This window comes from Moschus berezovskii, chromosome 1 (genome assembly GCF_049115385.1).
Source record: "Moschus berezovskii isolate FMDL1 chromosome 1, NW_MosBer_1.0, whole genome shotgun sequence".
Lineage (NCBI taxonomy): Eukaryota > Metazoa > Chordata > Mammalia > Artiodactyla > Moschidae > Moschus > Moschus berezovskii.
In genome coordinates this window covers 6,742,221-6,813,843 of record NC_142460.1, presented here as the reverse complement: position 1 = coordinate 6,813,843, position 71,623 = coordinate 6,742,221, and the positions used below count along the sequence as shown (strand labels likewise).

Sequence of the window (71,623 nt, the reverse complement as noted above, 5' to 3'; positions counted from 1 at the left end):
CAGAAGCCTGGTCCTCCATTAATGATACCAGGTGGGGCTGGGGGGCCAAGGGTCACAGAGCCTTCCTGTGTCCCTCATCTCCTTGATTACAGGAAGCAGCCGACTCACTGGAAAAGACCCTGATGCTGGGGAAGATCGAAGGTGGGAGGAGAAGGGGACAAAGAGGATGAGATGGTTGGAGGGCATCACCAACTCGATGGACGTGAGTTTGAGTAAACTCCGGAAGTTGGTGATGGACAGGGAGGCCTGGCGTGCTGCGGTCCATGGGGCTGCAAAGAGTCGGACACGACTGAGTGACTGCACTGAACTGAACTGAACAAGAGACGCAGAAGGACAGGGAAGCCTGGCGTGCTGCAGTCCGTGGGGTTGCAAAGAGTCAAACACAACTGAGCAACAGGAACACGCGGGAGGAATGGGGAGCGCCTGCTAAATCGCATCAGGCCTCTGGCCAGGGCAAGCCCATCGCACATTTTTTCTGCAGAAAACGTCCATTTTAGACGAATGAGATCGGAATTGGCAGAGCTCTGAAACTGAACAGCGACTGAGGGGAGAGAGAGGAACAAGCAGAGAAAACCCAGGCGGGGGCGGGTGTGGGGTGGGAAGAGGCGACAGGTGAGTGGAGCAGGGTTAACCAAGACTTGGAAGATTAAAAAATAAAGCCACTGCACTTCTCCTCTGCAGTATCCTCACTCTTTCCTACCCAAGAGACACAGGAGTGTGTGTGTGTGTGTGTGTCTGTGTGTGTGTGTGTGTGTCTGTGTGTGTCTGTGTGTGTGTGTCTGTGTGTCTGTGTCTGTGTGTGTGTGTGTATCTGTGTGTGTGTGTCTGTGCGTCTGTGTGTGTGTGTCTGTGTGTGTCTGTATGTCTGTGTGTGTGTCTGTGTGTGTCTGTGTGTCTGTGTCTGTGTGTGTGTGTGTCTGTGTGTGTGTCTGTGTCTGTTTGTGTGTGTCTGTGTGTGTGTCTGTGTGTGTGTGTCTGTGTGTCTGTGTGTGTGTGTCTGTGTGTGTCTGTATGTCTGTGTCTGTGTGTCTGTGTGTCTCTGTCTGTCTGTGTGTGTGTGTCTGTGTGTGTGTCTGTGTGTGTCTGTGTCTGTGTCTGTTTGTGTGTGTCTGTGTGTGTGTGTCTGTGTGTCTGTGTGTGTGTGTCTGTGTGTGTCTGTATGTCTGTGTCTGTGTGTCTGTGTGTCTGTGTCTGTGTGTGTGTGTGTCTGTGTGTGTCTGTATGTCTGTGTCTGTGTGTCTATGTGTCTGTGTCTGTGTGTGTGTGTGTCTGTGTGTGTTTGTGTGTCTGTGTCTGTTTGTGTGTGTGTGTCTGTGTGTGTGTGTCTGTGTTTGTGTGTGTCTGTGTCTGTTTGTGTGTGTGTGTGTGTCTGTGTGTGTGTGTGTGTGTCTGTGTGTGTCTGTCTGTGTGTCTGTGTCTGTGTGTGTCTGTGTGTGTGTGTGAAAGAGAGAGAGAGAAGGAAAGAGAGAGTGAAACTGAAGTCCTGTAATACTTGAAGCCATTTCTTGAATCACAAGCACAGAGCCATTTGCTGGGCAAATATCCAAAGGAAAACACAGAAATTTCATTCTAGTAAATTATTTTAAAACACCACCAACTGGCTTTCACAGGTGCGTGTGGGCAGGGGCAAGGCATTAGCAAACAGCCCATTTCCTGCTGGAGAAAGGCCGGTGGAGGTCACCCCGTAAATATGGGAGGACCCGGCCCCCCACCGGGGCGTATCACCTGCACCCTCTCCGTCCCCTCTCACGGCCAGTTTTGCCCCAGGAAAGCTCAGCGCCACGCACACCTTAATTCTTCTCTCCTGAGGGGATTTCTATTTATGAAGCTCACCACCCTCCCTTCTCTGCCGGGTAAATGATTGACAGCCTGGAGCTTTCCAGCACACCGGAGCCCCTGCAGGGAGCATCACCTGCCTCCAGCTCTAGGGAGGTCTGGGGGGGTTTTATTTTTAGTCTTCCCAGGAATTCTTCCAAAATAAAGCATTTGCATAGGATTCCTATCCAGCATAATAAATAGCAAGAAGGCAGGACTTAACAGCCAGGAAAACACTGGAGAATTTCGGTTGAGTGGCTTCAACAGGTGTCTGGGGAAGCTGGTACCTGCTGTGGGTAGGAGCTCACTGTGACCTTGCTGATCAGGAGATGGAATCAGGGGGCCCCAGGACAGAGAAGAGGTTGTGGGAAAGGGGAGACCCAGTGCTGCCCTTGGGAGTCCTTGACCCCAGCCCTCTCAGCAGGAGGGAGAGTCTCCTTTCCATCCGTGGCTCCATAGATATTTCTGCTATGACATTCATCATTCACCTTCGTAGGGTTTATGAATTGCTCCATAATACCCGAGCATAAGAGGAGGGCATGGCAACCCACTCCAGTGTTCTTGCCTTGAGAATCCCATGGACAGAGGAGCCTGGCGGGCTACAGTCCATAGGACACAACTGAAGCAACTTAGCACGCGAGCAAGTGTCAAGCGTAAGAATATCACCTGCCTTTGTTTTCATTTTTAATTAAAACTTGTGGTTCTGTTTAAAACCATAATGAGATATCACCACATGCCCATAAGAATGGCTAAAATTTAAAGGATTGACAACATCAAATGTTGACAAGGAAGTGAAGCAACTGCAACTTACATTCTTGGGAGGGGGACTGTAAATTTGAACCACTGCTTTGGTAATTCCTAGGGGGCACTTGGGGGTGATTCTGGGCGCTGGTAATGTCCCCACCCTGGACCTGGGAGCTAGTGGCACAGCTGTATTCATTCTGTAATCATGTGTCCAGATGGACACTAACAATTGAGATACTCTGTTTCAACGTTTGTTCTCTTTACAGCTCAGGCTCTGCTGTCTCCTTCCCCACGAGCTTGTCTCAGGCTCTGCTCTTCTCCTCCCCCACGAGCTTGTCTCAGGCTCTGCTCGTCTCCTCCCCCACGAGCTTGCTCTCGTCACTTTTCAGTCCCACACCCTTGCACATCACCGTTCCTCAACAAGTGACTTGTGATTGAAGGCATGGCTTTGGGCTTCACAAAAGAAAGCCACTAGTGAACCCCTTTAGATATGCCACTCATGTAGTTTACTTATGACATTATTTTATTCGAGGCTTCCCTGATGGCTCAGTCAATAAAGAATCTGCCTGCAATGCAGAAGATCCAGGTTCAATTCCTGGGTCAGGAAGATCCACCTGGAGAAGGAAATGTTTACCCACTCCAGTATTCCTGACTGGGAAATAAATCCCATGGACAGAGGAGCCTGGCAGGCTAAGGTCCATGGGGTCACAAAGGGTCAGACACAACTTAGCGACTAAACCATACCACACAGTATTTTATTTAAAAAATTCATTTGCACAGAACTGCTCAGGACCACACTGGGTGGAACACAAGGCCTCCTAGAACCATGGGCCACTCCGCTAATGAAACTCCACTACAGGGCAAAGGACTCCACTCAGACTGAAAGGGAGGAAAAAGTGCAGGCTGATGGACTTCATACAGTGCCCAAGAACTCATCCCTTTTCCCAAGTGGCGGATGACCCTCATTTCACCAGGAGAGCCAATGGTAGACTGCAGAAATAGACACATGCTCCTGCCATGTCCAAATGTGACCAGGGTTGTGGTTAAACCGGGGTCTTTGAAGAGAAGCGCTGAAGTATGATTCCAGTGCTCTAAAATACCTGCACACAGATGCCTTTACACGAAATTCTTTACATATGTAAAGGCTTTGCATTCATATGTAAAGAAAAGGCTTTAAGCTTCCCCTGTTTGATCATCTCCAAATCTTCAAATTTACTTACAGCCACTCCCATCTCCTGCTTCCTTTTTGTTCCTCTCTCCCCGTCTCAAAAAACGTCTTCACACGAACTGGGGTCCCCAGCCTTCCAGATTTCTCTAGACTGCCTCCTTGACTATCTTCTCTGTCCTGTGTTGCTCAATTCTTTCATTTCTTTCCTGATTTTCTATTTGTTCTATCAGTTATTGAGATGTGGCTTCCCTGGTGGCTCAGATGGTAAAGAATCCACCTGCCAATGCGTGGCACCCAGGTTCGATCCCTGGGATGGGAAGATCCCCTGCAGAAGGGCATGGCAACCCACTCCAGTATTCTTGCCTGAAGAATTCCATGGACAGAGGAGCCTGGTGGGCTACAGTCCACAGAATCACGTAGAGTTGAGGTAGGAATATTGAAATCTCTGCCTGTAAATTGAGGATCTGTCTATTTCTCCTTACAGTTCTGTAAGTTTTTACTTCATGTATTTTGAAGCTGTTATCAGGTGCATAAACTAAGAATTATGTCCCATTGATCTAAACTTAACCATATCAATAGTCACCTTAAATGTAAATGGTCCAAATATTTCAATTAAAAAGCAGAGGTTGTCAAAGTGGGTAAAAAAGCAAGACCCAACTATAAGATGCCTATGTAGAAATCCACTTTAAAAATAAAGACAAGTCTATTCTCTATGTCTATGTCTCTAGAAGAGGGTAGAATGAATTGAGAGAGAAAGTAGCTTTGAAATATACGCCTTAACAATATACGCCTGTGTAAAATAGATAGCTAGTGGGAAGTTGCTGTACAGCACAGGGAGCGCTGCGATGAATTAGAGAGTGGGGTGAGGGGATGGGAGGGAGGCTCAAGAGGGAGTGGATATGTGTGTACCGATGGCTTGTTCCTGTTGTTTTACAGCAGAAACCAGCATGACATTGTAAAGCAATTATCCTCCAATTAAAAATAAAACTTTTTCCCAAAGAGAAAGTTAAAGGCAAAATAATGGGAAGATACACATTGTTAACACAATTTTTTAAAAAAAGATCGAGTGGCTATATTAATATCGGACAAAATATGTTTTAGACCAGAGAAAATTAACATGGATGTTAAAAGGTTAAAATAATGATGAAGGGGTCACAACAATTCTGAACTCTTCTGGATACTATTCACTCTTCCAGCGCCTTCTCATAAGACAGCGAAAGTAATCTTTTTAAATTGAGAGCTGCCAGCAGATGGTGACTGCAGCCATGAAATTAAAAGATGCTCCTTGGAAGGAAAGTTATGACCAACCTAGACAGCATATTAAAAAGAAGAGACATTATTTTGCCAACAAAGGTCTGTCTAGTCAAGGCTATGGTTTTTCCAGTAGTCATGTATGGATGTGAGAGTTGGACTGTGAAGAAAGCTGAGTGCCGAAGAATTGATGCTTTTAAACTGTGGTGTTGGAGAAGACTCTTTAGAGTCCCTTGGACTGCAGGGAGATCCAACCAGTCCATTCTAAAGGAGATCAGTCCTGAATATTCATTGGAAGGACTGATGCTGAAGCTGAAACTCCAGTACTTTGGCTACCTCATGCGATGAGTTGACTCATTGGAAAAGACTCTGATGCTGGGAAAGATTGAGGGCAGGAGGAGAAGGGGACGGCAGAGGATGAGATGGTTGGGTGGCATCACCAATTCGATGGACATGAGTTTGGGTAAACTCCAGGAGTTGGTGTTGGACAGAGGGGCCTGATGTGCTGCGGTTCATGGGGTCGCAAAGAGTTGGACACGAATAACCGACTGAATTGAACTGAGTTCAGGACAGCAGACTGAATTCATGTGTTTAAGTGCTTAGCCCTCCCAAGACCCCATCAAAATAATAATAAATAATAAAAGGACAAATATAACAACAAAGAGAATGGGAGAAGGGACATCAGGGCTTTTTTAATTCGTGAAGATAGAAAGCTAACATGAAAAATGTAATTATTGACTCAGGATGGTGAGAGACGCAGCTGAGAGCACCAGTGAGAAGTCTGCAGTTAAGAAGAGGGACTCAGCCTATGGCAGACCCTAGGGATGTGCAGACTGAAGGCTTGCAGAGGAGGGGAGTGGAGGGGAGAATGCAGAATGTCAGCGGATTCCTTGTTTATTGCCTCCCCCAGCACCCCCCCAACACACACGGAACATGAAAGCAAGTGGACAAACTGGGAGCGAATCACTACTCAGGAAGAGGCAGGTAGTGTAGGTGCCTGTACTTCGGGCATTTGAGAAGTCCCTGGGGGCAAAACCAGCTTCCTGCGCCCTCTGGCGTAAGGGAAGACTTCCTTTTGCCAAGCCCTGCTTCCGTAAATAACACTCCTTGCCAGCTTCTGGATTGCTTTACGTTTCAAAGAAGCATCAGATATTTGAGGAAGCCTGCAACATGAAAGAGAGAGAAAAGAGAAAAAAATTGACACCAGAGGAAACAGATAGTTCAGAGAAGAGGTTTTAAAATCTCTATTCTATATTCTCGGAGAAATTCAAGATCTTATTCCATCCGTAACAACAGAATGCCATGAAAAAGGTAAGAAAATGCAAAAGGCTCTTAAGCTCAAGCTTTTCTAATAGAATATATTTTTAACAGTTAAATAGAGGGATTGGAACATAAAGTAGAGAAAATGTTCCAGAGCATAACAAAGATTAAAGTACAAATAAAATGGAAACTAGAAAACATCATGTAAAACATACGAAAGACACAAAGCATCATTTTAAGAGGTGAAATATCTGACAACTAGGAGTTCCTGAAAGCAATAAAGGAAAAGGACCAGTGGAAAAAACAACGAAAAAAATTTCCCGAAACAGAAGGGAGACCTAAATTTTCCAAACTGGAAAGGGCTTAGCATACATCCCCATGAAATTTCAGAACATCAAAGTAAAAGAAGAAAAGACTTACAAAACTCCCAGAGAGACAAAAATGTCCAGATCATATAGAAAGAATAACTGGCTTTTCCTCATTCAAAGCAGCCCTACATTCTCATTAGTCTCTATCTCAGCATACTGCCCACTCCCCTATAGGACTTCTTAGACTGTGTGACGTATTTATTAATTCACACATACTTTTTTTTTTTCTATCTCCTCCATTAAATTCCAGGTCCTTCAAGGCAGAAATTTTGTCCATCTTATTCATTGATGTATGCGTAAGACCTGGCAGAGGCCTAGGCTGAAAATAAGTCTGTGTTTGTTTTTTTTTTAATTTTTTTAAAATTTATTTTATTGGAGGCAAATTACCTTACATTAATATATTGGTTGGTTTTGCCATACATTGACATGAATCCGCCCCGGGTGTACATGTGTTCCCTTTCTTGAACCCCCCCCCACCTCCCTCTTCCCTATATCCTCCCTCCATGTCATCCCCGTGCACCAGCCCCAAGCAACCTGTATCATGCTGGAGGGAAGCAGAGAAGGCAAGAGGCATGAGCCCCTCCCTGGAAAGTTAGCAAACCAGCACTGACTCATACTATGGTGTAAATGACTGCTACCTCAGCAAGTTCAAGTGCCTAAGGGTGGAGGGAAAAGGAGACCAAGATTTACTTGGGTCCTTATACCACGTGGCAGCCTATCCAACGAAAGAACATTTTTGGAAGAGGTCTCAGCCCAAAAGTTGCCTTTGGAGCTTGAGTTAAATTCAGGCCCTTGTCTGCCTTTTCCACACTGGCCAGGCCACATTGGCATAGAAATCCTCCTTTGATGCATTCCTTCCATTTCAGCCACCTACTTTTTTCCACTCCTGAAACACCAAACTGCAAAGCCCAAGCGGTGTATGAGGGCCTCAGTCTTACAGGATTAAGAAACTCTACTAGCACATACCATGGGTTCCACGGGAACATTTCAAGTAGGTGAGACTGGAGAATTGAAAAACTGAGAAAGTGTTAAATGAGGGATGGTGATACTATAGGAAGCCACAGAAAATTGCAAGCAACACATTTTGAAAAGAAGAGAATCCTTTTAATTAAAATGTAATAATGATCCAGTAATTTCACCCCTAGGCAAATACACAAACTTATTGTAAAAAGCTAAAAAGAAAGAAAGAAAACAGATACTTAAACCCTCGTACGTGAATGTTCATAGCAGCATCACTCACAGTAGAAAATGTGGAAAAAATCCAAATGTCCATTAACAGGTGGATAATTAACAAAATATGGTATTGGGTTGGCCAAAAAGTTTGCTCAGGTTTAAAAGCCTAAGAAACTTTTTTTCCAGCCCAGCATATCCATACAGTGGAGTATTACCCAGCCAAAAAAAGGAAGAAGGTATAAATGCATGCTTTAATGTGCATGCGTGTGTGCATGCTGTTGCTTTAGTCGTGTCTGACTCCTGGCGACCCTACAGACTGTAGCCCGCCAGGCTCCTCTGTCCATGGGATTTTCCAGGCAAAAATACTGGAGTGGGTTGCCATTTCCTCCTCCAGAGGATCTTTCCGACCCAGGGATAGAACCCGCGTCTCTTTACGTCTCCAGCACTGCAGGCAGATTCTTGAACACTAGTGCCACCTGGGAAGCTTTAATGTAAACGAACCTCAAAGAAAATATGCTGAGTAAAAGGGCCCAAACACCAAGGTCACCCACTGTATGATTGCATTTATATGAACCTGCATAATTTTCTCAGGATTTATCCACATGGGCATGTACCATAGCTTCATTCCTTTTTAAGGCTGAGTAATATTCCACTGTATAGCTAGACCACACGTGCTGTGTATGTTCCCTGCTGGACCAGCCCATCCAGACGGGAGGTTCCCAGGGTTTGTGGGGGAGAAGAACAAGGAGGGAACTGCTGAGAGCAGTTCCTCCACTGCAGCTGCCTCAAGGCTTAAAGAAAAGGCTCTCAGCTAACTCAGCATCGAGCTTTCTCACAGCTCAGGAACTCTTCACCTGTTGTTTCTTCTACCTGGAATGCTCTCTCCCTTAAATCATCAAATGGCTTATTACTTTCCTCCACTCATGCTCCTTCTCAAATGTCAGCTCCTCAAAGATGCCCTCATTTCCTCTCTAGGAAGATCTGGAAGCTGCTGACCAGTGGCAACTGTTGGATAAAATAAGTGCTAATAGAAGGAAAATCTTACAAACCAGGCTGCTCCAACTCAGCTTCTCTAACCGATGCAGAGCAGTAAACTGAAATCCAAGGGTAACCCCCTTGTGCACAGAACGACGTAAGGCATCAACCCAGTTTCCAGTATAGTCAGCAAGCTCAGAATGAAAGCACAGGGGGGGAGTTTCCAGAACGCTGTTGTCCACAGCCTGGCTCCCCCTTCCAACCCTCAAACAACTGAAGACCTAAACAGAGAAGAGAAACTATTAGCATGCCATATTCCAGAATAAATACTAAGGGGGTGGCTCAAATAGTGCTCAGAAACACAAAAAGAGAAATTCCTCGAATATTACTTTCGACCAACCGAGATGATAAACATCTCCAAACTTTCAGTCATGCCTCTGTGCAGTCTATCCATCTCTGCACCTTCACCCACAGGTGACTTCTGTATGGTGCTCTGTATGGAAAACTCCAGACAGATCTTAACATTCTCATCACACACAGGAAGATAATGACGTGATATGATGAAGGTAGGAGCTAAAGCTATGACAGTAATCATATTGCAACACATAAATGTATCAAATCAACATGCTGCACACCTTAAACGCATACAACATCATACAGAAATTATATCTCAACTTTGAAACAGAAACTCTAGAAAACACGAACAGGGATACTTACACTTTGTCACTTCTTATCATTATGACTTTTATGTCCTTTTTTTTTTTGCCTTACTGCAATATTTGTAACCTCCAGAACAATGTTGAATAGAAGTGTTGAAAGTGAGAATCCTTGCCTTATTCCCAATCTCAGAGAAAACAACTGTCTTTCACCACTGGATATAATATTAGTTTGGGCTTCCCTGGTAGCTCAGACAGTAAAGAATCTGTCTACAATGCAGGAGACCCATACTCAATCCCTGGGTCAGGAAGATCCCCTGGAGAAGGAAATGGCAACCCACTCCAGTATTCTTGCCTGGAGAATTCCATGGACAGAGGAACCTGGTGGGCTACAGTCCACGGGGTCACAAAGAGTTGGACACGATGGAGCAACTAACATACTAGCTTTGGTCAAGTATATTTTAGAGAAGACTTTATGAATGGATCAGTTCAGTTCAATTCAGTCGCTCAGTTGTGTCCGACTCTTTGCGACCCCATGGACTGCAGCGCGCCAGGCCTCCCTGTCCATCACCAACTCCCGGAGCTTACCCAAATTCATGTCCATTGAGTCGGTGATGCCATCCAAAACCATCTCATCCTCTGTCGTCCCCTTCTCCTCTGACCTTAGAGTTCATGAATTCATGACCGTTTGATAACATATTTCTGTTGCCTTGTCATAGGGATGATAACTTGACTGGGTATGGAAAGTTGGGTCGCACAGAACTCCTCAAACAAAACCCTCATTAGACACTGTTCCATTTTCTTTCTTTCATTTAAAACTGCTAAGCATAAATCTGAAGTTAGACGATTTTCTTTTAGTATATAACTTTAGTATTGCTATATGCCCTTTAACCTTGCCCTTTCAATAATTTCACTCAGACTTTATAGTTTTTATTATTTTTGTCCTAAATAGTGAAGGACGCAATGTACAAATGTGTGTATGTTTTCCTTCATTTCAGGAAATTCTGGTTTTTATTATACCGTCTAGTTTTTTTTCTACTCAACTTGTTCTATTATACTTTTTATGTCTACAAATTAACTGTATGTTGGATATTTGGGTGGTCAGTCCTCCACATTGAGCACTGCTTTTCTCAGATGGAAAGGCTTGTTATTATGATCACAGTGACAGCTTCACAGAAGTGTGTGTCTGTGTACCTAGACTGATCAAACGGCATGCTTTGCATATGTGCAGTTCAGTATACTTTAATTGTACCTCAACAAAACTGAAAAAAATTACTTAAAATGCAAGCTGTTTGAGAGTTTAAATAAATGTAAGTAACTAGAAATGAGGAAGTCACAGGATGAAATATCAGCTTTGAGTCTTTAATCTATCTGTTAAATATAAATTATATCTAAATAAGTCAGACATTCTAATTGCAAGAATATAATTGTTTTAATTCCTGGAAAAGAAGAAACTATTTTTAATTGACAATAGTATAAAGTAGGACGAAAACTCCAGAACAAGCAAATAAAATTAGGGAAGAGGAGAACAGATGCTCTGTTTTTCATCTTTCATAAGAGAAAATACAAAAGAGATAATTGTGTTACTGAAACTGATATATTGTGAGAAAATAAGCTTAAGTATATTGTTTAGTTATAAAGGTAAATTTGGAATCCAAACAGACTATATGCCTTCTAAATTCAAAGGAGAAAAAAAGTTAACATAGCAAATGGTTAGAAATACAAAAAACAGAGAGTAAATATTAAATACACACACAGAAATATGTCTTCAGTTAGATGTGATCATTTAAAAAATAATCAGGTAAACTTACTTAAAGGTAAGAATTTTCATATTGGATTTTTAAAAATATAAGTATATGCCCATAAGTTCAGTTCAGTCACTCAGTCGTGTCTGACTCTTTGCGACCCCATGAATCACAGCATGCCAGGCCTCCCTGTCCATCACCAACTCCCGGAGTTCACTCAAACTCATGTCCATTGAGTCAGTGATGCCATCCAGCCATCTCATTCTCTGTCGTCCCCTTCTCCTCCCGCCCCCAATCCTTCCCAGCATCAGAGATTTTTCCAGTGAGTCAACTTGTCGCATGAGGTGGCCGAAGTATTGGAGTTTCGGCTTTAGCATCAGTCCTTCCAATTGATCTCCTTTAGAATGGACTGGTTGGATCTCCTTGCAGTCCAAGGGACTCTCAAGAGTCTTCTCCAACACCACAGTTCAAAAGCATCAATTCTTCGGCGCTCAGCTTTCTTCATAGTCCAACTCTCACATCCATACATGACCACGGGAAAAACCATAGCCTTGACTAGACGGACTTTTGTTGGCAAAGTAATGTCTCTGCTTTTTAATAGGCTATCTAGGTTGGTCATAAGTTTCCTTCCAAGGAGTAAGCGTCTTTTAATTTCATGGCTGCAATCAGCATCTGCAGTGATTTTGGAGCCCAAAAAAACAAAATCTGACACTGCTTCCACTGTTTTCCCATCTATTTCCCATGAAGTGATGGGACCAGATGCCATGATCTTCGTTTTCTGAATGTTGAGCTTCAAGCCAACCTTTTCACTCTCCTCTTTCACTTTCATCAAGAGGCTTTTGAGTTCCTCTTCACTTTCTGCCATAGGGTGGTGTCGTCTGCATATCTGAGGTTATTGATATTTCTCCCAGCAATCTTTATTCCAGCTCGTGCTGCTTCCAGCCCAGCGTTCCTCATGATGTACTCTGCATAGAAGTTAAATAAGCAGGGTGACAATATACAACCTTTGCATACTCCTTTTCCTGTTTGGAACCAGTCTGTTGTTCCATGTACATATTAATATATGCCTATATATTAATATTAAAACAAAATAACTTAGAGAAGCTGAAAGCAAAATTATAAGCAAAATCATAGGTAAATGGTGAGTATAATCATGGCAAATAAAAATAAATCAAGGGAAGATATATAATATTAAAACTAAAGAAACTTTAATTTTTTGAAGGAAAACTAGGTTATACATAAGGGTCACTTCATCATGGTCAATTTTATAATCCATAATGAAAAAGTCTCTCTCATGGACTGGAAAAAACTGGCAGAAACACATTCATAGCAAAACATTTTAAGTCACTATTATCGAGTAAGACCAAATAAAACAAAGCGAAAAAAAAACAAACCCTCAGATATAAATGACCTGAATAATAGGATGAAGAAGGTTGATCTTATACATATATGTCTAATTCTGCATCCTGAAAAGAAAGAGAAAATACAGTACTCTGTCTTTTCAAAAACAATGGCAGTCTTATACAATTTTACAATATATTAGATCACAAAGAAAACCTCAATAATTTCCAAGAAGTGAAATAGAAACCACATTATAAAGCTATAATAAAACTAAAAATAATAAAGTTGAAGCAAAAAAAAAAATTAATACCCAACCTATCGGAAATGTTTAAAAAAAGTCTGTTTTTCCTTGTTTCAAAAAGGAAATCAAACTAGAACTGCAGCCTATCTAGGAAATTACAATAATGAGGGTATTAAATATCAAACCCCAGGAGATAGGGTCAAAGTTGAAGGCAAAGTAATAGTCATATCCTTATACACTTCTTGCAAAAATGAACCATGAACTTGGGTGGGGGGGGACTAGAAAAATTAATACAAAACTTAATGAAAACATAGAGGAAATAAAAACAGAAGAATTGATAATGAATTCAAGATTTAGGGCTTTTGCAAAACAAAGTACAAAGACCTCAAACTAGCTTGATCACTTTTTGAAAAAAAAAAGATAAGGATGAGAGAATACAAATACATAAAATCGAGATTAAGCAAGGGAAGCAATTATTAAACAATACTCTTGGCAACTCTTGCCAGTTAATGGTCTTCTGAGAAAGTGCATCTTACATAAACCTGGACTGAGGAAAAGATGGGAAAGCTAACTCAGTAATTTGGGTAAAAATAGTAAAGACTGGCAGTGAACTCTTCCCCCACAAAAGCCTCATGCTCAGATGGGCTGATGGCAAGTCTTTCAAACTTTGAGAGAACAAGCACTTTCCAGGCTGTTTAAACTTTTCAATGGATGGTGGTTCCTTTCACTCAAGACAGTTGTAAGTGAGGAGGACAAAGGGAGGGAGAGTTCCCGCTGAAACTTACCAGCACGTTTGAATTTGGAATGGCCTTCCCCACTACAGGTTCTGATCGCAGAAGAACCGTATAATAAACCAGTGACACAGCTTGGGGGATGTGAGCTCACAAGTGGTAGCTGATGCCTTAAGTAGGTGATCTACTAGCTCACCCCTAAGAAACGCACAGGAGAAAAAGGCAAGAGGGGGGTCTTCTCTGGTGGCACAGTGGATAAGAATCCACCTGCCGATGCAGGAGACATGGGTTCCATCCCTGATCTGGGAAGATTCCTGCTTGCCTCTGAGCCACGAAGCCAGGGGCCACAGCTGTTGAGCCTGCACTCGAGAGTCCAAATTAGCTGCAATTCCTGAGCCCACGTGCTGCAACTACCGAAGCCCTCCCACCCAGACTGTGTGCTTGGTAATAAGAGAAGCTGCCGTGATGAGAGGTCCCAGCACCACAACTGGAGAGGGACCCCATCACCACCACCACAAGAGAACAGCCTGCAAAGCAACAAAGGCCCAGTACATCTCGAAATAAAATAAATAAAATCATTTTCCAAAAAAAGGAAGAGAAACATCAACACAGAAGGATGGATGGAAGAAAAACAGCCCAGGAAAGAAATCTAGGAGGACTAAGCAGAAATTTAGATCCAGTGTGGCTTGACGCTCAAGTCCCTGAAACACAGACCCAGATGGGCATGAACTTGACGCGGGCCATTCAGTAGGGAGGTTGGGGTGATGGTAAGAACACAGTCAACAAGCCCAAAATGGAAAGCGTGCCTTTCATAGTTACCGGGCACCTGCGGGAGACCAGGTACAGAAAAAAAAGGAAAGGGTGTAAATTTTATGTCCCTTAACGTGAATAAAGAAAAACAGTTTATTCATCAATTAAAAAAAATTATTGAAGGGCACAGAGAAAGACAGAAAGCCCCTTGAATCTTTGTGCTGGACTCAGTCGTGTCCGACTATTGGTGAGCCCATGAACTGTAGCCCGCCAGGCTCCTGTGTCCATGGGATTCTCCAGGCAAGAATACTGGAGTGGGTTGCCATGCCCTTCTCCAGGCGATCTTCCCAACCCAGGGATCAAACCCAGGTCTCCCACATTGCAGGCGGATTCTTTACCATCTGAGCCACCAGGGAAGCCCATTTCTCAAGTCTAAAGCTACCCTTCTGTGGTCGGTTAGACCCAAAGGCTGGGACCCCTTTGCCATTCAGACTCCAGCAGGAGGTGCCTGAGGGAGCCAGGCCTGGTGCTGACTCTGGGAACCTCGGCTTGCCTTGGACAAGTCTCGCTGCGCCTCTTCAGAGTGACGTGGCAGCCAAGTAGATTCTCCTCGAGATCTAAGCTCTGACTCCGAGGGGGCCCAACCTGTACCCTCTCGTTTCTCCTGCTCCAGGGGGTAAACCTGGGGCTTCCCTGGTGGCTCAGTTGGTAAAGAATCCACCTGCAGTGCAGGAGATGCGGGTTCGATCCCTGGGTCAGGAAGATCCCCTGGAGAAGGAAATGGCAACCTGCTCCAGTATTCTTGCCTGGAGAATCCCATGGACAGAGGAGCCCGGCAGGCTACGGTCCCTGGGGTCGCAGAGTCAGACAGGACTGAGTAACTGACCACACCTGCAGGATAGTGAAGACAGCAAAATATATAATATACACACACACCAGGCGAAGCTCAGTATCTCAGTTATAAATACTGATACAGTTCCTTAGTAAAATATTAGCAAACAGATTCCGTAAACATACACCGTATATAAAATGATTCATTCTAAATCTCAGAGGTCTCAGTACGTCAAAAAAGAATAAAAGTAAGACCATCACAAGGGTCATTAAGACAGTTGGACTTCCGCAGTTTGTCTTTTTTTTCAGTGTAGTTTTTTTTTTAATTGAATTGTAGTTGGTCTACAATGTTGCATTAGTTTGAAGAGTACAGCAAAATGATTCCTATATATATATATATATGTATATCCTCTTTTTCAGATCCTTTTCCATTAAATAGAATATTGAATATAGTTTCCTATGTTGTACAGTAGGACATTGCTATTTATTTTATATGTAGTAGTATCTGTTAATCCCAACTTCCTAATTTACCCCTCCCTCTCCCTTTCCACCTCCTTTTCTAGCTACAGAAAGAAGCAGAAAACAAAGTCAGGAAATAAAGCACTTTTTTAGATATAAAACAAGGGGATCTGCCTTGTTGTTGAACATTATTATGAAAGTGTTGAACTAGACTATTGAACAATAGAATCAAGAAGAGAAATAAATCACTGAAAATCGGAGGGAAAGTTATACTTATGTCCTGATAATATGGTTAAAAGCCTAGAAAATCTAGATAAAAAACAAACAGACTTCCTGGGTGGTTCAGCGGCTAAGACTCTGCACTCCCAGTGCAGGGGGCCTCGGTTCGATTCCTGGTGAGGAAACTAGAACTCATGTGCCACAACTAAAGATCACACATACTGCAACTGAGACCTGGTGAAGTCACATAAATACATAAAAAACAAATAGATAGATAGATGATAGGTAAGTAGAGATAGATGTAAAACTTTCATATAACAAGCAATAGCGGTTGTATTCAGATCAAGGCAGGATCTACTTAAGCATACAGAAACTGCAGCCGTTGTTGTAAGAGTAGTTAACACAAGGCGTTAGTTAAACAGGTATTGGAGGATGGGAAAAAGGAGAAGGTGATTGTAGTAGGCAGAATAATGTACCCCCAGAGATGTCCACATCCTAACACCCAGAACCTGCAAACACGGAGGGTGACAAGCAAGAGCAACTGAACTTACAGGAGGAGTCGAGGGTTTAATCAGGGGACCTAGTAGGGAGAGCGGCCTGGATTCTTCAGGGGCCTAGTGTACTCTCAAGGGTCTTTATAGGGGGTGGGGTTGGGGGGATGAAGGTGGGGGAGGCAGTGGGGAGGGGAAGTGGGGAGGAGGCACCAGCAGAGAGCTGGCAGCCTGAGAAGGACTTAGCGCAGCGTTGCTGCTGGCTTTGAAGGTGGACAAGGGGAATGAGCCCAGGAATGAGGCATCTGGAAAAGGCAAGGATTCTCCTCAAGAGCCTCCGGGAAGGACCAGCTCTGCCAACACCTTAATTTCAGCCCAGGGAGAGCAGCACTGGACGGCTAACCTTCACAACTGTAAAATGATCACTTGGCGTTTTGTTTGATGTTTTGGCTGTGCCCCACAGCACATGGGAGCTTAGTTCCCTGTGTTGTCACTCAATCACCAAGTCGCGTCCGACTCTCTGTGACCCCATGGACTGTAACATGCCAGGCTCCTCTGTCCTCCACTATCTTTCAGAGCTTGCTCAAACTCATGTCCGTTGAGTCGGTGATGCCATCCAACCATCTCATCCTCTGTCGTCCCCTTCTCCTCCTGCCCTCAATCTTTCCCAGCATCAGTGTTTTTTCCAATGAGTCGGCTCTTTGCATTAGGTGGTCAAAGTATTGGAGCGTCAGCATCAGTCTTTCCAATGAATATTCAGGATTTATTTCCTTTAGGATTGACTTGTTTGATCTCCTTGCTATCCAAGGGACTCTCAGGAGTCTTCTCCAGCACCACAGTTTGAAAGCATCAATTCTTTGGTGCTCAACCTTCATTACGGTCCAACTCTCAGATCCATATGTGACTACTGGAAAAACCATAGGTTTGACTAGACAGACCTTTGTCAGTAAAATGATGACTCTGCTTTTTAATATGCTGTCTAGGTGTGTCATAGCTTTCCTTTCAAGGGGCAAGCATCTTTTAATTTCATGGCTGCAGTCACCATCTGCGGTGATTTTAGAGCCCAAGAAAATAAGTCTGTCACCATTTCTATTTTTTCCCCGTCTATTTGCCATGAAGTGATGGGACTGAATGCCATGATCTTAGTTTTCTGAATGTTGAGTTTTAAGCCAGCTTTTTCACTCTCCCCTTTCACCCTCATCAGGAAGCTCTTTAATTCCTCTTCACTTTCTGCCATTAAAGTGATATCATTTGCATATCTGAGGTTGTTGGTATTTCTCCCTGAAATCTTGATTCCAGTTTGTGATTCATCCAGCCCAGTGTTTCTCATGATGTACTCTGCACGTTAGTTAAATAAGCTGGGTGACAATATACTGCCTTGATGTCCTCCTTTCTCTGAACAAGGATCAAACCTGTACCCCCTGCAATGAAAGCATGGAACCTTAACCACTGGACTTCCTGGGAAGTCCCTATTTTGCATTGTTTTAAGCCACTAAGTGTGTGATCATTTGTTCCTGGAGTCACAGGAAACCAGTGTGGGGACAGTGAGTTAATATAAAGAAAGTAACTGCAGGAAGCAGCTGAGCTCTGTGGTACTTGGAAGCAGGGGGAGAGCTGAGAGGTCTGGAAGCTCAAAGCACAGGCCTGCAGAGCTAGAACCACTGAGGGTTGCAGGGGGCTGGCTCAGGGGGTGCAGACTGGCACCAACACCAGGGCCCTTGAGGGCCCTGCAAGGTGATGCCAACAGGATGGCAAGCAAAGGAAGGTGAGAGCCTTGTGGTCTTGCTCTGAGCCGCTGCTGACAGAAACGAATGCACAGTTGGCTTCCAAGGGAGAAATGTCATGGGAATCCCCTGGCGGTCCAGCGGTTAGGGCTTGGCACGCTCCCTGTGGGGGGTGGGGAGAGGAGGCCCAAGTTCGATCCCTGGTGGAGGAACTAAGATCCCACAAGCCTTGTGGTGCAGCCAAAACAAACACAAAAAAGGAGAAATGCAAGTACGAGCATCCCTGTCTCGTTCGTAATCACAGAGAAAAAGCTTTCCGTTTTTCTCCACTGAGTATAATGTTCCTTGTGGGTTTGTCATATGTAGCCTTTATTTTGTTAACGTTACGTTGCTTCTGTAGCCAGTCTATTGAAGATTTGTATATGTAAAGAGGTATTTTGTCAAATGCTTTTTCTGCATCTGCTGAGATAGTTGTGTGATTTTTATCTTTCATTTTCTTAGTGTGAGATGCTATGCTTATTGATTTGCATCCATGGCACCCCAGGGATGAATCCCCTTGGGTCATGGTGTATAATCTTTTCTATGTGTTCCTGAATTAGGTTTGCTAATATTTTGTTGAGAATTTTTGTATCTACATCCATCATGAATATTGGTCTATAGTTTTTCTCTTGGGATGTCCTTATCTGGTTTATCAGGTCAGTGCTGGCCTTGTGGAAAAAGTTTGGAGGTATGCCCTCCCCAATTTTTTGGAAGTGTTTAAGAAGGACCCGCATTAATTCTTCTTTGTTGTTTGATAGAATTCGTCTGTGAAACCATCTGGGCCTGAGGTTCTCTGTGTTGGGAGATTTTTGGTTTCTGGTTTATTCTCTGCTCATTTGCTCTCACCACTCTTACTTGACACAGTGTTGGAAGGCCTACCTAGAGCAAATGCTGCTGCTGCTGCTGCTAAGTCACTTCAGTCGTGTCCGACTCTGTGCGACCCCATAGACGGCAGCCCACCAGGCTCCCCCGTCCCTGGGATTCTCCAGGCAAGAACACTGGAGTGGGTTGCCATTTCCTTCTCCAATGCATGAAAATGAAAAGGGAAAGTAAAGTCGCTCAGTCGTGTCCGACCCTTAGCGACCCCATGGACTGCAGCCTAAGAGGCTCCTCTGTCCATGGGAGTTTCCAGGCAAGAGTACTGGAGTGGGTTGCCATTGCCTTCTCCAACCTAAAGCGAATCAGTTCAGTTCAGTTCAGTTCAGTCGCTCAGTCGTGTCCGACTCTCTGCGACCCCATGAATCACAGCACGCCAGGCCTCCCTGTCCATCACCAACTCCCGGAGTTCACTCAGACTCAAGTCCACAGAGCAAATAGACAAGGCTAAAAAAAATCAGGAAGGAAGAAATAAAATTGTGGTTTGCAGATGACCAGATTCTGTATACAGAAAATCCCCAGAGTCAGCCAAAAAAAAGTCATTGAAAGTAATCAATGATTTTAGTAAAGTTGCAGGATACAAAATCAAGGTGCAAAAATCAGTTTGAGATGGATCTTTCCATCACTGGCAACAGAAACACACCCTAACTGATACATAAAGCTGCAGTTATTAAAACAGTATCAGTAGACATATCTCTAGGGACAAAAAGAACAGAGAAAGAGATTTATGGACATAAGGAAATGCATGAAATAAAAAAAAAGTGACTTCAAACTAATTGGGGAAAGATAAATTACTTGAGGAAAGGTGTTGAAGTGCCTGGCCAACTTTGGAAAATAAAGCTTAACTTTCAACTTCACTTCTGACACTGAAATAAAATAAATCTCATAGAGATCAAAGATTCACTCTTAAAAATAAATGACAAACCTAGAAGAGAAAGAGTGAACATTTTTATAGTCTTGGGGTGACAAAGGCCTTTCTAAGCAGAAAGAGAAAAAACAAACTTAACTATATACAATGTATAGAGTCGGACACAACTGAGCGACTGAACTGAACTGAACTATATACTTAACTATATACAATGTATAATTTAAAGCTAGCAAAAATTACATACAAAAAAATCAAGACAAACTAGGAAAAAAATAATAATACATATATAAACGCACTCTGATAAACTGATAAGAAAAAAAGCTAAAAAGAAAAAATGGGGGAAACACAGGCATAAAAACGACCAATTAAAAAAAATTAATGGGTGACTTCCCTCGTGGTCTAGTGGTTAAGACTTCGCCTTCCAATGCAGAGGGTGCCAGTTTGATCCCTGGTCAGGGAGCTGAAATCCCACATGCCTCATGGCCAAAAAACCAAAACAGAAAACAGAACAATATTGTAACAAATTTAATAAAGTCTTTAAAAATGGTCATCATCAAAAAAAAAAAACTTTTAAAAACTTAATAGAAATTCCAAATAAAAGCAAAGTATTAACTACCAGCTTACCAAAGATTTCACCGTTTGTTAAACTGACACATACATGGTTGGCGGGAGTTTGGACCGGTATGACCACTTAGTAGGCATTTGACAATACAGATCACCCTTTGACAGGTGCATAACTTTTGACTGGGTGGTTTCTAGGCCTTATCCAGAAGGAATACTTTCAAATGGAAGCAAAAATAGCTGCACAAGATATTCCTTGTCGCATTTGTCTTCACGCGTGTGTGTGTGCCCAGTTGTGTCTGACTCTTGTGACCCGATGGACTGTAGCCCGCCAGGCTCCAATGTCTGTGGAATCTTGCATGCGAGAATGCTGGAGTGGGTTGCCATTTCCTACTCCAGAAGATCGACCCAGGGATCAAATGCCTGTCTCCTGCATTGGCAGGTGAATTCTTTTACCTCTGAGCCATCTGGGAAGCTCTTGTCTTCTTCAATACCAAAAAAGAAAAGGAAAAAAGTGAAAAGATGACTCAGGGGCGCCTGATGGGGGAAATGATTCAGGAAACCATGCTAAGACCACTAAACACCTATTAAAAACTCTTCCCAGGCTTCCCTGGTGGTCAAGAATCTGCCTGCCAATGCAGGGGACATGGGTTCAATCTCTGGCCCGGGAAGATCGCACAGGTCGCGCAGCAGCTAAGCCTGTGCACGACTGCTGAGCCTGCGCTCTCCGGGCCGGGAGCCGGAATGACTGAGTCTACAAGTTGCAACTACTGAAGGCCATGTGCCCTAGAGCTGGTCCTCCCAACACGAGACGCCCGAGCACCCCAACTTGAGAGTGGCCCCTGCTCGCCACAGCTAGGGAAAGCCCCTGCCCAGCAATGAGGACCCCATAGACTGTAGTTCGCCAGGCTCCTCCATCCATGGGATTCTCCAGGCAAGAATACTGGAGGGGGTTGCCATTTCCTTCTCCAGGGGATCTTCCTGACCCAGGGATCGAACCCGAGTCTCCCGCATTGCTGGCAGACTCCTTACCCTCTGAGCCACAATGAAGACCCAGCATAGCCAAAAATAAATAAAAAACCAAACTCTCCCCCAGGTCACAAATGGCCGTACTTTGCAAAAACCACTGGCCAGTTTTTCTGTCCTTAACCTTGCTCGCTATGGTCACACGGGAACCACCCCATCCTTTCCGGAAGTCTCTTCTTTAGACCCGAGGACACGTGGTCGCCAGGCCCTCCTCCCGCTCTCCGCCTGCTCTACTGTGCTCTCTTTGCTCTTCTTCCCTTTCAGACCCAGATCTCCGTCCTTGGCATCTCTCTCTTCCTTCACTGGTGAGTTTTCGGTCCATGATTTTAAAATTTCGTTCACATGCGGCTCTTCCAGAGTGCCAGGTCTGACTATTCCACAGCCTCCTCCATTTTCCTGCTCACAAGTCTCCTAGCATTGCCAGCAATGCGGCTGAAAGAGAAACCAGGCTTTCTTCCCAAACCGAAAGGCTCCCCTGTCTCGATCCGTGGTGTCACTGGCCTCTCAGTCCTAAACCCAGTGTCGTTCATGTTTTCCTCTCACAATGGTCAGGCAGTGAGACCCTGGAGAGACGCTACGGGCTGTGCCCCTGTTATCCTGTCTTTCTCCATTTCCTCATACCAACAGAAGTCCAGCTTTGTTTGGAGGTAGCCCTGGGCTTCCCTGGTGGCCCAGAAGGTAGAGAACCCGCCTGCAATGCTGGAAACCCAGGTTCGATCCCGGGCTGGGGAGATCCCCTGGAGAAGGACATGGCAACCCACTCAGTGTTCTTGCCTGGAGAATGCATGGACAGAGGAGCCTGGCGGCCTACAGTCCGTGGGCTCACGAAGAGCTCGACACGGCTGAGTGACTAAAGTGACGATGAGCAATGTACCCAGAAAAACACATTTTTATTTCCAGGCCTCTCTTGTATCTAGATTTGGGCCAATTAAATATAAGTGGAAGTTGCTAAGGCTTCTGGAAAGCCACTTTTAGCATCTTTTTTAACAATGCCTGGAACACAGATGTGACTACTGGTGGTATGCAGCCACTTTATGACCACAAAGCGACATACACGATGTAGTTGTTTTTTGTGTTTACATCTTTCAACTATCTGATACCAAGAATATACAGTAAGGTGCCTTTTTAAAAGTGACAATGTAAGTTTAATTGATTAGTTACCATTTGTCCAGAAAATTGATGTTAGCCATCCTTGTGTTTCTGCATTCCAGGTCCAGCTTTTTGTCCTCCTACATTGGAACTTAGGGAATTTCCTGGTGGTTCAGTGGTTAGGCGAGAGATGCTGGCCCCGGCGGTGCAGACGGGCCAGACGCCAGCTCCGGCACAACCGACCATGTGCAGAATCGTGGCCAAGAGGAGCTACCCCATGCCCAAGGTTAGGGCAGTGGCCGAGAGGAGCTGTCCCACGTCCAAGAGGCGGTGGCTGCGCGGGCATAGGAGGGCTGAGAGGAGCTACTCCACATTCAAGGTCGGGAGGGGCGGCCTTGAGGAGATACCCCTCGTCCAAGGTAAGGTACAGCGGCTGCACTTTGCTGGAGCAGCTGTGAAGAGATACTCCAAGACCAAGGTAAGTGAAACCCAAATAAGAGGGTAAGTATTGGGAGGGGGCATTAGAGGGGAGACACACTGAAATCATAATCACAAAAAACTAGTTGATCTGATCATATGGACCACAGCCCTGTCTAACTCAATGAAGCTAAGCTATGCCGTGTGGGGCCACCCAAGACGGACGGGTCATGGTGGAGAGGTCTGACAGAATGTGGTCCACTGGAGAAGGGAATGGCAAACCACTTCAGTATACTTGCCTTGAGAACCCCATGAACAGTATCAAAAGGCAAAATGATAGGATACTGAATGATGAACTCCCCAGGTCGGTAGGTGCCCAGTATGCTACTGGAGATCAGTGGAGAAGTAACTCCAGAAAGAATGAAGGGATGGAGCCAAAGCGAAACAAATACCCAGTTGTGGATGTGACTGATGCTAGAAGCAAGGTCCGATGCTGTAAAGAGCAGTATTGCATAGGAACCTGGAATGTTAGGTCCATGAATCAAGGCAAATTGGAAGTGGTCAAACAGGAGATGGCAAGAGTGAACGTCGACATTCTAGGAATCAGTGAACTAAAATGGACTGGAATGGCTGAATTTAACTCAGATGACCATTATATCTACTACTGTGGGCAGGAATCCCTTAGAAGAAATGGAGTAGCCATCATGGTCAACAAAAGAGTCTGAAATACAGTACTTGGATGCAATCTTAAAAACGACAGAATAATTTCTGTTAGTTTCCAAGGCAAACCATTCAGTATTACAGTAATCCAAGTCTATGCCCCAACCAGTAATGCTGAAGGAGCCGAAGTTGAACAGTTCTATGAAGACCTACAAGACCTTTTAGAACTAACCCCCCAAAAAGATGTCCTTTTCGTTATAGGGGACTGGAATGCAAAAGTAGGAAGTCAAGAAACACCTGGAGTAATAGGCAAATTTGGCCTTGGAGCACGAAATGAAGCAGGGCAAAGGCTAATAGAGTTTTGCCAAGAGAACGCACTGGTCATAGCAAACACCCTCTTCCAACAACACAAGAGAAGACTCTACACATGGACATCACCAGATGGTCAATACCGAAATCAGATTGATTATATTCTTTGCAGCCAAAGATGGAGAAGCTCTATACAGTTAGCAAAAACAAGACCGGGAGCTGACTGTGGCTCAGATCATGAACTCCTTATTGCCAAATTCAGACTGAAATTGAAGAAAGTAGGGAAAACCACTAGACCATTCAGATATGACCTCAATCAAATCCCTTATGATTATACAGTGGAAGTAAGAAATAGATTTAAGGGTCTAGATCTGATAGATAGAGTGCCTGATGAACTCTGGACGGAACTTCGTGACATTGTACAGGAGACAGGGACCAAGACCATCCCCATGGGAAAGAAATGCAGAAGAGCGAAATGGCTGTCTGAGGAGGCCTTACAAATAGCTGTGAAAAGAAGAGAAGCAAAAAGCAAAGGAGGAAAGGAAAGATATAAGCATCTGAATGCAGAGTTCCAAAGAATAGCAAGGAGAGATAAGAAAGCCTTCCTCAGGGATCAGTGCAAAGAAATAGAGGAAAACAACAGAATAGGAAAAACAAGAGATCTTTTCAAGAAAATTAGAGCTATCAAGGGCACATTTCATGCAAAGATGGTCTCGATAAAGGACAGAAACGGTATGGACCTAACAGAAGCAGAAGATATTAAGAAGAGGTGGCAAGAATACACAGAAGAACTGTACAAAAAAGATCTTCACGACCAAGATAATCACGATGGCGTGATCACTCACCTGGAACCAGACATCTTGGAATGTGAAGTCAAGTGGGCCTTAGAGAGCATCACAACGAACAAAGCTAGTGGAGGTGATGGAATTCCAATTGAGCTATTTCAAATCCTGAATGATGATGCTGTGAAAGTGCTGCACTCAATATGCCAGCAAATTTGGAAAACTCAGCAATGGCCACAGGACTGGAAAAGGTCAGTCTTCATTCCAGTCCCAAAGAAAGGGAATGCCAAAGAATGCTCAATCTACCGCACAATTGCACTCATCTCACACACTAGTAAAGTCATGCTCAAAATTCTCCAAGCCAGGCTTCAGCAATATGTGAATCGTGAACTTCCAGGTGTTCAAGCAGGTTTTAGAAAAGGCAGAGGCACCAGAGATCAAATTGCCAACATCCGCTGGATCATGGAGAAAGCAAGAGAGTTCCAGAAAAACATCTATTTCTACTTCATTGACTATGCCAAAGCCTTTGACTGTGTGGATCACAATAAACTGTGGAACATTCTGAAAGAGATGGGAATACCAGACCACCTGACCTGCCTCTTGAGAAATATGTATGCAGGTCAGGAAGCAACAGTTAGAACTGGACATGGAACAACAGACTGGTTCCAAATAGGAAAAGGAGTACGTCAAGGTTGTATATTGTCACCCTGCTTATTTAACTTATATGCAGAGTACATCATGAGGAACGCTGGGCTGGAAGAAGCACAAGCTGGAATCAAGATTGCTGGGAGAAATATCAATAACCTCAGATATGCAGATGACACCACCCTTATGGTAGAAAGTGAAGAGGAACTCAAAGACCTCTTGATGAAAGTGAAAGAGGAGAGTGAAAAGGTTGGCTTGAAGCTCAACATTCAGAAAACTAAGATCATGGCATCTGGTCCCATCACTTCATGGGAAATAGATGGGGAAACAGTGGAAACAGTGTCAGACTTTATGTTTTTGGGCTCCAAAATCACTGTGGATGCTGATTGCAGCCATGAAATTAAAAGACACTTACTCCTTGGAAGGAAAGTTATGACCAACCTAGATAGCATATTGAAAAGCAGAGACATTACTTTGCCAACCAAGGTCCGTCTATTCAAGGCTATGGTTTTTCCCGTGGTCATGTATGGATGTGAGAGTTGGACTGTGAAGAAAACTGATCACCGAAGAATTGATGCTTTTGAACTGTGGTGCTGGAGAAGACTCTTGAGAGTCCCTTGGACTGCAAGGAGATCCAACCAGTCCATTCTAGAGGAAATCAATCCTGGGTGTTCATTGGAAGGACTGATGCTAAAGCTGAAACTGCAATACTTTGCCCACCTCATGTGACGAGTTGACTCACTGGAAAAGACTCTGATGCTGGGAGCGATTGGGGGTAGGAGGAGACGGGACGACAGAGAATGAGATGGCTGGATGGCATCACCGACTCGATGGACATGAGTTTGAGTGAACTCCGGGAGTTGGTGATGGACAGGGAGGCCTGGTGTGCTGTGGTTCATGGGGTCGCGGAGAGTTGGACACGACTGAGCAACTGAACTGACTGACTGACTGACTCAGTGGTTAGGACTCTGCACTTCTACTGCAGAGGGCCCAGGTTTGATCCCCGGTCAGGGAACTAAGGTTTTACAAGCTGCCTGGTGCAGCCAAAAAAAAAAAAAAGGAAATTAGCTACAAATAGACTAATCAATGTCCTTAAGACTCAGTAAACCATAGGATCTTCTCCTATTCATCTTGAATGTTAGCCTGCTGCAGAGTGATTTTTTTTTAAAGGAAAAAAGGAAAACTAATAAATCTGAGAGCTGTCTGAGCATCCAGCAGTTGACACCTTCTCTGATCCCCAGGTTGGAAAATGGGGAGCCAATAACCGACGTACACAGGAGAAATCCCGACTATAACTGGTTATGAAGCTCATAAATATGCACCTCCAGGCACGTCGGGAGGTGGCCACAGTGTTTCATGTTTCAGAATGTCATTGCAAACGGGGCCCACTTGTAAAAACACTGTTTCCACTGAGCATTAACACCAGGGAGAGGGGGATCAATCCGCTGGACTCCTTACAAGGGAACAAAAAAAAAAAAGAACCTTTCAACTAGGTGTTTTATTGACTTTTTAAATACACGCTGGTCACCGCCTCTTGGTTTTTTGCCTTTCCACAGTAATTTCCTCTCTTTACTCCACTTTTTATCTCCAAAGCTACATTTTCTTTTTTCTAAATGGACTAAATAAATAAGTCTGTGAAAGGTTGACTTCGTAGCAGGATATGGGGGACATGTTGAGCTCTCCGAGCAGGAAATGTACTTGCCAGGGAGTCGATAAAGCATCTCTCTTCGGAGGTGTGTTTTGGAATCTGGGAAACAGCCCGAGTCTGTCTGGCAAGAGGAATAGCGTTCAGCAGCCCCGGGGTGCGGCAGGACGATCCGACGCAGACGCAGGTCTCAGCAGAACAGCCTAGAAGGTGTTAGTGATGCGCTGAGAGCCCGGGGGAGGGGAGCGCCCGGTTATATATGACTCCCGATGAAGGGGGCTTGTGGGGCCTCCCACCACCTGCCTAATTCTTGGAAACCTCTGTCTCCTGAACCAAGGCTTTGGCTTCCGTTTGATCTGGACGCTTCCAGAAGGGGCTATCTTAGGGGTAAGGTATGGCCGTGCAAGTCAAAACCCCAGATGGCATCCATGTGATTTATTTAACAGATGCCGTCCGTCCTCCTGGTGTTAAAGCTACAAAATAATAATAAGTCTGTTTGCTCCCAGCTGCAGGGCACATTGGTAGGTGCTGTCTCTGGCTTGGATGTTGTGTCAGGCAAAGGGAAGCCCCCACAGGCAAGAGAACTGGGCCTCCTTTGAGTTTCTGCTTCTGCCTGGCAGGCCCCCTGCTCCAAGTCTCAGGCTGGATGCTGGTAACAGCAGCTCCCCGCTCAGGGGACCTTGAGAGGCTCGGGCCCGTTTCCTCCTCTGTAACCGAGGGCGCCGACAGAGCAGCCACGAAGTCCCAGCCCACTCTGTTCTCTGGCTACCAACACTTCCTGCGTTCTCAGGAGGCAGGGGGAAAGGGAGAGAGGTGGGTGTGCAGGGAGCCCCCTCCAAGGGCCCCTAAGACTCGCGGCATCTCTCCCTCTGGTGGGAGAAGGGCAAGCATGGAATCACTGGGTCCAGACAGACCCGCAGGCCGGCCTTCAGAATACCCAAACCAGTTGCTATCTGTATCCCCAAACTGGTGCGGTCTGGGGGGAAAACCCAGGAATCTCCTCATGGGTTTGTTCTTTTTTCTAATTGGAGGATAATTGCTTTACTGACTCATTAGAAAAGATCCTGATGCTAGGAAAGATGGAAGGCAGGAGGAGAAGGGGTCGACAGAGAATATGGCTGGATGGCATCACCAACTCGATGGACATGAGTTTGAGCAAGCTCTGGGAGTTGGTGATGGATAGGGAGGCCTGGTGTGCTGCCGTGGGGTTGCAAAGAGTCGGACAAGACCAAGGGAGTGAACTGAGCTGATGGAATTCCTTTACAATGCTGCGTTGGTTTCTACTGTGCAACAGGGCGAATCTCTCATGATCATATATGCCTTCCCTCTTGAGCCTCCACCCCTGTCCCCCCCCACCCAACTCATCACAGAGAGAAAGGCTGGGCTCCCCGTGTGTTACAGCCACTCCCCACTAGCTGTCTATTTCACTCGTGATCATCTATATGTGTCAACATATGTTTCTCAGTTCCTCCAACCCCCTCCTTCCCCTTCTCTGTCCACAAGTCCCTTCTCTACATCTGCATCTCCATCTCTTCCCTGTAAATAAGTTCATCATCAGTATTGTTTTTCTAGATGCCATGCACATGCGCTAATATACGATTTTTCTTGGCCGCGTTGTCTTAGCTACTGCACGTGGCATCTTCCCTGGTAACATGTGGACTTTTCACTGTGGTGCAGTTTTCTCCAGTTGTAGCTCAAGAGCTTCTCTCTACTTGTGGTGTGTGGGCGTAGCTGCTCCACGGCTTGCAGGATCTTGTTCCCTGACCAGGGATTGAACCTGTGTCCCCTGCATTGGAAGGTGGATTCTAAACCACTGGACCACCAGGAGAGTCCCTCTCCTCATTGCTTTGAATGCAGGTAACTTTCATTAAGATGCCTCGAATGGGCACCAAGCTAAGCAAACTACTGTTCGTGCTGGAGTGATTTGTTCAGAGCCAATAGGACATGTCCAAGCCTAAGTACCAGGGACAGGGACCTGGGTAGGTTGGTAGGAAGGGAACAGGTGATGGAAGGTGAGAGGTAAATGAAAGGGACAGGGGGATATGGTCATATGGCAGGGAAACGGTGCATGGATGGATGGATGGATATTGGTTGGAATGATGGCTGGGTCATGGAAGGTGGATAGGCGGATGGGTGAGTATGCGGCTACAGGAAAGAGGCCATTCTCATAATAGCTTTTTTTGGCCGCACCGGGAGCCGCATGCAGAATCTTAAGCTCCCTGACCAGGGATAGAGCTCCTCCCCCTGCAGTGGAAACGCAGAGTCTTAACCACTGGACTGCCAGGGAAGTCCCTTCCTAATCGCTGTTAGAAACGATCAGTGTTCACAATGATTCCAGAAAATCCTGTGGCTAAAGAGCAGGTTAAGAGACAAATGTTCCTCATTGGTTTAATGTTTTCCACCTTGTGAGTTCGCTTTTCATAGAACTTGTCTCTTTCGGCCAAGTTTTTATTCTTTCCCAGCTGTTCTTCGTAGAGTCACGTGACAGAGTCTTTCTTACCTTAATGGCTCATTCATTCAACAGCTATTTAGTCATTGTTTTGCTTTTGACAGGCACCATGCAACACGTTTGTTCTATTTTTTTTCCCTCCAAATAAAAGGGAAATCCTGACAGTCTAGGCAGACAAAAAGCATACAAGCAAATGAATTTATAATCATACACTGTGATCAGTGCCATGAAGTCATGAGAGAATGACAGGTGGGTCTCAGCCAGAAAGAGGTCAGTGAGGACCTCTTGAAAAGAAGAGGTTGAAGCCAAGACCTGAGGGTCAGCAAAGAGCCAAGTGGGAGTACAGCAGTGAAGGGGCCTCCAGGCAGAAGACGTGGGGTATGCAAAGGCCCTGTGCAGGCAAAGAGCTCAGTGTTCAGGTTAGATGGATGGCCAAGATGGCCCAGTGTGCTGTCCAGGCTGACCTCATATATGGTGTGTTGGGACCATCCCTGGGTCATCAGTTATCCTAATGTATCTACCCAAAGTGCCCTGGTTGGGGCAATCTATTTCAGGGTCACCCTGAGGATAAGAGGCAAGTGATAAACACATCAGAGGGGAGTTTGGGAGCCAAGCACACGGGCTGCATGAGGAGTTCTGTCTCTGCACACTGAGAAACCACTGGATAGGACTTCTGGAGCTTTCTCAGGTACCATGTACACGTAAAGGCGGCTGGGAGATTCTAGACCAGGAATTTCTGTCCGTCCATAAATCAAAATATCTTTCCTGAGCATTTCAGACACTATGCTATGCACTGGAGATTTTAAAAATGAAAAAGAGAAGACAAAGAAATGGATAATAAGCACATGAAAAGATGCTCAGCATCCTTAGTCATCAGTGAAATGTAAATCAAGATCACAATGATAATTACCATATGTACTGATTTCTTTCAGATTTTTTTTTTTGATGTGGACAATTTTTAAAGTCTTTCCTGAATTTGTTACAATATTGCTCCTGTTTTATATCTTGGTGGGGCTTGTTTGTTTGTTTGTTTTTTGGCCACGAGGCATGTGAGAGCTTAGCTCCCCGACCAGGAATTGAACTCATGGATTGACCCCCTGCTTTGGAAGGGGGCATCTTAACCACTGGACCACAAGGGAGGTTCCTGTATTTATTTCTTAGGGCTGCCATAACAAAGAACCATGAGCTGGGCAGCTTAGACGACAGAAAGGTCTGGTCTCCCAGTTCTGAGGCTGGAAGTCCAAGACCATAGGTGTGGGTGGGCTCGGCTCCCTCTGGGGCTGTGCGGGCCCACGAGGCCTTTCTCGCTGGCTTCTCCTTGGTCATCTCCTCCCTGTGTCTTCATGTTGTCTGCCCTTTGAGCCACTCCAGCCCTGTGTCCAGATTTCCCTTTTTCATAAGAAAACAGGCGTGTAGGATAAAGGCCCACACTAATGACCTCATTTAACTCGATTGTCTCTGTAAAGATCCTATTTCTAAATAAAGATCCTATCTCTAAATAAAATTACATTCTGAGGTGCTGGGGTTAGGATCGCAACGTATCTTTATGGGGACACAATTCAACCTATTGTGCAATTGTTGTTGTTGCTTAGTTGCTCAGTCGTGTTCAACTGTTTGCAGCCCCATGGACTGCAGCACGCCAGGCTTCCCTGTCCTTCACCATCTCCCGGAGCTTGCTCAAGTCAGTGATGCCATCCAACCATCTCATCCCCTGCCGTCCCCTTCTCCTCTTGCCTTCAATCTTTCCAAGCATCAGAGTCTTTTCCAATGAGTCGACTCTTCACATCAAGCAGCCAAAGTATTAGAGCTTCAGCATCAGTCCTTCCAGTGAATATTCAAGGTTGATTTCCTTTAGGACTGACTGATTTGATATCCTTGCTGCACGAGTGACTCTCAAGAGTCTTTTCTGGCACCACAATTCAAAAGCACCAGTTCTTCAGTGCTCAGCCTTCTTATGGTCCAACTCTCACCTCTGTACATGACTACTGGAAAAACCATAGTTGACTATATGGACCTTTGTCCGCAAAGTGATGTCTCTGCTTTTTAATATGATGTCTAGGTTTGTCATAGCTTTTCTTCCAAGGAGCAACCATCTTTTAATTTTGTGGCTACAGTCACCATCCGCAGTGATTTTGGAGCCCAAGAAAATAGAACTGAGGACAGACTCAGATGGATGCTTGTATACTAGGGTTCATAGCAACGTCACTCGTACTAGCCCCGAAGTGGAGACAATGCAAGTGCTCATAAACAAATGAACGAATAAACACAGCGTGCTCTACCCACACATGGGAACGCTATTTGGTCACAAGAAGAAGTTAAGGTCTAGGACGTGCTGCAGCATGGATGAACCTCAAAAATACGCTAAGTGAAGTAAGGCAGTCACAAAAGGACAGATGGTGTATGATTCCAGCTACATGAAACATACAGAATAGGCAAGTTCATACAGACAAAGTAGAACAGAGGTTCCCAGGGGCTGTGGGCTGAGAGGAATGGGAAGTTATTGTTTAAGGAGTACAGAGCTTCTGTTTTGGGCTGATGAAAAAGATCTGGAGATGGTGGTGGCGGTAACAATATAATGAATGTGATTAATGCCACTGAGTTGTATACTTTAACATGTTGTTGATCAGGGGATTTTTGCAGAAAGTATCACAGCACGCCAGGCCTCCCTGTCCATCACCAACTCCCGGAGTACACTCAAACTCATGTCCACAGAGTCGGTGATGCCATCCAGCCATCTCATTCTCCGTCGTCCCCTTCTCCTCCCGCCCCCAACCTTTCCCAGCATCAGAGTCTTTTCCAGTGAGTCAACTCGTCGCATGAGGTGGCCAAAGTATTGCAGTTTCAGCTTTAGCATCAGTCCCTCCAATGAACATCCAGGATTGATCTCCTTTAGAATGGACTGGTTGGATCTCCTTGCAGTATAAGGGACTCTCAAGAGTCTTCTCCAACACCACAGTTCAAAAGCATCGATTCTTCGGCGATCAGCCTTCTTCACAGTCCAACTCTCACAACCATACATGACCACGGGAAAAACCATTGCCTTGACTAGACGGACCTTGGTTGGCAAAGTAATGTCTCTGCTTTTTAATATACTATCAAGGTTGGTCATAACTTTCCTTCCAAGGAGCAAGCGTCTTTTAATTTCATGGCTGCAATCAGCATCTGCAGTGATTTTGGACTCTGTGGACATGAGTTTGAGTGTACTCCGGGAGTTGGTGATGGACAGGGAGGCCTGGCGTGCTGTGATTCATGGGGTCGCGGAGAGTCGGACACGACTGAGCGACTGAACTGAACTGAACTGAATGTCTGTGGTGATTTGTTATGTAAGTGACTATTGAAGCATCTCTAGTGAATAATGTTCTGGTAACAAAAAATCTTTGACAATAATAAGTTAAAATGGATAAAATGACAAATCTTATGTTTTATATATATTATCAGAACTTTGGGCTTCCCTGATAGCTCGTTAGTAAAGAATCTGCCTGCAGTGCAGGAAACCCCGCTTTAACTCCTGGGTTGGGAAGATCTGCTAGAGAAGGGATAGGCTACCCACTCCAGTGTTCCTGGACTTCCCTTGTGGCTCAGCTGGTAAAGAATCCGCCTGTAAAGCAGGAGACCTGGGTTCGATCCTTGGGCTGGGAAGATCCCCTGGAGAAGGGAATGGAAACCCATTCCAGTATTCTTGCCTGGAGAATCCCATGGACAGTGGAGCCTGATGGGCTACAGTCCATGGGGTCGCAAAGAGTCGAATAGAATTGAAGCAACTTAGCAAGATAGACATGGAAATTTTTATTTGCACCAACCTAAGGAATGTGAAGTCAAGTGGGCCTTAGAAAGCATCACTATGAACAAAGCTAGTGGAGGTGATGGAATTCCAGTTGAGCTATTTCAAATCTTGAAAGATGATTCTGTGAAAGTGCTGCACTCAATATGCCAGCAAATTTGGAAATCGCAGCAGTGGCCACAGGACTGGAAAAGGTCAGTCTTCACTCCAATCCCAAAGAAAGGCAATGCCAAAGAATGCTCAAACTACCGCACAATTGCACTCATCTCACACGCTAGTAAAGTCATGCTCAAAATTCTCCAAGCCAGGCTTTAGCAATATGTGAACCGTGAACTCCCAGATGTTCAAGCAGGTTTTAGAAAAGGCAGAGGCACCAGAGATCAAATTGCCAACATCCGCTGGATCATGGAGAAAGCAAGAGAGTTCCAGAAGAGCATCTATTTCTGCTTCATTGACTATGCCAAAGCCTTTGACTGTGTGGATCACAACAAACTGTGGAACATTCTGAAAGAGATGGGAATACCAGACCACCTGACCTGCCTCTTGAGAAACCTGTATGCAGGTCAGGAAGCAATAGTCAAAACTGTACATGGAACAACAGACTGGTTCCAAATAGGAAAAGGAGTATGTCAAGGCTGTATATTGTCACCTTGCTTATTTAACTTATATGCAGAGTACATCATGAGGAACGCTGGGCTGGAAGAAGCACAAGCTGGAATCAAGATTGCTGGGAGAAATATCAATAACCTCAGATATGCAGACGACACCACCCTATGGCAGAAAGTGAAGAGGAACTAAAAAGCCTCTTGATGAAAGTGAAAGAGGAGACTGAAAAGGTTGGCTTGAAGCTCAACATTCAGAAAACGAAGATCATGGCATCTGGTCCCATCACTTCATGGGAAATAGATGGAAAAACAGTGGAAACAGTGTCAGACTTTATTTTTTTGGGCTCCAAAATCACTGCAGATGCTGATTGCAGCCATGAAATTAAAAGACGCTTACTCCTTGGAAGGAAAGTTATGACCAACCTAGATAGCATATTAAAAAGCAGAGACGTTACTTTGCCAACAAAGGTCCATCTAGTCAAGGCTACGGTTTTTCCCGTGGTCATGTATGGATGTGAGAGTTGGACTGTGAAGAAAGCTGATCGCTGAAGAATTGATGCTTTTGAACTGTGGTGTTGGAGAAGACTCTTGAGAGTCCCTTGGACTGCAAGGAGATCCAACCAGTCCATTCTAAAGGAGATCAATCCTGGGTGTTCATTGGAAGGACTGATGCTAAAGCTGAAACTGCAATACTTTGGCCACCTCATGCGACGAGTTGACTCACTGGAAAAGACTCTGATGCTGGGAAAGGTTGGGGGCGGGAGGAGAAGGGGACGGCCAAGAGTGAGATGGCTGGATGGCATCACCGACTCTGTGGACATGAGTTTGAGTGAACTCCGGGAGTTGGTGATGGCCAGGGAGGTCTGGCGTGCTGTGATTCATGGGGTCGCGGAGAGTCGGACACGACTGAGCGACTGAACTGAACTGAACTGATATACATTTTTAAGACAAAGCATTATACATCATTATACACACTGACAGTTCGTACAATCTAGAGCTACATGTACAAAGCAAGTAGTGGGTTATGGCTCGCTGTGGTCCCTTAACAATTAAAAAGGAAGGTTATCTCCTAAGGAGTTGTGACCCTTTATGAGATTAAGCAGGAAGGTTATCTGTTAAGGAAGTCTGGTTAATGCAGAATAAGACACACCGAAGCGGAGGGAGGAGGCCCAAAGGGGCCGAGAAAATGTTACGTCTAAACTTTCTAGTCTTGCCAAAAATAAGAATTTTATTTTATCATTCCTGATGCTCAGTGAGCGTCTACTACGCAGAAGGCCCTTCACCGTCTCATTTCCTTCTCACGGAACCAAGGAAATGAGAGCAGTCGGCACCCTGGCCTTCCCCAGGGAACCCGAGGTGCAGCGAGGCCACGTGACTTGCCCACGGCCACAGGCGTTAAATCGGTGGGGCTGGGCCTCCAGGCCAGTTCTCTGGGCCCAGGGCTGCCCCCTTTCTGCCAAGGGGAGCCCAGCAGATCCATCCTAGTCACCGGGAAGGGGTCCCGGGCCAGGCCAGGCCAGGCCAAGCAGGCGTCACAAGCTCGGTCTCCCCTTTGGGGTCCCCCTGAAGCGTTGGCAGCCCCAGGCCCTCCACTGCGTATTCCGCCAGCACTCAGGGCTGGAACGGACACATCCAGGACAAAGGACCAGCCCTGATTCCTCCAGCATCTCAGCTGAGCCTGGAATGGCTTGTGCCCAGAGAAACCAACTTCCCTCCCCAAGGTGGCTGGTAGGTGTGTGTCTCCACCGAGGCCCTCTTTCTTGCTTTCTTTTTTAAATATTAATATTTATTTATTTGGCTGCCCTGGGTCTTAGTTGCCGCATGCAGGATCTTCATCGCGTTTGTGGCATGTGTGATCTTGTTCCCTGACCAGGAATCGAACCTGGATCCCCCCACATTGGGAGTGAAGAGTCTTTGCCACTGGACCACCCAGCGAAGTCCCAAGTCCCTTCTTTCAACTCTCTCATTTAGCGAAGCACAGTATGGCACCCCCATGTCACACGGGAGAAGAGAGCTTTGGTCGCACAATTCGCTGCGCTGCTGAGCAGACAAGCGTAAGAAGCCAACCCGAAGCTGCAGGTGAAGGCCAGGCCGTCGAGGGCACAGGCCTGGTGTCCGCCCACCCCGCCAGCCGCAACCCCCCAAACACCCTGTGGGTCTCACACCTTTTGTGGAGGCCTCTGGATGGCCAGATGGTGTCTCCTCCATCTGCTGCGTCAGCCAGGAGACAGGGGACCCCCGATGAAGCGGAAGGTCTGGCCTTAGAAGTAAAAATGGCCAGTGACTCACAGCCGAGCGGGGACTGGACAGACCCAGGTTTGTGACTCGGGCCAGGCTGCCCCGCAATACTGTTATTTCTGCCTCTGCCACTGCCACCGTGGTTTCCACCACCCGGGGCGGGCCAGTGGTTTGGCAGCTGTATGTTCGGAGACCCTGCTCTTCCTGAAGCGTGTTTAGCCTGGAAAAGAGAGCCCCCCGAATGAGGTTGTGGAATTCCATGACACACTGGAACAACGGTGCGCGCTGCTCTGTGTAGACATAAGCTGACCCGGGTTTGATTCCGTAGGTGGGAGATGCATCCACCTAGGCTGAGCAGGGATGGAGCACACGGTGGTGAGCTCCCCATCACTGGGAGGGTCCAAGTTGAGGCTGGGTGGGATGAAGCCGCAACGCACAGCAACCTCACTTGGGAGCAGGGGGGATTTACCTGAGCAGGACTGCCGGTGGTGCTTAAGGGCCTGGCCCTGGGCTCTGTTTTCCTGGAAGCCAGTTCGGCCTCTGCCCCTCTGACAGCCCAGCGTGGGTGCCTAACCCTCCTGGGCCTCAGTCCCTGCTCTTCCGGTAAGAAGGGCAACTGGCCGAACATACGGGAGTCCCAACACGCTGACGGCCTCCAGCTCTGTAACTCGTCTCTAAGGCCCTCCTGGCGTGTGGTCTCCAGATGGCAAGCCACAGGTGAATAACCAGTCATGAGCCAGAGTCACTACAGCGACTGCCGTCTTGATCTCTGGATGCTCCTCAAGTGTGGGCGCCCCCCCACCCCAGGCCAGCATTCTGGCCCGGGCCCATCCCCACCACTTGGACCATCACAGGAGCCTCCTGGCTGGGGTTCTCTGCACCATTCTCAGTGCGCATGCAGAGGGCTCTTTCTAAAGCACAGGTAGAGCGGGCGCCTGTGAGGGGTTCCCCTTTGTACTTGGAATATATTCAGGCTCCCCTCCATGCTTAACCCGCCCCCGCCTCTGAACTCATCACACACCATCTACTGGCGGGTTCACACAGCTCCAGCCGCACGAATATCAGTGTATCTGCCCATTCCTGGAAGGTCAGGCCTTCCCACCCAGGGGCCTTTCTGGCTGTTTCTTCTGCCCTCCCCGCCTCATATTTCAAGCCTTGGCGTAAATGTCATCCTTCCGGTCAGTCCTCGCCCTACCCCGCCCTAAAGCCCTGTAGTGTGCACCCACAAGGAGGGGTCACGCTCGGTGGTGGAGGTGATGGCGGTGGTACAAGAGCAGGAACGGCTGTTGTGGTTGAGGCCGACTCTGTGCACCCCACCCACGGCTCCTCACTGAATCGGCCTTGCAAGTCCGTGAGGCAGGGGCTCTCTGTCGTCTCATGCTACCGGCGAGCGAGACAGGCAAGGCTCAGCGAGGCTGAGCAGCAAACCCTTGGCCACACAGCAAGTGGCAGAACCAGGATTCAAGCCCGGACAGGCTGGCTGGCCCAAGAGCCCGTGACCTTCAAACCCTGTGATTGCTGAGAACCTGGGTTCTGCTGGGTCCAGCTGCCACAGGTTAACTTATAGGTGCTTCCGCTTGTACCTTCTCAAAGGAAACCACCTCCATGCTATTTTAATAGTTCCTGAATTGCTCTTCGAGGAGCTGTCAGAATATTGTGTATTCTCGTAGATTAGTTATTTGGGTGGAGAGAGGGCATTCTACCTAAATATCTAAGAGATATTAAACTAACCATGAATTAGGGACCCAGATCTCCTACTCTTCAGAGTCTGCTCGCCAAACCATGGCATTCTCAATTTCCAAGGTTGGCCAAAACTGGTGGTTGTGGTGGTTAATTTTTTTTATGTGAATTTATTTCTTAGGGAAGTGGAGTTGACTTGTTGTGTTGGCTTCAGGTCTACAGCAAGTTGATTCAGTTGTCATATTGTTTTTCAGATTCTTTTCATTATATGGGGCTTCCCCTGGGGCTCAGATGGTAAAGAATCTGCCTACAGTACAGGAGACCCAGGTTTGATCCCTACTATATATAGATATCAAATATAGTTCCCTGAGCTATACAGTAGGCCCTTGTTATTTACATGATGGCTAATTTTAAGTGCCCATTTAGAGAGTGTTTTGGGGTGAGAGTAACATTTAAATCTGTGAACTTTGAGTAAGTGGATAGTTCTCCCTAACCGGACACGACTGAGTGACTTCACTTTCACTTTTTACTTTCACACATTGGAGAAGGAAATGGCAACCCACTCCAGTGTTCTTGCCTGGAGAATCCCAGGGACGGGGGAGCCTGGTGGGCTGCCGTCTATGGGGTCGCACAGAGTCGGACACGACTGAAGTGACTCAGCAGCAGCAGCAGCAGCAGCAGCAACCTGGGGCAGGGGCTCGTCCAATCAGTTGAAGAGCTGAGTAGAACAAAAAGTCCAGCCTCACTAAGCAAAAGGGAGCTCTCCCGGGTTTCCACTTGCCAGCCTTTGGAATGGAACTTCAGCATCGGCTTTCCTGGGTCTCTAGGCGTCTGGCCCACACTGCAGATTCAGGACTTGCCAGCCTCCATAATCGTGTGAGCCAATTCTTATAGTGAACCTCTCTACCTCTCACTCGTGTATTTATACGTAAGTATAAATACACATATATGTATATTTAGATACATATATGTGCATATAATCATATACATAAATGTGTATGTATACTTATATACATATATATAAATATGTGTGTATATTTACGTGAATGCATGCGCAGTCAACTAAGTCATTTCCAACTCTCTGCGGTCCCATGGACTGTAGCCCACCGGGCTCCTCTGTCCATGGCATTTTTCAGGCAAGAATGCTGGAGTGGGTTGCCATTCCTTCTCCAGGAGATCTTCCCGACCCAGGGACCAAACCTGCATCTCCTGAGTCTGCACTGGTAGGTGGATTCTTTGGCACTAGCGCCCCTGGGAAGTATGTGTATATTTATATATACATATATATAAAGACATGCACATATTTATATACACACATATCCTATTGTGTACTTGTCTGGAGAACCCTAGTAGAGTGACTAAATATCTCCCCAGGGATCGCAAAATTTCTCCCCTGAGAAAATGGAAGTCTTAATTTAAGAGGAAGGTACATGTCCCACTCAATCCTTTCAACCACCATATGAGGCAAAGGCTGGATTCCTGTTTTACAGATGGGAAAACTGAGGCCTAGGGAGATGACATAAACCGTGCCAAGTCATACAGCAGTTTAGCAGTTGAGCCAGAATGGAAACCCCACCCTTTCTAGCCCCAAAGTCCATGCCTGGCTATGCCCCCCCAGACCCCCTTCACGCCATCTCATACACTCTGGCAGCCACATTTGTGGTGAGAACTCCCCGATCACTTGGCCTGCTGGCCTAAGCTCCCCCACCACCAACCAGGACAAGCTCTCGCCAGTCTCGCATGCACCACAAGTGGAATGAGGCCTATAATTGTTAGGTGCTGGCTTGAAATCCAAAGCCGGAAGGGTTCATGTTGATACAGGGCAGAAACCAACACACTAAGGCAAAGCAATCATTCCCCAATTAAAAATAAATACATTTAAATTAAAAAGGGTCTTCCCTGGTGACTCAGAGTGGAGAAGGCAATGGCAAGACACTCCAGTACTCTTGCCTGGAAAATCCCATGGACGGGGAGCCTGGTAGGCTGCAGTCCATGGGGTCGCTACGAGTCGGACATGACTGAGCGACTTCACTTTCACTTTTCACTTTCACACATTGGAGAAGGAAATGGCAACCCACTCCAGTGTTCTTGCCTGGAGAATCCCAGGGACGGGGGAGCCTGGTGGGCTTCCATCTATGGGGTCACACAGAGTCGGACACGACTGAAGTGACTTAGCAGCAGCAGCAGCTGGTGACTCAGAAGGTAAAGAACGTGCCTGCAATGCAGGAGACCCAGGTTTGATCCCTGGGTGGGAAGATCTCCTAGAGAAGAAAGTGGCACCCCACTCCAGTATTCTTGCCTGGAGAATCCCGTGGACAGAGGAGCCTGGAAAATTTTTAAAAATAAAACTGGAAGGGACTCGAGTGTCCTAAGCAGAAGCTACCCTCTCACTCGGCTCCCAAGGAAAAGGTTCAGAACCAAACGCTCCTCCGATCCCAGCATGGTGCCTGCTTACCCCTGAGCCTTTCGGGTCAGTCCCCTGTCAGCTTGCAGGGAACGTGATAAATTGAATCTCATCTTTGTTTCTGCACTTGCCACATTATTGAACAGGGGGTTTTTGTAGAAACTAAGGAAAGTGGTCAATGATTTGTTATGTAGGTGAATACTGAAGCATCTCTGGTCAGTAACGTTTGGGTAACAAAAAGCATATTACTGTGGTCAGTATTAACATTGTTCCACAGCAGCGACGAGGTCCAGCTAACAGCTGCATCATATATATGCATCACATATAGCTACACCGTGATTTAATCTCCTTTTGGCAGACACTTTCGTGATTTCCAGTCTTGTTTTCCATTTCCAAATATTGCAACGAATCTTTGCGCATATGTCTTTGTACAGTTGGGAGGTGCAGAGGATATTACCTTTGCTGCTAATGTAATGTCATTATTAAGGCTGTATTTTCGGGGGGTGTTAAAATTTTTAAAACCCTTCTGAAGTTAGTGTCTTCAAGCTCATTATACTTTTGGTACGGTGACCATAAGTGCCTTTTCAACCTAACTGACATCTATGTGAAGTTCTCCTGGTGTGCCCTGAGTCAGCATGTGACTTGGATTTATCGAGCCCTTTGGGACAACAAAATAGCATTTAATTATCTAGAAAGTAATAAACGTGAAAGTGTATTATAATAGGTAATATACTACTTCCATAACAACAGGATTAGAAACCCTTTCAGTGAAAATATTTGAAATGAGTTTATAAATTTGACAGTGGAGCTAAGGCCTGGCAATGTCGCCCCCTAGTGGCTTAGTGGAGCGCTCATCCCACCGGTAAAGTTGGTTCTAACTTTGGGGGCGGCTGCAACAGCACGTCTATGGGGTCACACAGAGTCGGACACTACTGAAGTGACTTAGCAGCAGCAGCAGCAGCAACAGCACAGCATCAACTTAATCCTGTAACTTCTGGGTTAGAAGCAGAGTGACACTGGAGCTGGGGGGCGGGGGAGGAGGGGAGAGCAAAGTTTTCTTCAAGACTCGATCTCTTCTTGAGTAGTTGAATATGGAGGTTCTTCATGAAATAAGTGAGTTCAAAGAATTTTAACGGCCCATCACTGGCATCTCGTCCAGATTTCACAACTCCTACCCATTCCCTTGGGTTGCAAAGAGGTCCAACCAGTCCATCCCAAAGGAAATCAGTCCTGAATATTCATTGGAAGGACTGATGCTGAAACTCCAATACTTTGGCCACCTGATGCAAAGAGCTGACTCATTTGAAAAGACCCTGATGCTGGGAAAGATTGAGGGCAGAAGGGGACGACAGAGGATGAGATGGCTGGATGGCATCACCGACTCAATGGACATGAGTGTGAGTGAACTCCGGGAGTTGGTGATGGACAGGGAGGCCTGGCGTGCTGCGGTTCATGGGGTCGCAGTCGGACACAACTGAGCGACTGGACTAAACTGAACTGAACCCATTCTCAATGCCAGGTGAGCTTGAGGCACCAAAGGAGACCGAGGAGCTGGTGGTGGGCTCCTCACTGCAGGGGGCTGCCAACTGTCCCCACCCCCATCACTCAGGAGCAGCCTGAGCCCAGGAGATGCCCAGCAGATGCATCAGAGCTGAGCTGAGAAGGGTGTCTTGCTCTTGGGAAAACCTAAACGCCTGATCTGCCTCCTTCCTTCCCCGGCCCCTCCCTTGTTGTTCCCGCCTCCCCGAGAGGACTTCCCCACTGAAAGCCGCAACCCACCCTCCACCCAGCTCCCCTAAGGCCCTTCACCTTTCTCTTTCTTCCATAAGTCATCTTCTTATATGCACTAGCTTTATGGGTGGTCTCCCCCAAGCAGAATGTGAGCTGCAGGAGGGCAGAGCTTTGTTTTGCGCCCCACGTATCCACTGGGGTCTGCATGCTGTGCTGTGCGTAGTCGCTCAATTGTGTCCGACTCTTCGCGACCCCACGGACTGTAGTCCACCAGGCTCCTCTGTCCATGGGGATTCTCCAGGCAAGAATACCAGAGTGGGATCCAATCCAGGGGATCTTCCCAACCCAGGGCTCAAACCCACGTCTCCCACACAGCAGGCGGGTTCTTTACCAGCTGAGCTACCAGGGTATCTAGGTGTCCAACAGATAGATGAACCAAGTGAACGGATGGCACATGGACTTTCCCATAATCCTCTCCCACCATCATCTGTTGTCTGGCCAGCAGGGGCTGAAGCTGGCATCCAAGGCCACTCACATCAAGCCTGACAGGGACGTGGAGCCCTCTGGGAGAGGTGGAACTGAGTGGGCAGCAGAGACTCCGAGCCCAGGCAGTACCAGACTCCAGTACCAGCCCAGACTCCAGTACCAGCCCGGGTCAGCGCCCTCTAGTGCCCATGCGAGTTCATACCTAGGTGACAGCAGGTGCCTAAGTGAAAGTTGCTCAGTCGTTTCTGACTCTGCAACCCTTTGGACTATACAGTCCATGGCACTCTCCAGGCCAGAATACTGGAGTGGGTAGTCTTTCCCTTCTCCAGGGGATCTTCCCAATCCAGGAATCGAACCCAGGTCTCCTGCATTGCAGGTAGATTATTTACCAGCTGAGCCACCAGGGAAGCCCTTGTGCCTATGACCCCCATACAAAGGGAGGAGACGTGGTCTGGTTTACCCTCAGTTTAGTTCAGTTCAGTTTAGTCGCTCAGTCGTGTCCAACTCTTTGCGACCCCATGGACTGCAGCATGTCAGGCCTCCCTGTCCATCAGCAACTCCCAGAGTTTACTCAAACTCATGTTCATTGAGTCAGTGATGCCATCTAACCATCTCATCCTCTGTCGTCCCCTTTTACCCTCAGCCCTTTAATTCTGTTTCTCATTTCTGCCCTCCTGCCTTTTCTCTGACTCTTTCTCCCCTGCCAAAGGAGGCACAGTCTAGAGCTATGAAGAAACTTCGTCAGATGAAGTCGCTTGTCTGAGGTCTTCACATACACACACCCCCACACCCCCCCCAGGAGAGGGAGCTGAGAGTGCAATACAGCAAAAATAATGGAAAAGGAGAGACAGGAGGGCTGGGGGAGTCCAGCTGGGCCAGGGGGCCAGGCCCGTTCATCCTGCACCCCTCACTCACCCCAGGACTCGAGACCTACGTCACTTAAATGGACGCTGACAAATCATTTTGGTAAGAAAGGTCCATAGCATCATGACAATGCAGACATGAGTGCTTTTCAGCAAAGACAACAGTGGCTGGCAGGGGACAGAAATGGGTCAGAGGACTAGACACTGACTCACCCTCCTGCTTCCCTCCTGCCTCTTCCCCACTGGGGGCCCTGGCCCCGGTGGGCACCCTGATGGACCTGGCACCCACCATGGGCCCCGGCCGTGCGCCTGCTGTGATGGAGCTGTCACCTCTGCTGCAGGCCGCCCCACCGGCCCTCCTCCCGCGGGCCTGCAGGCCACTCACTCCCAGATTCCAGGGAAATTGTTATCAAGTTCTCCTGAGCCTCTCCCTATCCAGCAGGCAGCCAGGATTCAGACACAAACCCCACCTGCCTATAGATCAGAATGAGGAGCAGGTCCCAGGACTCAACAGGGATACGGCCCCCCCAGCAGCTTCCCCACCACCACCCGGGTGGAAGCAGGCAGCTTTGGATCAGGACATGGGGGTGCTGCTGCCGGGGCTCTTATTGCTGAGTGTGTAATTTATAGTCAAGGTGGCAAACAGGTAGTAACTGTGCCTATAAACACGCACCCTGTCTCCCCGCCCCATTCCTGTCGCCCCTCCGCTGGGGGTGGTCAAAGCAGATCTGCTCACCAAGGCACCTGGGACCCACAGTGACTCCTGTTTGCACTGGGACCAACCCCTCCCTACAAAAGATACCTCATTCCAGCTGCAGATTTTTATTTCTTGGCTGAGCCGCGCAGCACATGGGATCTTATTTCCCTGAATAGAGGTTGAACCTGCACCCCACCCCTGCATTGGAGCAGGCTGGAGTCTTAGCCATCGGACGGCCAGGGAACTCCCCAGCTGCAGGAAATTTAAGGTCATTTTTCCTCTGAAGAGCTGATGGCATCTCCCACACATTGTTATCCTTTCGGTTTGGACAGAAGCGCCTCTGTCCCTCACTGATGGACCAGAGAAGCAAGAGAAAGCTTTCGCTGCAGGTGCATTTAACCAGCAGAGACTGCCTCCGGGGAAAGCTTCCCTCTCAACTTCTCAGTCCTGGCTGCACCTCAGATCGCCAGAGGAGCCTTCAAGAATCCTGAGGTTCAGCCGGCGCCCCAGACCAAGGAGGCCAGAGTTGGGCAGCAGGACCCAGGTGTTGAGGTCTGACAGCTCCTTGGGGGACCTCAAGGTAGAGAACCCCTGGTCAGAACAGCGGCTCTTCGACCTCTCGAAACGTCTTGGTATTGGACGTGACCCACACGTCTGCGTTACGACTCTGCGCTGATTACCTGCAAGCTCTCCACGTTGTAAATCACCCCTTTGCCTCCTTCCCGGGGAGAGGGAGGCAGGCTCTTTTTCCGGTTAACTGGGTTGTGGACGGACCTTCCCAGGTGACTCGGCGGTGAAGAATCTGCCTGACAATGCAGGAGAGGCGGCTTCGGAAAGATGCTCTGGAAGGCAACCCGCTCCAGCATTCTTGCCTGGAGCATCCCATGGCCCGAGAAGGCTGGCGGGGCTACAGTCCATGGGGTGGCGGAGAGTCGGACACGACTGAGCGCACACGCGTGCACAGGCTGTGGCTGAGGTAACAAAGAGCCAAGTTCTTTCCAACTCTTGCTTGCTGCCGGCCTGAGCTGAGGAGGGTCGTTCTCCCGCCCTCAGGGGCTCCCCGCCAGAGGTGGGAGGTATACAGGTCCTGGACTCGCCCTCTGGTCTGGCTCAGGTGGGGCAGGGGGCGCTGGTGCAGCCTCGCCTGAAGGCTTCATCCCGCAGGGGAAGCAGCTGTCAGCTCCGCTCAGCGCGATGCAGCCGCACCTGCACCCGGGGCCGCACCCGTCACCAACTCTGGTCACCTCGCTGGCGTCTCTTGCGCTAACAGGAGCCTCCAAATGTGTGATGCCTGCTGCAGGGATGGCATGTCACACATCTCAGCCCACAAGGCCCTTTTACTCCCAGGAGGGAAAGGACCACACAGCCCAGGTGCTGAGTGAGCAGAGGCACAGACCACAGAGGAAAGGTACTGCTTTTGCTTTGAAAAATCAAGAATGTAACCTATGTGTGTTAACCAACCTGCATTTAAAGTAAAATCGCAACCCTTCCTCCTCCCAAAAATAACAGTAAAAATAAAATTTTTAGAGGAAATATGCTGAAACAGTAGCAAGGGTTTCCTTCTGGTGGTGAGATGGGTGATCTCCACCTCCAACCCCGTTTTTTCCCCTAATTCACTCTAGTTTAATATCTTTCTAGAAACAGCATTATTACCTTTAAAATCTGAAAGCAAACATAACAAACTTCCAAAAGTTAATCAACTATTTAGGAGCTAAGTTGATCAAATAATCCAACACACTAAAACCCAACAGAATAAACCTTCTCAAAGTACTGTCTCCTCTGATTCCAGCTATAGGAGAGTCCACCATCAAGTGTGTGTGTGTTCATACAAATCCTCGGAGGCGGGAGTCACTCATTTTCACACTTGGCAACACGGAAAGTCAAAGTCGCTCAGTCGTATTCCAACTCTTCACGACCCCATGGACGATACAGGGCTCCCGTCTCAGAAACTCAGGAAAAAGAGAATGCAGATATTAAGATATTCACATCTCCGAGGTAAAAACGTATCCTGAATACAAGAGGCGACGTATCTCTGGAGAAGACCAGTCCATGTGTATCTTCTGTTACTGAAATCCATTTCCGTCGGAGGCCACTGGTCTCAGGTGCCTTCGGGCCCGCCCCTCCCTGGCACCCGGGGTCCCCAGAGCTGGCCGCTTTCAGACACAGGACAGGTCTCATCGAGGGTCTGTGACTCAGGGTCCTTTTCAGTGCTCACCAAGTCGGGGCCGCTTCAGCTCCGGGGGGCTGACCTGAGGGTCTGCAGGCATCTCTGAGGCTTAAACACACACAAGGCTGGCAGGTGAGTGAAGATGTCTCTCAAGTTAAGAGCTGAAGTTTACGAGATAAATTTCATGTCCAGACAAAGGAACTGGACTGCCTGGCCCGGTCCTTCGTGGATCTGGGGGGAGATCTGACCCAGTGGTTCGCAGCCAGGGGTGGCTGTGCCCCTCGAAGGACAATGGGCAGAGTGTGGTGGCACTGCAGAGTGTCACGAGGAGGGGGAAGGGACAAGAGCACCCGGGGTGCTGCCACACAGCCTGCATCCACAGACAGCCCCACAGCAAGGACTGATGCCCACAGCGCCAACAGGGCCGAACTGAGAGCCAGCTCTACACCACCTCCCCCTCAGGTTTAAAGGACAAGCCTAGTAAGATGCATCCTTTTTAAAGCCAGGTTTTATTTATTTTTATTTATATGGCTGTGTGGGGTCTCAGTGGAGACACACAGGGTCTAGTTCCCCAACCAGGGATTGAACCCAGGCCCCCTGCATTAGGCGAGTGGAGTCCTAGCCACTGGACCACCAGGGAAGTCCCAAGATGCATCCTTGCTTTCTCAGAAGTGACTTAAAGTCATGCAGTGTTCATTTTCAAGAGATAGTATTCTCATCAATTATATTAGACCAGTAACAGTGTCGCTTGAAAGTGAAAGTGTTGGTCACTCAGTCGTGTCTGACTCTTTGTGACCCCATGGCCCACCAGGCTCCTCTGTCCACGGGATTCTCCAGGCAACAACACTGGAGTGGGTGGCCATTCCCTTCTACAGGGGATCTTCCTGACCCAGGGATCAAACCTGGGCCTCCCGCATTGCAGGCAGATTCTTTACCAGCTGAACCACCAGGGAAGCCCACAGTGTCACTCACCTGATTGAATTTCCTCTGTGGAAGGGCTGGAAGTTATGGGGGTTGATATGGAGTTCAGTGGAGAATCTGTCTTTAAGGGTATTAAGTTTATTCTCCTGGATTAAAAAAAGAAGTGAAAGGTCATGAGCGTCACAGGGGTTGACCGTATATGGTACCAAGGTTCCAAGGAAACACAGGTATCAGCTGACATCACGCGAGGCGCTGAATACTGTCAATGTGCCTCCTTACTTAGTAACTAAGGACCACGTACTCAGTTAAACTGTCACATAAATAACAGTCAATCAGTCATCTAAAAGCTTCAAAATCCGTGCTTTGTTAATTTCCAGTGACACACTAACCACCCTGCTAGATGCTTCATATAAAGTCTATCGGACGTGGCTTCCAGTATGGAAGCTCTAAGACATGGATGGTTCTTTTTTAAAAAAAAATCCAGTCTCAATTCTCAACAGTTACTTTTTAAAAATTCTAATTGCAAGAAGCTCACGAAAAATTAAGCCGGGGGGGGCTTTAATATCAAAAAGACTTCAAACATCGCACTCCCCTCCCCCACCAGAAGCGAGGTGGACGGAGGGCTGAGCAAGGACAGGGCCCCTCAGGAAACGTCTCTCAGGCCACCTGTGGGAGCTCACACAGTACAGGGTGGGGGCTTTCAGCTTGTGCTGTTTTCCAACCACAAGGACGCTTTCTTTCTGCATCCAAGTGCTCACCGGGGTGTGGGCTTGCTCCAGGCCTGCAGGGTGTTCAGGGTGACCCTTCGAGATGGCTGGGCCTTGGCATTCTGACCGCTGGGCTGCAGGGGCTTCTCCTTGGGGGGCCCTGCCGGGGAGCCTCTGGCACCAGGAGCGGCCGCAGGGGTGTCCTTGGCCGCCGGGGGGACCGGAGACTGTTTCGCCTGCAGGGGGGTGGCGGAGGGGCTGCTGGGGTCCTGGACTCTGCCAGTGGGGGTCCCCTCCCCCGGCCTGGGTCCTGGCGAAGACCCCAAAGGGGTCTGACCCTTGGTTTTCTTTGCTGTATCAGGAGTTCGCACGCTCAGAACCGGCTTCTCTTTTAGGGGGATTCCAAGCTCATCTTTCTCGAATGTCACGAAGGAGCAATAACCATCCGTGGAAGAGATGGCCAGGAAGGCCCCATCGCTGGACCTTCGTTCCCAAAACAGAAGCAGAAGGGAGGAAGTTTACCGAACGCTGTCGGCCACTCTGGGCATGTTCATCACCAAGCAGGAAATCAGAAGTGCGAGCACCATCCCCAGCTTTGTTTGAAGAGTCATCGTGGGGAGGGGGCCCGGCTGAAAAAGGGCTCATGTGACCCCTTCCCCACCCCCCACCCCAAGCTTCTCAGGGCCCCAGTGTCTCTGCCTCGTCATGAACTTCACCAGGGAATCAAGATGAGATGGCCTCCTCTCGGCCAGCAAGATCAAAAGAGAACTAAAAGATCAAGAGTTACAAAGAGCAAGAACTGGGTGGCGGGGTGGCCAGGCCCAGGCTGGGCCCCAGCGGGCGGGAGAGATGGAGTAAGGCGCCCGGGGTGCTGAGAACCCCAAGCAGGAAGGCCAGGGAGGGCCCACTCCCGGGGCCCCCTCTGTGTCTGGGCTTCCTTCCTCCTGGGGGCCTGGCGAGTCCCTGGACGACCAGGGAGCCCAGATGTCTTCCCCTCAGTTTATGAGAATGAGAAGAATCCACAGGGCGATCCATGTGGCATCAACACCCACCGAGGTGACCACCAGAAGTAGTGTTGTAGCAAGTGAGACATAGCTTTCCTTTTAACGTTAATACTTAAAAAAAAAAAAAAGCTGATAATTAAGAGCCAACCAAGCCAACTGCAGGGCTACCCCAGGGGAGGGTACGCGTCCTCACCGTCCACTCACCAGGAAATGTCACTCAGGGTGTGGTAATGGATGTTGGACACGTAGCCGAACGGGAACAGTTGCTGGGTGTCGTACAGAAGCACCGAGTCCTCGGAAGCCACCGCGAACACCAGGCGGTAGGGCAGGCTCACGAGCTCCATGCCCGGCTCTGGTGATGGGCGACCGCAGTGGCAGAGTAGGTCAAACAAGCCAAGCTCTCAGAGAAAACCCATTTCCACCCCCACCCCCACAAAGCCCTGCCCCTGGGGACATAAATAGGATAATTTCACAAAAGACTACTTTGCTATATGCCTTACAGAATTCAGTTTTGTCTTACTTTATATATGAATATCAGAATCCAGGGCTTCCCAGAGACTCGGGTTTGATCTCTGGGTCAGGAAGATCCCCTGGAGAAGGAAGTGGCAACCCACTCCAGTACTCTTGCCTGGAGAATCCCATGGACAGCAGAGCCTGGTGGGCTGCAGCCCATGGGGTCACAAAGAGCTGGACATGAATGAGAGACCAACAGATGTCAGAATGAAGGAGAACCACGCGTGAGCCGATGAGGACACGGGTTCTGATCCGAGACTCACGGGCACCTGACATCCAAAAAGAAGCAAAGGAAGATGCATGGATGAGGCAAGTCACCCGGGGTCAGCGCCTGACAAGGGAAAATCAGGGTCACACAGAAACATCTTATCAAGGGATTTTCATGCTGTCTGCGCTGTGTTAAGTTGCTCAGTCATGGCTGACTCTTTGCAACCCCATGGACTGTACCTGCCAGGCTCCTCTGTCTGTGGGGATTCTCCAGGCAAGGATACTGGAGTGGGTTCCCACTTCCTATTCCAGGGGATCTTCCCAACCCAGGGATCGAACTCAGGTCTCCTGCATTGCAGGAGGATTCTTTACCAGTTGAGCCACCAGGGAAGCCCAGGAATACTGGAGTGGGTGGCCTATCCCTTCTCCAGGGGATCTTTCTGACCCAGGAATCGAACCCAGGTCTCCCGCATTGCGGGCAGATTCTTTACCAGCTGAGCTAGCAGGAAAGTCATTCACGTAAAGGTTAAGAAAGTTGAAAACAGTTTCTGCATCTAGCCTTGGTGTAACAGGGACCAACTGACCCTCCCCCTGAAAGAATTAAAACACCTGGCAGAACACTGAAACCAGGGTTTGGGGGACACTGTCCACGAGCCCGTGAAGGGCAGCAATCTCACAGAGACGGGAAGCAAGAGACCCGAGCCCCGTCACTGCCCCCGCTTTCCACCTGGGGTTTCCAGGCCCCCAAAGGTGAAGGGAACCCAGGAGGCTCCCAGTAGACGCCCCAAGCTGGGAGCCAAGAGGCTTGGCGGAGCGTGCGGTGGCAGGGCAGAGGGAGAGCTGTGGGGGCCTCCCAAGTCTTCAGCTGATGCTGGCAGTACACGCACGTGAGAAAACTACGGGAAAGAAAGAGCCATCCCTAAGGAGGCCAGCAATCAGACAGACAGACGATCCACAGGATGGGAGGAAGTATCTGCAACTGACGCTACGGACAAGGGCTTAATTTCCAAAATACACACACAGCTCATGCAACTCAACAACAAAAAACAACGCTATCCAAAAATGGCCAGGAGACCTAAACAGACATTTCTCCAAAGAAGACATGCAGATGGCCCATATGAAAAGATGCTCAACATCGCTAATTACTAGAGAAATGCAAATCTAAACTACAGTGAGGTACCACCTCACACTGGTCAGAGCAGCCATCATCAAAAAGTCTACAGACAACAAATGCTGGAGCCAGGGAGCGCAGCCAAAATTTAAAAAAAAAAAAAAAAGAATGAAAATACATCTGCATCCACTAAGGTAAAATCCCCACAATGTCTAATAAAAAATTATCAGACATGCCAAGAAGGAGAAAAACACCCATAATGAGGAGAAAAAAGTCAATCGAAACCAGCCCTTTGTACACAAAGTCACTAAAAGAGTTGTTTTAAAAACTAGTCCACATGTTCAAGAAGCAAGAGGAAAGCAGGTACGCACAAGGAAGAACCAACTTGAACTCCGGAGACCACACTGTCACAGGTAGAAAATACACTGGATGGCACCAAGGGCAGGTGACAGAGAAGAAAAGGTAAGTGAGCTCAAAATACAGCTGTAGAAACTATCCAAAATAAAACCCTGGCGGGCAGCAGGCGGAGGTGGGGGAAGTCACAGAGCATCAGTGAGCCGTGGGTGACTTCAAGCAACCTGATACATGTGTGGCTGGAGTCCCTGAAGAAGAGGGGAGAGAGGATGACAGAAGAAAGTCTCTGAAGAAGTAACTGGCGAAGTTCCCCAAATCTGGGTCTTTCCTGGAGGTCTAGTGCCTAAGATTCTGTGCTTCCAATGCAGGGAGCCCAGGGTTCAATTCCTGGTCAGGGAACTAGTTCCCTTGTGCCGCAACTCTCGCATCCACAGTTAAGATTGGGTGAAGTCACTCAGTCGTGTCTGACTCTTTGAGACCTCATGGACTGTAGCCTACCAGGCTCCTCCAGCCATGGAACTTTCCAGGCAAGAACACTGGAGTGGGTTGCCATTTCCTTCTCCAGGGGATCTTCCCAACTCAGGGATCAAACCTGGGTCTCCCACATTGCAGGCAGACCCTTAACCATCTGAGTCACCCGCGAAGCCACTGAATGGGTACAACCAAATAAATAAATATATTTTTTTAAAAAGCTCCCCTAATTTGATGGAAACTATAAACTTGCAGATCTAAGCCAGTCAATGAACCCCAAGCACAAGAAACACAAAGAAAACTGCAGCAGGCACACTGATAGGAATACTTAAAAGCCACTGACAAACAGAAAAATCTTAAAAGCAGCCAGTGGAGGGAAAACAGTTACACAGAAATCCAGTTCATGTATCATTTTTACTGCACAGGAAATTGATGATGATAGTCAACCAAGCAGCAGAGAGACAAAGCTACTACTTTCATACCTTAAAAGTTGCGTGTAGCAAAAAAAAGTGTATTCTAGACAATGCGTAGGCTGACACGTATTTTGGTAACATCAGTCTTTGCTCCTAAGACGGATGAAATGGAACCAACCCCCACACTCACCTCTTCCCTCCCTGCCCAGGTCACTTAACACACCTGCTTCCGCCACCGGCCTCAGCTCAAAGTAGACGGGGCAGCAGCGGACAGCAAGCGTCGCCTTCGCAGGACATGGAAGGTGGGCGATGGGCCTGGAAGATGAATTGTGGTTTTGCAAAAAGGCACCGTCACTTAACAAAAGCAAAAAAAGAATGGGTAAACGTTTCATATATTTCTTTAATTGCCTACCTTTTAAGATTTTTCCTGGAGAAAACGTAAGTCGTGTTCGTTACATTTTCACCGGATTCCACGCACCCAGCTGGAGAAGCAGGAGAGGAAGGCGAGGCCTGTGTTATTATCAGACTGTTCACCAGCAGAGACACAAGAGTATCAGTTCTGGTTTATATAAGATTCCCTGGAAAGATTATTTCCTGGACAATGTTATGACTGAGGACAAATGCAAACATCTCATCCCTATCTGGGCTCACCCCTTACTGTGGTTCTAGCCACCTGTCACCCCCGAGTGTCATCTTCCAAGGGGCTCAGCCCAGGCCTGGGCAGGAAGAACAGAAAGCAGGGAGCCCCGGCCTCAGCAGACCTCTGCCTGGGAATCCAACCAATTCCTGTGGTGAAGCGCTGTGATCAGACCTTTAGCTTGCTGTCCCCCCCGATTCTGACCCCAGCTGCCACCCAAAGCCTGAGACTTGGGCTTCTTCTATCTGCCTGATGGCACCCCGAGGCTGCCAGGAGACCAGCCCTCTGCTGACATCTCCAGCCCCTGCAGAAGCTGCCTCTGCCCTGGGGAGCAGTGCACATCTGAGAGCTCACCGCAGGCTTACTCAAAACCAGGTAAGACCCTGTTGGAGAATGCCAGTCACACACAGCTACTCTTGGGCATCTCCCTGTTTTATACTAACATTTCCACACACCTTCACAGTCTTCCACAAGACCATTCCATACCCCCTGGGGAGGGCAGCAGAAAGATCCAGTGTCTCCCTCCCTACCCTCTCCCTCTCAGGTCACTGCTAATTTCCTCCATGCTCACATAATCATCACAACCAGTTATAACTCAACTGCAGATATATTATACAGTAGCTTTTTAAAATCTATTTTACAAAATGGGATATTATTCACACTTGTGCTCATTACCTGCATGTCACCAACGGATCCTTTCTTTAGTAACTGCCTATTGTGCACTGGTATGAAAATACAGTAATTCATCCTCTGTAAGTGAGTATTGCTTTTTTTTCTTTACAACTACAAACCACGTTTGCAATAAACACGGTTGGACGTATACCCTATGTACTGTCTTCATTTCTTAACGAAGTGAATCTCAGATGACTCAGCAAAGCAGATGCACTGAACGGTTACCAGACTGCTTTCCAGAAAGGCTCTGATAATCCACACACCTTCCAGCAGTAGCCACACCCACACCCGTCAGCCGTAGGTATTTTCACTGTTTTTCAGTGTGAAATGAATAGAGCCATACCTAACGCACTGCCTTGACTGTTGCTGGCTTTCTGAACATCCTCCTGTGTGTGCTGATATCATACACAGATCTGCTTTTCTACAAACTGCCTTTTGTATCTGGCCCTCATTTCTCTCTTCCAAATTTTCCCTTTTTTTGTTCTTCTTGCCAATTGGAAGACCACTCACATACGGTATCATTTAGCACTTTCTTTCCTGTTCCATGAACATGATTTTCCAGCTCCATCATCCGACTACTGATATTGCCCACTGCATCTCTTGCCTGCAGGCAAGCGCTACATTCTACAGCCAAGTAGGTCTCTCATTTAAAAGCTTCTGGGTCTCTTCTTTTGCTTGGTCTTCCCCAATCCTAGAAAGGCCTTCTAGATTTTCTTGTAAGAGTCTGACATTTTCACTTTCTATATTTAAGTACAGAGTTCACCTGAGATTTATTTTTATATATAAGCTAGGAGTCCAATTTCATTTTCTTCCATACATCTGGACATTCCAGCATTCTTCACTCACTAACCCATTCTTCCCACTGAAATAGCCTTAGGTTACCTACCAAATTTCCTTTTATCCCAAGATGGATTTCTGGATTCTGCTCTGGTCCACTAGTCTATATGCTTATTCCTATACCAATACGGGTACAGAGGAGCTTGGTGGGCTACAGTCCACAGGGTGGCAGAGCTGGACAGGACTGAAGTGACTGAGCGCCCACACCAATACCAGACTGATCTGATAACAGTTATTGCTGTTCAGTCACTCAGTTCTGTCCAACTCTGTGACCCCATGGACAGCAGCACACCACAATTCCGTCGTTCTTCAATATCTCCCTGAGTTAGCTCAAACTCGTGGCCATTGAGTCAGTGATGCCACCCAACCATCCCGTTCTCTATCATCCCCTGCTCCTCCTGCCCTCAACTTTCCCAAGACCAGGGTCTTTTCCAATGAGTCGGCTCTTTGCATCAGGGGGCCAAAGTATTGGAACTCCAGCTTCAGCATCAGTCCTTCCAATGAATATTCAGGATTGATTTTCTTTAGGATTGACTGATTTGATCTCCTTGCAATCCAAGGGACTCTCAGGAGTCTTCTCCAACACAGTTCAAAAGCATCAATTCTTAAACTCTCAGCTTTCTTTATGGTCCAACTCTCACATCCATACATGACTACTGGAAAAAACCACAGCTTTGACTAGACAGAGCTTTGCCGGCAAAGTAATGTTTCTGCTTTTCTAATGTGCTGTCTAGGTTGGTCATAGCTTTTCTTCCAAGGAGCAAGCGTCTTTTAGTTTCCTGGCTGCAGTGATTGTTCACAGTGATTTTGGAACCCAAGAAAATAAAGTCTGTCACTGTTTTCATTGTTTCCCCAACTATTTGCCATGAAGTGATGGGACCGGATGCCATGATCTTCATTTTTTGAATGTTGAGTTTTAAGCCAGCTTTCTCACTCTTCTCTTTCACCTTCATCAAGAGACTCTTTAGTTTCTCTTCCCTTTCTGCCAGAAGGGTGGTATCATTTGCACATCTGAGGTTATTGATATTTCTCCCGGCAATCTTGATTCCAGCTTGTGTTTCTTCCAGCCCGGTATTTCACATGATGTACTCTGTACAGAAGTTAAATAAGCAGGGTGACAATATACAGCCTTGACGTACTCCTTTCCCAATTTGGAACCAGTCCATTGTTCTATGTCTGGTTCTAACTGTTGCTTCTTGACCTGCATAACAGGTTTTGTAGGAGGCAGGTAAGGTGGTCTGATATTCCCATCTCTTTAAGAATATTCCAGTTTGTTGTGATTCACATAGTCAAAGGCTTTGGCGTAGTCAGTGAAGCAGAAGTAGATGTTTTTCTGGAATCCTCTTGCCTTTTCTATGATCCAATGGATGTTGGCAATTTGATCTCTGGTTCCTCTGTCTTTTCTAAATCCAACTCGAACATCTGGAATTTCTTGTTTCACGTACTGTTGAAACCTAGCTTGGATAATTTTGAGCATTATTTTGCTAGCGTGTGAGGTAGTACTCTGAACATTCTTTGGCATTGCCTTTCTTTGGGATTGGAATGAAAACTGACCTTTTCCAGTCCTGTGGCCACTGCTGAGTTTTCCAAATTTGCTGGCATATTGAGTGCTGCACTTTCACAGCATCATCTTTTAGGATTTGAAATAGCTCAACTAGAATTCCGTCACCTCCACTAGCTTTGTTCGCAGTGATGCTTCCTAAGGCCCACTTGACTTCACACTCCAGGATGTCTGGCTCTAAGTGAGTGATCACACCATCATGGTTATCCGGGTCATGAAGATCTTTTTTGTATAGTTCTTCTGTGTATTCTTGCCACCTCTTCTTAACATCTTCTGTTTCTGTTAGGTCCATACCGTTTCTATCTATTGTACCCTTCTTTGTGTGAAATGTTTCCTTGGTAGCTCTATTTTTCTTGAAAAGACCCCTAGTTTTTCCCATTCTATTGTTTTCTTCTATCTCTTTGCACTGTTCACTGAGGAAGGCTTTCATATCTCTCCTTGCTATTCTTTAGAACTCTTCAGATGGGTATATCTTTCAGCATTCAAATGGATATATCTTTCCTTTTCTCCTTTGCCTTTCGCTTCTTTTCTCAACTATTTTTAAGTCTTCCTCAGACAACCATTTTGCCTTTTTGCATTTCTTTTTCTTGGGGATGGTTTTGATCACCACCTCCTGTACAATGTTACGAACCTCCATCCATAGTTCTTCAGGCACTCTACCATATCTAATCTCTTGAATCTATTTCTCACTTCCACTGTATAATTGTAAGGGATGGGATTTAGGTCATACCTGAATGGCCCAGTGGTTTTCCCTACTTTTTTCATTTTAAGTCTGACTGGCAATAAGGAGTTCATGATCTGAGCGACAGTCAGCTTCCAATCTTGTTTTTGCTGACTGTATAGAGCTTCTCCATCTTTGGCTGCAAAGAATATAATCAATCTGATTTCAGTATTAACCATCTGGTGATGCGCATGTTCAGAGTCTTTTCTTGTGTTGCTGGGAAGAGTGTTTGCTATGACCAGTGCATTCTCTTGGCAAAACTCCGTTAGCCTTTGCCCTGCTTCACTTTGTATCCCAAGATCAAACTGGCCTGTCTCCAGGTGTCTCTTGACTTCCTCCTTTTGCACTCCAGCCCGCTATGATGAAAAGCACATCTTTTTGCACTACAGAATCTCTGACACTCAGACAAGGAGGTGCCTCTCAAGTGTTGTTCTTCTTTAATATGCGCTACATGCTCAGTCACTCAGTCATGTCCAACTGACGCCATGGACTGCAGCCCGCCAGGCTCCTCTGTGCATGGAATTTTCCAGGCAAGAAGACTGGAGTGGGTTGTCATTTCCTTCTCCAGGGGATCTTCCGGACCCAGGGATTGAACCTACATCTCCTGCATTTGCAGGTGGATTCTTTCCCACTGAGCCATATGGGAAGCTGATTGCATTATTCTTTACTCAGCTAAACAAATCTGAGACATCATCCAATTAAAAAAAATAGAAAACCAAAAGAAACAACCAAAAAAAACCTTAAATGGGATCCTAATTGGAAAAGAAGCACAAGCTGGAATCAAGATTGCTGGGAGAAATATCAATAACCTCAGGTTTGCAGATGACACCACCCTTATGGCAGAAAGTGAAGAGGAACTAACGAGCCTCTTGATGAAAGTGAAAGAGGAGAGTGAAAAGGTTGGCTTGAAGCTCAACATTCAGAAAACTAAGATCATGGCATCTAGTCCCATCACTTCATGGGAAATAGAAGGAAAAACAATGGAAACAGTGTCAGACTTTATTTTTTTGGGCTCCAAAATCACTGCAGATGCTGATTGCAGCCATGAAATTAAAAGACGCTTACTCCTTGGAAGGAAAGTTATGACCAGCCTAGATAGCATATTAAAAAGCAGAGACATTACTTTGCCAACCAAAGTCCGTCTAATCAAGGCTATGGTTTTTCCCGTGGTCATGTATGGATGTGAGAGTTGGACTGTGAAGAAAGCTGATCACCGAAGAATCGATGCTTTTGAACTGTGGTGCTGGAGAAGACTCTTGAGAGTCCCTTAGACTGCAAGGAGATCCAACCAGTCCATTGTAGACGAGATCAATCCTGGGTGTTCATTGGAAGGACTGATGCTAAAGCTGAAACTCCAATACTTTGGCCACCTCATGTGAAGAGTTGACTCACTGGAAAAGACTCTGATGCTGGGAAAGGTTGGGGGCGGGAGGAGAAGGGGACGACAGAGAATGATATGGCTGGATGGCATCACCGACTCTGTGGACATGAGTTTGAGTGAACTCCGGGAGTTGGTGATGGACAGGGAGGCCTGGCGTGCTGTGATTCATGGGGTCGCAAAGAGTCAGACACGACTGAGCGACTGAACTGAACTGAACTAAACTGAACTGAATTGGAAAACAATGAGTATATTAATTTTTAGAACATGAAATATCTATTTGTTCAAAACTTGTTTTATAACCATCAATAAGACCTTCTAGTCTTCATCAAGGCTCTGTGCCTCACTAAATGTTTTCCTATGTATCCCCATGTCTTCTGGACTTTGCACTATTATGAATGGAACAACTGTCCTTTTCACATTTCTAAGTACTTATTCTAGTGTAGCAGATTCAGATTTTATGTATTTTTACAATATCTAGCCACCTTATCAAATTCTTTTTTTGATTCCGATAGTACTTTTTTAAATCTCCTGGATTTCCAAGAAACATAATCCTACCACAACGTTTTCTCTCTTCTTTTCCAATCTCTGTCATTGCATTTCCTGCATTTATTAACACCACCGAGAATCATTAACAGTGATTTGAACTGAAAATGTTTTTAGAGCTGCCATTTAGAAAAAGGATTTGATACTGAGTTTAGTAACTTTTAACATACTCGAGCAACTATTTCGGAGAAGGCAATGGCAAGCCACTCCAGTACTCTTGCCTAGAAAATCCCATGGATGGAGGAGCCTGGTAGGCTGCAGTCCATGGGGTCACTCAGTCGGACACGACTGAGCGACCTCACTTTCACTTTTCACTTTCAAGCATTGGAGAAGGAAATGGCAACCCACTCCAGTGTTCTTGCCTGGAGAATCCCAGGGACGGAGGAGCCTGGTGGGCTGCCGTCTATGGGGTCGCACAGAGTTGGACACGACTGAAGTGACTTAGCAGCGGCAGCAGCAACTATTTACTCTTGGTCCTGGGACCAACCCCCAAACCAATGTCATTCCCCCATGTTCTCTGCTGTCCTTTTACAGTCTAATCCACACACACGTCTGTGTGATTCACACACTCCTGGGGACCCCCACCCAGCCCGGCTGGAACACGTAGTGGCAAACCTGACTCACGCCCTCCGTTTGGCCGAGCCCTGGTTCAGGTCACTAAACTACACACAGGATGGTGCCCGAGCGGTGGAGAGCAGCGGTCGGTCTCCTCTGAGACCATGCTGGCCATAGCACTGCCCTGGCCGATTCTGCTAGGCTCACCCTCTCGCCCTCCTGCAAACGAGCCTGACATGTCCTCGCTGATTCTGCTGACCTGTCAGACTTGACCACTACACTCCCACAAGTTATTCCAACCCGACTTGTCTGCGTCTAGACCCTGTCACAACAGGCTGCTTCATTACTCAGAATAAACATGATAAGGGTACTTTCTCGTTAGTTTTAGAACTATGACCTCCATATACATGTCAAGGGAAAAGGAATTTGTTAAAAAAATTTTTAAGTTGAATTTACCTAAGAGAATTACGTTTATCATTCTAGCCTAGTGGCTCCCAACTTGTCTGTGTGTTAAAAACACTGGGGATCTTTTTGAAATTCCAAAACCCGACCACACACTCCAAACCAGTTAAAATACAATTTCTCAGAGGGTGGGACCCAAGTACCAGGACTTCTGGAAGCTCCCTGGAGGTTTTGGAAGGGCTTCCCAGGTGACACTAGTGGTAAAGAGCCTATCTGCCAGTGGAGGAGATGTAAGAGACATGGGTTCAATCCCTGAGTCGGGAAGATCCCTTGGAGGAGGGCATGGCAACCCACTCCATATTCTTGCCTGGAGAATCCTGTGGACAGAGGGGTCGGGTGGGCTACAGTCCATGGGTCGCAAAGAGTCAGACATGACTGAAGCGACTTAACAGAGTTCAGTGTGTGGATGAGTTGGGACCACTGCTTTCATGAGAATTCCAAGCTGCAAAGAGCATCCCAGAACGAGGAGCACAGACACCAGCCCTGCTGCCCTCAAATCCAAAGCTTCATGAAACACACCTGGTGTGAGGAGCAGAGATCCATCAGGAGTGAAACTCAGTCTACGGAAGAACGACTTCATGCTGTCGTCATGGAACATCCGGTAACTTCTCGCCTGCAGCACACGAAGTTTACACGTTATCCCAAATCTTCGCATTCACAATAAAGGCTTACCAATTCCTATCTCTTTTCACTACGTATTGTCATTTATTACTGACATAATAATAGGTATGAAATTGAAACACATTACAAATCAAATAATCACACAGAACCACAAAGGCCACCACTCTTGAACTGATTTCCCATTTTTGGTAAGGAACGCTTTAAGTGTGTGTGTGTATGTCTATGTGTTTGAAAGTGAAAGTGTTAAGTCGCTCAGCTGTGTCCGACTCTTTGTGACCGGCCGGGCTCTTCTGTCCCTGGGATTCCCCAGGCAAGAATACTGGAGTGGGTCTACATGTTTGTGTGGTTCAACAATTATTAAATGCACACACCTCTGTAAGAACACACCACGCTGTGAGCAGAGCTGAGACTGGGAAAAGGCAGGAAGGTGACTAGGAGCCCTTTTGTTTGTTGTCTGTGTGTATATATTTAGAACCTCCCACTGAATGAACCCTTTTTAAAAAGAAAATAGTAACCCCATCATCTTCCCAGACAACACTGCTTGAACCCCTACGTGGAACAGTTTTTGCTGCCACGCACCTGACACTTTAGAAACATTAAGCATTTAATCCTCCAGACCCAGCCCAGCCCGCAGGCCACTCTGCCTTATTAACCCACTGCCCCAGGACTGCTTTGCAGTCAGCCCTCCTTTGTTCCAGTAACCAACTCGCTCCCTTTCAGCTCCTTGCCTGCCTTAGTACTCAGTCATCTGACATCTTGAGGACCAGGATGCTACCTTTATTTGTCGCTCCTTCCCAAAGATCAGAACCCTTCCCATTCCTGGGTACCAGCCCAGTGGCCTGCGTTGCCCCTCCACCTGCCTGGAAGATGCTGGACCCACCTGCCTTCCTGTTGCCTAGGGCTGGGATGCTCCTGGTCAGTGGTTCCCGACCCTCACTGCACCTCAGACCCCGGGGCCCTGGCTGCCTCCAGCCAAGTGAAACGCATCTCTGGTGGTGAGGCCCAGGTACCCGTACTTTTACGTGCTGCCCAGGTAACTCCAGGTGCATTCAGGACTGGAAACAACTGAGTTCCATCACCTACTCTTCCCGTGCCCCCCAGAGGTCCCCACTCCCACGCAGGTCAGCCCAGCCCCCCACACTGAGACTCAGTGGTCTGCGAGGAAGTCACACTGCAGTTCAGGTGTCGGGGCCTGGCCACCAGGGGCTTAGCCACAGGATACAGAGGTGCTCACGACTTCCTGGGTCCCAACTTAAGTATAGGTGGGATGGAATGTCAATCCTGTACCTCTCCTTCAGCCCCGACTCCAGACAGCATCTTTGAGACGTTAAAAGCCACACGTTTCTTCTGTGTGCTGTACACCCTCAGGATCCTAAACAAAGAAGACAAGTCTGACCTATCTCTTCTAGTAAGTGAATTACGCTTCACATAGAAACAATCTAGTACAAGAACTAGACTGCTTCAACAACTTGCGGCCTGCAAAACCACTGACCAAAGACTTTCACACTTAACTGAATGACACAGGCAAATATTAACAACTGAAAGGCTACCACTAATGAAGGGGGGAAACACGCTGTAATTTCATTTTTCTATGGAATGTTTCAACTTGTCAAGGGAGATGAACTTTGGGTCTTGGACGTGTGGCCCAGTGGCCACCTGCATGACTGTGGTGAAGTTGATTTTGTGTGGAACGGTCTTGGCCTCAGGGATTTGCAAGAGTAAGGAAAACACCAGCAGGTAAACTGGTTGTTGGTAATTCATATTATTCCCCAAGCTGATCAGAATGTTTCACTCCTGAGTGCTGAATAAAATACATACACCAGGGGACTACCCTGGCATTCCAGTAGTTAGAACTCGGCCCTTCCACTGCAGAGGGCATGGGTTCAATCCCTGGTTGGGGAACTAAGATCCCACGTGTAACTGGGGCAAAGCCAAAGAATTCCCCCACATTTATCAGAAAATAAATGACATCTGGAAAGTTACAGGAGATTCTACAAAAGATAAACACTAATTCTCCTTTAGTGTTTTCATTCCAGGGTTATCTGAAATCCAGTTTGTTATACTTAAAAGTAGTTGTATGTGCTTAGTCACTCAGTTGTGTCTGACTCTGAGACCCTATGGACTGTATAGCCCACGAGGCTCCTCTGTCCATGGAATTCTCCAGGCAAGAACATTGGAGTGGGTTGCCATTTCCTACCCCAGGGGATCTTCCTGACCCAGAGACTGAACTCGGGTTTTCTGTACTGCAGGCAGATTCTTAACCCCTCCTCTCAGCAGGGGAGGCACTTCTCAATTATGGCAGTAATAAACCTAACAAAAGACTTTAGCATAATTTGGCTCTATATGCTCTATACTAAAAATGTCATTATGTTTTTTTTTCTGGTGATAATTTTCAATCTAAAACAAATCTGCAAATGGCTAGAGCAGGACCTTTATAAATCTGAGAAGCAAAGCTGAAGAGACATGAAAAAGGACTATCATGACTGGTGAGCAATATGATTGGTAACTCTGTTGTTTTGTTTTTGTTTTTAATTTGGCTAGGCCATGTCTTTGTTGCAGGATGCAGCGTCTAGTTCCCTGACCAGGAATTGAACCCAGGTCCCCTGCAGTGGGAGCACGGAGTCTTAACTACTGGGACCACCGGGGAAATCCTCCTGGCTTTTTTTTTAAATTCTTTGTTCCAAGAACACAATTAAATTATTGTGTTTAATTATACCAGTAAATACAGCAATAAGACCTCCTTGAAACAATGAGGAAAACAAGACAAAATATCTTCTTTCCAATTAATTTAAATGGAGTTATTAAAATCACTGCAGCAGTAAACACTAATCAAAAAAATAAAATAAATATCCAACCTTACCACTAGGTATCTCTTCTTTCCTAAGTCATATTTATAAGACTTTCTCTTTAAAAGTGGCTAAAGAAGTTCAGATTTAACTCAGAGCTATTTCTGCATTCATTCACCCATTCAATAAAGATTTATTAAGTACTAACTTTGTGTAAGGCTCTTGTCCTAATCAGTTTCCAATTTCTTACTCTGTTTTAAGAATAACAGTAAAATAAACGCTTTCTATGAAATCAGGAACAAAAGAATTAAAGCTGAACTGTGGTTTATATTGGTTAAGTTGTAATAAAAATACCTCTGAAGAAAATTTCAAGCTAACAGAGATGAGGACAACTCGTCAAATACTAACTTACCTGTCACAGCTCAGGGTAGCAACATATTGACCCAAAGGATCCCAAGTTACTCCTTGTACGTAACTTTTATGTTCATTAAAAATGGAGATCTTCTGGCCTATGGATAAAGCATACAACACATTACTAAAACCCCCTAACGCACAAATGGTATAAACTACAATTTAAGTATTATTCCTTTGCTGTTCCATCATTCAGCAGAGGGTGATTGAGCCTCTGTACCAAACCCCATGTCAGGCTCTGGGGTCAAAGATAACTTCACGTGGTCCCCCCTCCCAGGGAGCTCAGAGCTCCCAGTGGCAGCTGGGCACACACAATCCCCTTGGGGAGCAAGCTGGACAGAGAGAATACGAGTGGCAGGGGCAAGGGGAGGGGGGCGCAGACCACCACTGGACGTGAGCTCAGAGTTCAGGTCTCCAGGTCAGGCAGGACGTAGTGGGCCAGCGGGGAGAAAAGACAGCATGCTGAGCAAACCCACGGGGTGAAAGCCAGCTTGGCGTTCGGAGAAATGACAGGCAGCTGAGACCGCTGGCGTGTGCAACACCCTCGTGTGTGAGAGAAAGGTTCTGGGGGCTCACAGTGTGGCTTGGCGCAACGCTGAGCTGGGAAGAGACCTACGTGTTAAGGGTGAAGCTGAGGGTTGAAGAGAGCACACACAGGAAGTGTCACCAGTTGGGAGGGGACAGGAGACCTGGTGAGAGACAAGGGCCTGCTCCAGGGCAAGGCGGGTCGGGATGGGAACAGGCTCTGGGGGAGAAACGTGGAGGATACAGCCAGTCGCACACAACGATGACCTGGAAGCAGCAGGAGGGACTTAGGAAGCCTTGGCCGATCTTCTGGGGGGAGCGCTCTACACCTGGTCACTCACTCTGGCGACTTCCTCGCCTCTCACTCACCCGACCCTCTGCCGGGGGTACCCGCTCCCCACACCCACCACTGCCCCCTAAAACTGCAGGCCCCGAGGTCACCAGGGACCTTCGCGTGCACACCACAAATGTCAGACTAGCAGTCCGTCCCCCTCCCCTTCATGAGGCTCTTCTCTGGGAGCCTGCTGAGATTAAGGTGGCTGGGGGTGAAGAAGGGGCTTCAGGAGATCTTTGGAGGTTTGGGGGGGAGCCTACTGGGGAAATGGGTGGGATTGGACCTCATAAGTGAAAGGGGAAGGGACCTTGGGACCACCTACCCGCCCCCAAAGGCTGCGGGGACACATCTGCAGGGGTCCGGGGTGCAGTGTGGAGGTCTGTGACCAGCTGTGCTCAGCCCGGGACCAGGACCCCAGCCAATCCTGGGCTGAGGTTTGTCTTGGTGGGGCAGGTAGATGAAGACGGTCTGTGTTCGTACATGATCCCCTTGGGAAGCAAGCTAGACAGGGAGAATATGAGAGGCCGGAGGGGCCAACAGACCAGGAAGCAGAGGGCTCAACGGACCGCAGGGCTCCAGGAAGGAGACGAGCAAGAAGCGGAGATGCTGAGGGACCAGCCAGAGATGTGCTGATGGGGGGGGGCAGGCCACCTGGCCTGAGGTGTCCTTGTCAGAGCTGTTGGAGGACAGGCCTTCAGAGACAGATGCCCAGCTCTAGGACAGCAGACAGGACAAGTGTGGACCAAGTGGGTATTCTTCTTCAAGGGCCATCTTGAAGATGATGACTTCAACTCTGGAGTCAAAATCACTGCAGATGGTGACTGCAGCCATGAAATTAAAAGACACTTGATCCTTGGAAGAAAAGTTATGACCAACCTAGACAGCATATTAAAAAGCAGAGACATTACTTTGCCAACAAAGGTCCGTCTAGTCAAAGCTATGGTTTTTCCAGTGGTCATGTATGGATGTGAGAGTTGGACTACAAAGAAAGCTAAGTGCCGAAGAATTGATGCTTTTGAACTGTGGTGTTGGAGAAGACTCTTGAGAGTCCCTTGGACTGCAAGGAGACCCAACCAGTCCATCCTAAAGGAGATCAGTTCTGAATATTCATTGGAAGGACTGATGCTGAAGCTGAAACCCCAATACTTTGGCACCTGATGCAAAGAACTGACTCATTGGAAAAGACCCTGATGCTGGGAAAGATTGAAGGCGGGAAGAAAAGGAGACAACAGAGGATGAGATGGTTGGATGGCATCATCAGCTCAATGGACACGAGTTTGAGTAAACTGGGAGTGTTGGTGATGGACAGGGAGGCCCGGCCTGCTGCAGTCTGTGGGGTCAAAAAGAGTATGACAGGACTGAGCGACTGAACTGAACTGAAGGGGATGGGCGGTAGATGGAATCACAGCACGTGCAAATCCACAAATACAAACACTTACTGACTTTGAATAACGTTGCCCATGTTACATGTTTAAAACAAAGGCTTATAATAAGTCTCGACTTCCCAACTCCTTAAAAACTGCCCCTGCCCCCTTCTCTGTTGTCCCAGGATCAGCATGCCACGTGCTAATAAGTAAAATCAGGTTGCTCTACTGCTCAAAGCCCCTTGGCAGCTCACGATCACACCTAGGATACAACCTGAGACCTGACCTGGGTGGCCAGGCCCACCACCACCCTCCAGTCTCTGCCCTCCTTCCCCTCCTGCTCCTGCACACCCTCGATTTCCTGTAGCCTGGACACAACAAGCCGTTCTGGCCACAGGGCCTCCCCTCCTGCTGTTCCCACAGGCTGGAACACTGTTCCCCAAAACAATGTGCACAGCTCACTCCCCAACTTCATTCCAGTCTCTGTTTAAACTCCACGTGTTCAGAGAAGCCTTCTTGATCACCCGACCACTCTCTGACTCCCTCAGGGCGCTATCACTTCCTAAAAGTGGATGGACGTTTGCGTCCTCATTCACATCCTGCTAGGACACGGCCAACATATTTGGGTATTTTCCAGCACCTGCAAGAGTGCCCAGCATGCTGGCAGAGTTCGGTCATTACAACTGGCTTCAGAGGTGCCGGATGGAGTGTCCGCAGATGCCAAAATATCAAGGTTTGGGAAAAAGAAGATGAGGAGGCTGGTCTCGCTGGTCCTCCCCTCAGCCAAAATGTCGGGGACTGATTAGAAAGAGTGTGACACAGAGGAGGCAAGAGAGGCTGCTTCAGTGGACAGCACGGAACTATTAATAGAAGAGAGGCTTTTACAGCGTGGACGGAAACCGGGCGGATGCAGCGCTGAGACTGCAGGGGATGCCACCACCACAGCCTGACCCCTGACCTGGGTATTTGGGCTGGTAGAGAATGACCAGATAAAGAAGAGGAGAGGAAGAGGTTTGGGAGAAAACACCAAGCTTGACTGCAGGACTGCAGCAGGGAAAAGTGGTTAGGCATTGGCCACCACTGCTATTATCAAACTGTAGTTAACTTCTCACATGTTTACCTCCCACCTCCTCCCACACCCCTCCAAAACAGGTTCTTTTAAAGCAGCGAGGTATCTTTTGCTTTATCTGATGTCCTGAAATGCAAACCTGACCATGAAGTGAAGTGAAAGTCGCTCAGTCATGTCCGACCCTTTGCGACCCCAAACACTATACAGTCCATGGAATTCTCCAGGCCTGAATACTGTGGTGGGTAGCCTTTCCCTTCTCCAGGGGTCTTCCCAACCCAGGGATCGAACCCAGGTCTCCCACATTGAGGGTGGATTCTTTACCAGATGAGCCACAAGGGAAACCTGATCACACCTACCCCTATATCGAGCAGGCAATGCCCCACTGAGGATGATGACTTGATAACCTTCCAAGATCCTCAGGTTCGTGAAGGCCGGGATCAGCCCCATCCCTCCCCCGCCCCGCCCCATCATGTCTGCACCCCTAGGTGTTCGGTGTCATCTTGCTTTGGCATCAGCAACTCATGATTCATATCCTCATACATTCCGACTACATCCCTGGCATACGGTAATCCCTAAGCTGTCCAGCTAAACTTCTGTTTCAGTCCGCTAAAGAAACTCTTCTGAAGCATTTCATGGTTCGGCTTTTCAGACACTTGGAATATTGCTCCCCTAATAACGGGCTTTCCTGGTGGCTCAGACAGCAAAGACCCTGCCTGCAATGCACAAGACCTCGTTCCAGCCCTAGGTCGGGAAGATCCCCTGGAGGAGGAAATGGCAACCCACTTCAGTACTCTTGCCTGGGAAATTCCATGGGCCGAGGAGCCTGGCGGGCTATAGTACATGGGGTCGCAGAGAATCGGACACGACTGAACGACTAACACTTGCACTTTTCCCCTGACAATAGCAAAAACACATCAGCTACCTTTACTAACATCCCACATGATGGCTGTGTTGTCCACAGAGGCAGAAGCCATTAAATTCCCGTCAGTTGCCCAGCAAATATCATACACATCTTCTAAGTGGCCCCTAGAATCCAAAGAGGAAAAAGAAAAGAAAAAGCAATTCTTATCTTGAGAGAAAAAAAACAAGTATCAAAAATTTAAAGGCAAACTCAGGGCCCATGCAATGGGATTGCAGAATTCCCACTAGAGCTACATTAGCTATATTAGCTGTAGCTATAAACTACTACCTTCAAGGATATTTGTATCTTTAAAATTGATTCAAGTTTACTAAAGAAAATTTTATAAGAGAAACTAGGAAAATCTATTTTAATGGCTTTTAATGGAAAATCCATTTTAATCCATATTTTTATCTTTTTAAGCCAGGGTCCCCAACCCCCCAGGCCATGGACTGGTACCAGGCCACGGCCTGTTAGGAACCGGGCTGGATGGCAGGAGGTGAGCGCACAGAGTGAAGCCTCCAGTGTACTTATAGCCACTCCCCAGCGATGGCATCACGGCCTGAGCTCCGCCTCCTCTCAGGTCAGCGGCAGGCTCTGGATTCTCACAGGGCTGCGAACCCTGCGGTGAACGGGGTTTGCGAGGGACCCAGGTGGCAGGCTCCTTGTGAGAATTTAATGCCTGATGATGTGAGATGGAGCTCAGGCCATGATGTGAGCACTGGGGAGTGGCTTGGGGAAGAGGACCGCGCAAGACCATGATGAATCAACTGCCTGCAGACTCATATGCAAACTCTGAGCAGCAAGTGACAACTGTATAATTATTTCATTATATATTATAATGTAACAATAATGACAGAAATAAAGTGCACAAAAAACGTAATGCACTTGAATTAGCCCGAAACCACCCCTAAGCCCCAGCCTGTGGAAAAACTGTCTTCCACGAAACCTGTCCCTGGTGCCAAAAATATCGGGGGGCCGCTGTTTTAAACTATGCCTGCATTACTGTCTTGCACAAGTAAAAGTTTTAAGTGAGATATGAAAGTCTAAATGCCGATCAGCTGAATGCATTCAGGTCCTAAAGCTAACCCCTTCGCAGGTCCCTCCCAAGGTTACCTCAGGGTTTTTACAACAGTCCAGTTCTCCTTGTTCAGCTGAGCCTCATCCTCGTCCTGAAAAGCAACCTGTTCCGGCTCCTTGTTATCATTCACCTTCCAGAGCAGAATGACAGCATCTGCAGAGTGAGTTGATTAAATGCAAGTCACGCTTTCCTGTGCAGCTTCTTCACTTCTGGATTTTTAGGACATTAAACAATATCTACAGACACTATAGCCATGAGGATTTACCTCTAAGAATTCGGGCAGGAACAGCAAGTTTCCCTTCTGAAAAGAAACTCCGAAATCAACCTCATACCAGATCAGAGTTATACAAGGACATCTTAAACAGAAGGGTCCCCAGGCCAGCAAAACATGACTGCAAAGCGACTCTATTAACAATACACAAGAATAATCTGATAGGGGAGAAAAAACAGAGGCACCAACACAGGGGTTGGCAAGTCATTCCCAGCTGTGCAGCCTACAGCAAGTCACTTATTATTATGCAGGCTACAGTCCGTGGGGTCACAGAGTTGGACACGACTGGGCAGCTGAGCACACATGAGCACACAGGCCATCATGAGGATTAAACGGGGCAGACGCATAAAGCACTTTCCACTGGATGCCCGGCACACGGTAAGCCCATATATGCGTGTGCACGCTAAGTCGCGCTAGTCCTGCCTGACTCTCTGCGACGCTATGGACTTGTCCTACGTCCGTGGGATTCTCCAGGCAAGAATCAGGACTGGAGTGGGTTGCCATGCCCTTCAGGGGATGTTCCTAACCCAGGGATTGAACCTGCATCTCTCAAGTCTCCTGCATTGGCAGGCAGAATCTTTACCGCTAGTGCCACCTGGGAAGACACTCTCATGTATGTGTCAGGAGGAGACTGAAGGACTGGCTACACTTACAGATGTTAAGCTAAAAGCCTAATAAGGTCACGTCCGTTGCCTTGGGATTTAGAACGGTAAGCACTGACCTACCTGTCTCCAACCAGCTCAGTGGGAGCAAATGGGAAAGGGGTCATTTTCAAACAGTTCTTCTCAGTCTAAGCTTGTTGTCCTCCACCTGTTCATTTTCCCCATAACATATCCCCATAACTCCCCTAAACTATCTAAATGACAGATCCAGAGGGTCAAGCGACCTCTGAAATGAGAAAGTTTATCTAGCTCAAATCTCAGTACTGACTATGAGACATGTGTGTATCTGGTTTCTAAAGACTCAAAGTGAAATACTCACCATCCCCTCCCGATGCTAAGATTTCCCCATTTGGAGAAAAACGCACGACATTGACCGCTTTGGTATGGCGAGCAAGATTGGACAAAAATTCAACGATGGCCTTTCCATCTGGTCCTTTTTCTACCTTCCAGATCTGTTGATACAAAAACACTCATTCAAACATGTAGTGAGCAGGCTTCACACTGCACCTACTAAAACAACCCTGCACTGATTTTCAGAAAGAAAACTTAGTTTCTCTTTTGAAATGTAAGAGGAAGTAACTCCTATCTGAAACATAAATCTCCAGTGCCACTGCCTCTCACCTCTTGCCTGTGCAAACTCTTCCCCTAGAGGAAACTGGCTCAGGGTTCTGAAATAATAACATCACCACATCCAGTTACATCAGTCTATGTAACAGAACCCTAGGAAGAAAGTTGCTCTCTGTTGCTTCATTGTTGACTCAAGGTCCTGACAATTTATCCATCTGGGCTAGATACACATATACATACACTCTGTCTGCTCAGTTGTGTCCCACTCTTTGAGACCCACATGGACTGTTGTCCACCAGGCTCCTCTGTCCGTGGGATTCTCCAGGCCAGAATACTGGAGTGGATTTGCCATTTCCTCTTCCAGGGGATCTTTCCCACCCAGGGATCCAACCGGCACCTCCTGCCTTTGGCAGGCGGATTCTTTACTGCTAGTGCCACCTGGGAAGCCCCTGGGCTAGGTAACTTGGTACAATAATTTGTGATGATTGCCTGCAGTGCGCATGCTCAGTCCTGTCCGACTTTTTGAAACCCCAGGCTCCTGTGTCCATGGGATTTCCCAGGAAAAAAAATACTGCAGTGGGCCGCCATTTCCTCCTCCAGGGGGATCTTCCCGACTCAGGGATCGAACCTGCGTCTCCTGCATTGGCAGATTCTTTACAGCCGACCTGGGAAGTTCTGCGTTTAACAGTCGTTATAAAAACACAAGAGTGGAGAATGCCGCTTCAACGTTGCTTCCTGGGCCCTTCCCCACTCCCCATTTCCCGCTTACCCTGACAGCCGTGTCCACCCCCGCGGAGGCCAGTCGGTGGATCCTCCCGGCGGCTCCATACTGGAAGTCCAGGCTGTACACCGGCTCCTTGTTGTGCCAGGCGATCTCGCAAGTGATGACTTTCATCCTCCGGAGTCTTCAGGGAGCGAAACACAGTTCCTCAGTGGGTGGAGAGTGGGGGTGGGGGGATACCCCCGTTGGTTCTCCAAAAACGGAGGAGAGAGAGTTTTGCAAATGGTTGGTGATGTGTATCTTCGAGCCGGGGACCAGGCACTGAACGCTCAAGCCTGAGCCAGGAGCCCTGCCGACCATTAAAGACGCTGCCCTGGGAGAGGATGTCAGTGCGGCCCTCTGACGCAACCCTCGCAGCTCCCTCCACCTCAAATGGTTCGCGGAGTCCGCGGCTGTTTTCAGTTTATTCTCCGGGTACGTCCGGAAAAGCATCGAGGGACGGACACCCAGGGAGGGGAAAGCAAGGCCCGTGCCGGGCCAGGCCAAGCTGAGAGGGGGGCGAGCCCGGGAGTCTGGGGGTGGGTGCCCCGGGGAGACGGCTACCGGAGTGGGGGAGGGCCAGGGCCGCGGGGGAAGGGCTGCTCGGTGAGTCGACCGAGGCCGGGGACGAGGGGGCGGCCGGGGCAGCCGGAACCGGACCTGACTGGGACCTGGTTAAGAGGAGGCCGCCGGGGCACTGGGGCCGGGCCGGGGGCCCGCCGCGCACACGCGCGCTTCTCCGAAGCTCTCCCGGGTCCTCACAGCTGGCCTTCCGCGAGGGCCGCTCGCCACCCCAACCCGGCCCCTCACCCCTCACCCAGGAGGCCCGGGCAGGAAAGCGTGGGGACACGAGAGCCGGCGCGGGAGAAGCAGTACCTGCAGGAACGCGATCAGGCCGCCTGGCCGCCAGCTCCCGCCGCCGCGCGCGCGCAGTTTCCCGCGCGCTGCAGGCCCCGCCTCCCCGTGGGCGGGGCCCTCGAGACTCCCCCCCTCTGCGTGGGCGGGGCTCTGGGGGACTGTCCGCCTCCTAGTGGGCGGGGCTGCACAGAGGCCCCGCCCCGCCACGGAGGCGTGATCGGTGCCCTCGGACACTGGGCTGGCTCCCGCCGGTTTATTATTTCCCTGCGGACCGACGCATCGGTGGAAGAATGAGGGAGTCCAGTCACTTCTTCCCTTGTTAATTTATTCTTTTAGCAAACATTTACTCAGCATCTGGTATATGTTGGACCCTATGCTGGACCTGG

At 47.5% G+C, this 71,623-nt stretch overlaps 1 protein-coding gene across 3 annotated transcripts; it reads right to left on the bottom strand.

Annotated features, from left to right (window-relative positions):
• Positions 1-43,902: 43,902 nt before the first annotated feature.
• On the bottom strand, positions 43,903-71,337 carry CHAF1B (chromatin assembly factor 1 subunit B). Of its 3 annotated transcripts, XM_088835023.1 has the most exons (15): positions 71,256-71,337; positions 70,389-70,524; positions 69,372-69,504; positions 68,155-68,272; positions 67,063-67,166; positions 62,850-62,946; positions 60,939-61,023; positions 59,550-59,643; positions 52,074-52,143; positions 51,852-51,976; positions 48,797-48,944; positions 47,926-48,071; positions 47,640-47,824; positions 46,933-47,027; positions 43,903-46,068 (listed from the first exon to the last, which is right to left on the bottom strand). In XM_088835023.1, exons 2-15 carry the CDS (start codon positions 70,512-70,514, stop codon positions 46,005-46,007), a joined length of 1,590 nt encoding a protein of 529 aa, XP_088691149.1. In that variant the 5' UTR covers positions 70,515-70,524; positions 71,256-71,337; the 3' UTR covers positions 43,903-46,004. The 3 variants fall into 3 exon arrangements, with proteins under 3 accessions (XP_088691149.1, XP_055272173.2, XP_088691153.1); XM_055416198.2 differs by having other exon boundaries at positions 47,640-48,071; XM_088835027.1 differs by lacking the exon at positions 43,903-46,068 and adding an exon at positions 46,091-46,271 and having other exon boundaries at positions 47,640-48,071.
• Between the last annotated feature and the right edge of the window lie 286 nt (positions 71,338-71,623).

Coding starts and splice junctions, on each gene's coding strand:
- CHAF1B (XM_088835027.1), bottom strand. CDS start 70,514: ATGAAAGTCATCACTTGCGAGATCGCCTGGCACAACAAGGAGCCGGTG. Junction 68,273..69,371: donor CTTAGCATCGGGAGGGGATG/GTGAGTATTTCA, acceptor CTCACTCTGCAG/ATGCTGTCATTCTGCTCTGG. Junction 52,144..59,549: donor ATCTCTGCTCCTCACACCAG/GTGTGTTTCATG, acceptor CTGCTTCTCCAG/CTGGGTGCGTGGAATCCGGT.